General features: G+C 40.5%; 1 protein-coding gene and 1 long non-coding RNA gene across 4 annotated transcripts; both read right to left on the bottom strand.

Annotated features, from left to right (window-relative positions):
• Positions 1-13,473: 13,473 nt before the first annotated feature.
• On the bottom strand, positions 13,474-21,077 carry LOC119254810 (serine protease 58-like). Of its 3 annotated transcripts, none has more exons than XM_037521871.2 (6): positions 20,856-21,077; positions 16,578-16,697; positions 15,884-16,061; positions 15,220-15,473; positions 14,202-14,350; positions 13,474-13,808 (listed from the first exon to the last, which is right to left on the bottom strand). In XM_037521871.2, the coding sequence occupies exons 1-6, from the start codon at positions 21,016-21,018 to the stop codon at positions 13,659-13,661; spliced, it is 1,014 nt and encodes a 337-aa protein (XP_037377768.1). In that variant the 5' UTR covers positions 21,019-21,077; the 3' UTR covers positions 13,474-13,658. The 3 variants fall into 3 exon arrangements, with proteins under 3 accessions (XP_037377768.1, XP_037377767.1, XP_037377770.1); XM_037521870.2 differs by having other exon boundaries at positions 13,475-13,808; positions 15,884-16,064; XM_037521873.2 differs by lacking the exon at positions 20,856-21,077 and adding an exon at positions 17,007-17,093 and having other exon boundaries at positions 13,477-13,808; positions 15,884-16,064.
• Positions 21,078-39,487: 18,410 nt separating this feature from the next.
• LOC119254809 (uncharacterized) lies at positions 39,488-60,278 on the bottom strand. Its single transcript, XR_005127365.2, has 3 exons — positions 60,223-60,278; positions 46,952-47,058; positions 39,488-39,792 (listed from the first exon to the last, which is right to left on the bottom strand). It is a non-coding gene; the product is annotated as an uncharacterized LOC119254809 (long non-coding RNA).
• Positions 60,279-72,089: the final 11,811 nt, after the last annotated feature.

Raw genomic sequence — 72,089 nt, 5'->3', positions numbered from 1 at the left:
TAACACATCTCTAAGCTAATCTTCCTCTGCCTGATCTTTCTAAAGCCTTCCAGGAAGCACTGCTGTCATTCTTGTTCTTTTTTCTTGACCATAGATTAGAACTTCCAGGATCTTCTAAGTATCACTTAAAAGTGGTGACAATGGAGTATCACAAAATGGCACTGATGGTATATGTATTTCAAAATTGTGATTCATCTAATCTGTCCTCTGAAGTTTTTATTCTCCTGCCCATATTTGTTCATCACTGCATTCCTCTTTTTCCTCCTGTCAATCAAATGGTCTTCTTTATGACTCCTGATTTCTCTTCTTCCCCGTCAATATAAGTCTTCAGGTGGGGTCTTACCAAAGCCATAAATTTCATTGCCATAAATTTTCACTTTCTACTTTAATGTTGCATTCAACACTTACTTTCAGACATCCATGGTAAACTCATTCTCTCAGGGGAGAGATGGAGACAAAAATTTTAATGCCAAGAAATACTACATTAGTTATAAAAATACTGACTCAGTCATCAAGCATTCTATTCTTATTCTCAACAGTATCATGTAATTATGAGACCTCTTAGTAGAAAGGAATCCTAATGATTCATAGATTGAATTATTTACTCACCAAACATTTGTTGAGCAACTTCTATAGGACTAATCTTTCAGGTACTGTGATACAAAGATAAGGCATGATCCTTGCCCTGAAGGAGGTTATCATCTAGTACAGGCCCCAGATATATAAACATAAAATTACAAAACAGAATGATAAGTGAATAATGGAAGTGCATATAAGGAACAGTTTTGTTCAATGGAAGTAGTCAAGAACTCTGTTAGATTGTGAGTCCTCTAAGGAGGAGGGTTTGAACTGAAGTGATGAGAAAGAATGAATTTACAACAAAGAGGGAGATAGGAATGTTGACACTGCGCATGGAGGTCACGTAGAGGATTAGTAAGAGATTTTGGCCCCAGAAGCAGCAAAGATAAAAATGGGTATGGATAGGGAGCCTCCCTGGTGGTGCAAGGAGTTAAGTTGCAACACTACAAAGCTATTGACAGCCACTGCAGCACGAGTTCGATCCCTGGCCAGGGAGTTGACCCACATGACATAGCAGACCTCTCCTGTCTCACCCGCTGCTCCTCTCAGTAGGTAATTCAGTCAATCTACCTGTTCTGCTTCCCACTGTCTCTGGTGAATCCTCTCAACCCCTGCACCTCTGACCTACACCCCAACTCTGTATGCATAAATAAGTTTAAAAAAATAAAAATGGAATGGATAATATGGGGGGTATTGAAGAAGTGGAATGACAGTTTAATAATGTGGAAAAAGATGGTAAAGATGACTCCCAGGTCTATAAGTATGGAAATAATTTTTTTTTTTTTTTTGGTGGGACCCTCGCTGGTGGCCGGGGATCGAACTGGCACTGCAGAGGCTGCGGGCAGCCTTGCAACCCAGTGCTCAACCACTGCGCCACCAGGGGAAGCCCAGTATGGAAATAATTTTAGGAGTTATTTAGTCCCACTTTTTACCTAGTGCAGGAGTCCCATTCACAGTATTCTCAATGGTGGCCCTCTTGCCCTGTTACTCTTCCAGAGCTGGGTGGGATGGAAGCTGTTGCCTTACAAGTCAGCAAACTTCTCCATCTGGGGCAGCCTGGATTTTAGAGAGAGCTTCTTTGCATGGACTTGAAATTTGCCTGTCTTTAAATTCCACCCACTGATATTCATTCTTTTTCTTTATTTTTTTAAATAATATTTGCTTCCCCCCCACCCCCTTGACATTCATTCTTTAGTCAGCAAAGATTGGGTATATTTTACTAGGTCTAGGTCTGAGTCTCCTAGATACTTAAAAATGGCTGTTTGTTTCTCCTTAGTCTCCTCTAATCTTATTCCCTCAAAATAATCCCAAAACTTCAGGAAAATTCTGATAAAATCTCTAGTATGCATAAGTTGACACACATAAAAGGATGCTTTCCACATTTCTCCAGAGGCTGGACTTGGAGTCACACATGTTTAGTGCCAGGACCTTAAAATCTTTGATTGAGGCAGTTATCACATTAACCTCTTGAGCAGCACAATGAAAGAACAGGACAAGATAACATTGGAGAAATAGTCATATGTCACCTTCAGATATACACCAAGGAATTGTATCATCTTCCTGGGTTGTGTGACCACTCCCTTAGTCATTTAAAATAGCATCCTTGCTTTATTATTGTAGAAACAGATTTTTTTTTTAAAAAAAAAAAACTAACATTTAGACTGTGGGAATAAAACATTAGAACTGAAAGTGATTGTAGGGGCAGGAATGACACAGGGCAGGTTTTCTGATCCAGCAGACCTGGTAAAGGAGGAATCCTGGAGCCCTCAGTAGCTTTGCAGGCTTTTATTGGGATTTACCAGGTATATGGAGGCAGGGGTGCTGGAGGGGCGGGAGGCTGGCAGACCTCCCAGCCCCCAGCAAGTCTTCACTCTGTCTAGGTTTTCTGGCGTTCTCTGGTGCTTCTGCTTCTCCTCTGCTTCTCGTTCTGCTTCTGCTGGCGTCTCCACGATGCTGCCCCTAAAATCTCAGTCTCAGCCCAGATGAATCCCATCTACATATGCCCACCCCCTATTCCAGGTGCCCACCATCAGGCATGCATTCTGGACCACAGGATTCCAACATCTATCCTAATGACAGGAGGGCAGAAAAGCCTGATACTTTTTACCTTACCCTACAGTGATGTAATCTTTCCTTCATTTTATTGACTGGACAAGAGATACAGCTTGATGATAAGTAGTAAAAGTACTCACCTACACCATTAGGAGAATATTGATGGGTAATTGAACATTCCTACAATACCAGATTAAAAGCACATTCATTATTGTCTAGTCACAAAGGAAAATATTAGATACAATGAAGGATACAGTAGTCACTCCACTAAATAAACAGTCAAGTTTCCCACCTCTAATGATATTTCACTCTGATACTAAGATCTGATGGGATTTAACATGGACTGCCTATTTTCCCTTTATTAAAAATGTGGTGATAAACTAAAGTTAAAGTTTTTCTCAATTTTTTATTACTACTACTACTACTACTACTACTACTATCAGGAGCTAGTAAATTTAAATAACTTGTAATTAAACCTTATTCTCATCATCATGTATCAGAATACTACCCTTAGTATGTACTAGTTTTTAGTACAATGTATTTAGTACTAACACAAGCACTCCCAGTTTGAATTATATACCTCTCCCCGTCAGTTCAGGACTCAGGATTGATCTGACTCCAGAAAATGAATCAAAAGTGGTACAAATTATTGGCATGAGTTTACTATACACCAATTGCAAGAGACAATTTTCACCATATGCTTTTCATTCAAGGAATCCTGGGAGTGGGTAAGTTGTTGGACTAAGGAGATAGTCTATTAAAAAAAAAAATTATATGTTGTTTTCTGTATTTAATTTTTGGACATACCCAATCAACATACTCTTTATGCACCTGTTATACAGACAGCATATGAAGAGGAATCATGTTCCCAAAGAGCTCACTGTCTAGTGTGAGAGGTGACACAGAGTAGATGATGGTACAAGAGTAGTACAAACAATGTCCATGGTCATTCAGAGGAGGAAGACTTAGGTAGAAAGGAAAGCTTCCTGTTGATAGTTCCATTTGAGAGGACACTAATGGTAAGGTAGGATTTGGACTCATGGAGTTGGAGAGAAAGGCTGAATTCTTTAAAGTGAAAGCTTGGAAACTCTAGCAATAAGTTACAAGGCAGGCCATTGTCTCTTACATAATTATGTATGCCTATGCGAGGCATAGCCTGAAATGAGAGGTAAAAGGGTGGAAAGGGAGAAACCAATCAGTCTGATCATTATGAAAAGAAGACACAGGTGAGGGATTACTCTCATGATCCCACGAGATTACAAACAAGTTTTGCATTTCACTCAGGATGGCACATGATTACACCTAAGGAGTGAAGAAAGAATACATTCAAATGATAAACAAATGAACTTTCCATTGTAAATTGATACTGCCCTCAACTAAAAATGTTAAATATATGGAGGGGTAAAATGGAACAGTAAGGTTGCCGAAATAACAAAGCTACAATTTTTATTTTGAAAAAATTAAATTGTTGAATAATCTTGAGATGATGATGTATTAAAAAAATAAAGGGGCCAATGATGGAAATACAAGTGTGCTTAAATTATCTTTAAGTAAAAATAGTCATGTTCTTTGTAGTTCATAACATGCTGTTGTTAGGGGGAAAGGTATCAGGGCTGCCCTATAACACTGTATTCACATGTCTGTCCTAGGAAACCATAGAATCCCAACTCCAAATCCAATGTAGTCACCTGTTAGAGGGCAGCCCCGATATAAAATGGGTTGCCTGACTGGGTCCTCACCCGCGGGCTTAAAAAGGACTTATTAATACTCTACTGCAGGCACACACAAACATTACTAGAAGGTGTATTTACAAGGGAAGGGGAAATAAGGAAATGTACAATTCAGGGAGAAGAGGGCAATAAAGTCTTAAACGCATCCTACCTGCCCTTTCCACTGCCCTGGAATCCCAGTGGCACTCTGAGAGCTGCCGCGAGCCACAAGCCGTGAAGCCAAGAGGAGAGAGAGACCCCAAGGCCCACGTGTCTGGTGTTTATACCCAACCTGGCTGCTTATCTCCACCCTCAGGTTCCAGCCACCTTCCCTTTGGTGGTGATGGGATTTGTCTTTCCAAATGTCCTGATGGCTTTGGTCTGGATTGGGGGTGGAGTCCACAAAGCCTGCATGGAATTAGCTCAGGACATCCTTTCCCCCTAACACACCCACAAAAACAAGACGTCTCCTTTTCTTCACCTTCATAGCCTGAAAACACTGAAATAAATGAGAAATCCATTTTTCTTCCTTTTTTCTTTAACATGTTTTATTATTGCAAATAGTAAATACTTTCTCTGAAATTGGATGTCAGTTCTCACTAATGAATTCTCTAAGCTACAGAAAACAGTCACTTAATATACTTTTAATTTTCTCTTGCTTGTTTCTGCCATATGTTCCCTGGGCCATGTAACAAACGTTCCCAATTCACCATACATTCTTCAGCTGAGCCAAGATCAGTCCTTTGACTTTACCTTGCCCTTGGCAATCAGAGCCAGAAAAGCATCTTAGCCTTTCCAATGTTTAGCACAGAAGCAAAGGAGGTCCAAGGTTGGCCAATGACAGTGTGAATTTTTTGGCTGGATTATGTCAGATTAGAATAACTTTATGCACTTGAGTTCCTGCAGGCAGCCAGGTATCTGTCTATTAACACCAGTGCATTGGCCTGCGCGTTTTCTCTGAGAGAGACGTTTGCCAACATGAACTCTTACAAATATAAATGAATGACCAGCTGGTGTGATTTGAGAAACTTATGAGATGTTTCTTCCACCTAAGATTATTTCCTTTGCCTACTTATACTGCTATCTGAGATGTGGGTCTGCTACTCCTAAGCGGATTGTTTGGCCACCATTTTGTCACCTATAGTTCTAAGCAAGGTCAAGATGGCCCAGTCAGTTAGGTACAGAGCCCAACCCTTCAAGGTGCCCTTCAAATCAAATAAGAGCACAAAGCTGGATCACGCTGGGAAGGCTATGCATCATGAGGTATGACCTGGAACTGCCAGGGATTGGGGACGAGGACCAATGTATAACAAAGGACCCCAGAAGCTAATCAGTGGAAAGCCTTGTTGATAAGATTAAAACCATGGCTGGGGAATTAGGGCATGATCTCAATGACAACACCGAGTCATCAATCAAGCAGATAAGAAGTGCCTGGAGGGTAGACTCACATTCCCTGATCTTCTACATCCTTCCCCTTTCTTTAATCTCCTTCCTCTTTAATCTCCTTCCCCTTTTCTCTTGCTCCTCCCCCTTAAAACCAATGTTGTGTATCAATAAAAGGCCAGGATTTTGCTCTTCAGCAGCATCCTGTATTATGCAGCCTGCTCCACGACTCCCGTTTATCAGTGTGGTGTTGCTCAATGCAGCACTGAGATTGCATCCTTACAGACTCATTCCTATGAGTTAACAGGCATCTGGATCAATCCCCATCAGTCATATACCTGGTAATGGTATTAGTCAGTAGTCTTTGGCTTGACTTCAGCTTATGAGATTTTAGTTTCCCCATAGTAACTTGTTCAGGCCCAGGTGCCTGGGAAATGAGTGTTATGATGCACGGGCACTAGAGATACTGCATATGGTGGAGCACCATTGATAGTGGACGTGCCCTGTGTCACTAGGAAAAGGCTACAGCAATTGCATTAATTTTCTAGGGTTTCCATAACAAAATATTTACAAACTGGGTGACTTAGAACAACAGAAATTTGGTGTCACCATGTACACTCTGAAAGCACTAGGTAAGTACCTGCTCCAGGTCTCTTTTAGTTTCTGGAAGCCTCAGCTGTTCCTCTGCTTATAGGTGCGGTCTCCTCCCTGTGCATCATCACATCGTCTTCCCTCTGTCACGTCTGTGGCAAGTTTCCAATTTTTAAATGGAAACTACTTATGTTGGATTAGGGCCTACCTCAAGGACTTCATTTTAACTTGAGTACTTCTGTAAATCCCTGTCTCCATATATGGTCCCATTCTGAGGCCCTGTCATTAGAGTCTCCACAACATGAATTTGGGGAGGACACAATACAATCCACAACACGTATTGTTTTTTGTGTATATGTATGTGTCAGGCAGGGTCTGATGGAGAGAGTACATAAAAATACTTGAATGCAGAACTCATTTAATTTACATTGTGTCGTGAGCTGGCCCTACCTATTTAGTGACCTTGTGCAAGAAGAGGCATTGGTGAGTTCAGGTGTGACTCATGGAATTAAGAAAGTTGGCTGATAAGGAGCATCAGCTGAATGTCAGAACTGAGTGAATCAGGCAGCCAAAGTCCAGAGCAGGCAGGAGGTCAGGAATTCAAGCAAGGAGAACAGGGCAGAGAAATAGTTTTTTTTTTTTTTTAAAGATTTATTTATTTATTTATACAAGCACTGGGTACAGTCAGAAGCGCGGGAGGGTGAGAGAATTCACCAGAGCAGGGAGCAGAGCAGGCAGAAGGACTGAAGTACACTGCTGAGGGGAGCAGCAGGTGGCAGGAGAGGTCTGTGCACCATGTGGGACCCTCACCCTGCGGCCGGGGATTGAACTGGCGCTGCAGAGGTTGCGGGCAGCTTTGCAACCCAGCGCTCAACTGCTGCGCCACTGGGGAGGCCCCGAGAAATAGAGTTTTTATGTGTTACAGCTAACAAGAAATAAGACATCCAGAAGTGTTTTTTCTCTTTTATTATAAAAATGTTCAAACATACAGAAAACTTGAAAGAATTGTGCCAATAACATCCAATTACCTAATATCTTAGACTCTGTGATTAATTTTTCCATATCTTTGATTACACATCTATCCATCCGTCCATATTATCTGTGCTTTTTTGTTTTCTATTATTTTTAGTGCTTTGACATCCAGGGTCTTGCCTTGCTGGCTCTGGAGAGACTGTCCCTCTCGGACCTACTAAATTCCTAGAGGTAGTGAAAGAATAGCCTGCAAATGGGCCTTTCATGTGCTATAATCAATTCAGAGCCCAAATTCCCATTACCATTATGGGGTTTGCACACTGACGGCCACCCTTTACCTGTTATAGTCACTTGTTATACCAAGTAACTAGAGAGACTCCCGATGCTTCAGAACTTGCTGAAATTATTCTAACTAGCCAACGCTAACTAAGCCTATTCTCCTTGCCTTACTCATTCCTTCCAACAACAAAGGCTCTTCCTACATTTTTCCCTATGTGAGTAATTATAAAACCTAAAATTTAAAAACACTATCCATCAATCTTATTTAACACATTTCCTTGTTTTTAAAATATTTATTTTATTTTTTTAAAAAAAGATTTATTTATTTATTTATACAAGCACTGGGTACAGTCAGAAGCGCCGGAGGGTGAGAGAATTCACCAGAGCCAGAGGGGGGAGCAGAACAGGCAGAAGGACCGAGGTACACTGCTGAGGGGAGCAGCGGGCGGCAGGAGAGGTCTGCGCGCCATGTGGGACCCTCCTCAGGTGGCCGGGGAGCAGCCGGGGATCGAACCGGTGCTGCAGAGGCCGCGGGCAGCTTCGCAACCCAGCGCTCAACCTCTGCGCCACCGGGTGTTATAGGACAGGGAGAGGGGCAGCCCAAACCCCGCAAACCTACCTATTCTAAATGGGTTCTGCCATCCGCCGCATCAACACAAAACATAGGAGACTTTAATGGGAAGGAACTTTAATAAAACTAGGAAACAATACAGGTAAGGCAAAGAGTCTAGTTTCTAAATGAAGCACCCAAAGTTACCCGTCCCCTCGTGGGTAAAAGTCCATCCAAATGGGATTGGTCCAGAACAAGGCCCCAAAGCCTGCCACAAGTCTAAAGCATCTTCCAGTGGGGACCCACAGCAAAGGGTCACAAACAACCGGACAAGCCCGGAAGGAAAAGAGCAAAATCAACATCAAGATAAAAGCTGCCATTGTCACCTCCCCGTGGGTCTCACCCACATCTGTGTCACCCAGTCCACGACCAAAAGACAAGCACAGTTTCTTCACGTGTCTCTAGGCTCCATGTGCCTCCTCCAGGTCTCCTGGCTCCATCCTGCTTCCTTCCTTCCTCAGTCTCTTCTGCTTCTCCTCTTCCTGCTCAGCTCCACCCTCCCTTGGGTGGGGCAGGGAACCTCCCCCTTTCCTGGGGACCACCCTGTTGCACGGGGAGGCCCTTAAAATATTTATTGAAGTGTAATTTACCATCAATAAAATTTACCAAATAGTAGCACACGTTATAGTGAGTTTTGTTTACCCAAAAAAACTATCAAAAAATAACGACATAATCACAATGTAGGACATTTATGTTTCCTAAAAAATTTCCTTAAATCCCTTTATAGTCAATTCTATCCTCCTCTCCAAACCCTAGAAACTACTGGTCAACTTTGTGTGACTATATTTGGCCTTTCCTAGTATTTTGTATAAATGGTATATGCTTTTTGTGTGTGTGTGTGTGTGTGTGTTTTTTTACTGAGCACAACACTTCTGTGATTCATCCGTGTTGCTGACTTTATTAATAATTCATTGCTTTTTATTGCTGTGTAGTATTCCATTATATGGATATGTTATTTATTCATTCAGTTGGCAAACTTTTCAGTTGATGGACTATTATGAATAAAAATTCCATCAGTAATATAAATAAAAAGAAAATTTAAAAAATTCCATGAATATTAAAGTACCTCTTTGTGTGGACATTTTTCTTTTCTCTTGGTTAGATACATAAGAACAAGATTATTGACTCATATATTAAGTGCACATTTAATCTTCTATGAAACTACCAATGTATTTTCCAATATCAATAGCTGTTCCATTTTGCATTTCCACAGAAATGTATAATACTTCCAAAGCTTCTGTGTCATTGACAAGACTTGGTATTTGTCTTTTAACTTAGGTTGTCTTTTTAACTTCCTTTGGGTACATAGTGGTGCTTCATTGTCCTAATGACTAAAGACATATATTTACTTTCCATTTGAATATCATTTTTGTGTAATCTGTTTATTTCTTTTATTCATTTCTTAATTGTTTACCTTATTAAGTCACAGCATTTTTTAATATATCTTGAATATATTTTATATATATTGAATATCTTATATATCTTTATTAGGTAAATGTTTGGCAAATACTTTTTTCCATTAAAGTAGTGTTAGGGGGAAAGGATGTACTGAGCTAATCCCATACAGGCTTTGTGGACTCCACCCTCACTCCAGACTAAAGCCATCAGGACATTGGGAAAGACAAATCCCATCACCACCCAAGGGAGGGTGGCTGGGACCTGAGGGTGGAGTTGGGCAGCCAGATTGAATATAAAAACCAAACACTTGGGCCTTGGGCTGGCTTGCTGTTGCTCACCGTCGCTCGCCTCCTGGCTACACAGCTCCTGGCTTGCAGCCAGCTCTCAGAGCGCCATTTTGGGATTCCTGATCGGGTAGGACTCATTTAAAACTTTGTCTCCCACTTTTCTCCCTGAGCTGTACATTTCCTCATTTCCCCTTCCCTTGTAAATAAACCTTTTATTAACCTTTCGCGTGTGCCTACAGTAAAGCATTGATAAGTCCTTTTAAGCGCGTGGGTGAGGACCCACAGTCAGGCACCCCGTTTTGTATTGGGGTTGCTCTACAACAGTAGCAATTCTTTTTTGTTTTTTTAGATTTATTTATTTATTTATATAAGAACTGGGGTACAGGCCAGATACACGGGAGGGTGAGAGGATTCACCAAAGACAGAGCAGGGAACAGAATAGGCAGGCTGATGAAATACAGTGCTGAGGGGAGCAGTGGGCAAGACAGGAGAGGTCTGCCGCTCCATGTAGGATCCTCGCCAGCCGGCAGGGATCAAACCGGCGCTGCAGAAGCTGCGGACAGCTTCACACTGCCGTGCTCAGCCGCCTACGCCACCAGAGGAGGCCCTAAAGTAGCAATTCTTAAGTTGGAAAGTTCAAGGAAGGCAAAGGGTCCCAGATTCAGGCATTTGAGTGACTCAGGTCAATAAATTAGCAATGAGGGTACTGAATTATAAACCTCAATCAAGCAGAAGTTCTGGTGTAACCATAGATTTGTTTTGTTTTGTTTTTTCATAATTCTAACTACAGAAGAACCACCTACAGTGCATGGATAGCCACTGTGCAGAGTTGGGGAAAAAGGGTGTCTTCTTGGAAGGAAAGAAATTACAGTTAACTTTTGAATGATGCAAGGTTTAGGGGTCCTAACCATCTGTATAGTTAAAAATTTGTGTATGGCTGGTGTCAACCAACCTTATATGAGGATTCTGTATGCAGGGATTCAACTGATATCCATTTAGCTGAATTCATTAATTCAGAGCCTTCAGGTAGAAAGAAATATCTGCCTCTAAGTGGACCCACACAGTTCAAACCCGTGTTGTTGTTTCAGGGTCTACTGTATATGGAGAAGGAGGCTGTGTCAATTCTGGCCACCAGTAGGAAGTGGAATACCACTTATGGCATGTGCCACTGGCTACTTGGGGGAGCAAATAAGAGTATGTAATTGAGGAGAAGAGATTAGTAAAAAACTACTAGGAACTTGGGATAAATGGGAATGGTGGCCATAGACCTCACGGAAAAGTTTAGTTTCCAGATAGTAAGTATTAGCAAGGGCATAGCAAATTCAGACCTATTCTGGGCAAACATTGTTAGTACAAAGGGCTAAGTCCAGCACTGATTGGATGGAAAGAGGAGGGGATGTATTTGGAAGTCTAGAGCAAAGAGGATAGAGAAGTCAAACAAGACAGTTTGCAGTTTGTTTCTCAGAAATCCTAGAAAAATGACAGAAAGGAAGAAGAGGAAGACCCACACTCGAGGGGCTGAAGTACTGGTAGAAATGAGAAGTGGAAGAAGCATCAGTCAGTTGGTCATAACTTGGTCCTCTCCTCTTGGCACATGAAGGTGCTAGGAGAGTAGCCCCAGGTGAAAGGTCAGAGTGCAGCATCATGTCTGTGAGGACCTGAGTTCACTGTCTACAAACCACATATTCCTCCAATCAGAAAGGACCCTGTAAGGTAAAAGAGACCATTTGATTGTCGTTTGTCCAGCTATTGAATATTCTCTGCTTGAATACTCACAAAGATGGAAAACATTACAACAACCTACTTTATTGCAGGTGGATGGCTCATGTGAGAACATTATATTAAGCAGAATCTGCCTCCCTCTGACTTTTCTGGGGTCTATTTTTTTTCTTTGGAACAAGCAAGTTTTCTTCCTTCTGGCAGATCTCCTCCTGTCTGAGGAGAGCAGCCACGTCACCTCATCTCTCTGTGTGGAAGCTCCATGAACACATTTCTCTCTACCCTGGTGTCTTAAATGACATTGAGTCAGCAATGCTCCTGTGAGAATATGGTGGCCAAATAATAGCTATAATACTCTAGATAGACTTTTGCTTGAAAAAACCACATAACGCTTAAGCAAGATTTTGTCATCATTTCTCTCCAGCCTCTCAAAATTTTTTTCTCTTTCATCTGGGACACATTTGAAATGAATCCTTTCTCTTCACACCCATGGCTGCAACCTTTTTTAACTATACTAAAATTATCTTCTCCTCTCACATCATTTCCTCTTTCAAATGGCCCTTTTAGAGCTACCTGTGGTTTTTTCCATCAAATTCAAGTTTCTTGATTTTAAAGTTACAGCCTAAATCCAATCATTATTTTTACTGCTTCCTGAATTTCTTGTTCTCCTTTCTCTTCCAGATCTTTGTTCTCTGCCAGCTCTGCTGACTATACTACTGATTTCACACAGAACTTCGCTTGAAATCTGCAGTCCTTTTCATTCTTCCCTCTTTTGAAGTCTCTTTTATATGACTCTTCTTGTTTAAAACTTAGAGGAAGCACACACACACACATATACACAAAATCCAAATGATCTTTTCTCCTTCAAAGTTCATGAGCATCCCCATCTTAGTGCCTTAATTTCATTCTCTGAAACACTAGTGTCAAAGATAAGTTGTTAAACAAAAATCGTACCATATATGTGTCACAAAAAATGCTAAGCCCTTTATAAATTATGTAAAGCTTAGAGAACTACAAATAAGATAGAAATAGCTCTTGAGATCATACTGGTTAACAATCGTTTCAATGAGATGAATCATACCAACAATTCAAATTATGTATAAAATTCTCAATTCAAATTATGTATAAAATTCTCAATTTATTCATATCTATTAATTCTCATTGTGAGGTAAGCCTAAGTTCAGTTCCTGAGATTTGATAAAATTCTATTTTGACCTTGTTTTAAAGAGAGAATTGTGATAAATACCCAGTAATGAGCATTTTTTATCTATATGTATTCATTCCTCTGGGTAAAAGACACGTTCCTGAAAATATCTGCATGTAGATATAAACACTAATGTATAATACTGTAAATTTTTTATCAGAATTCTTTAAATTATATCTATACGTTTTTATTGAAGTAGCTCAAAGTCCTTCCTAGTTATTTTCTTTGGAATGCCTGTAACATTCTCCTTAAGCAAATACAGAACAAAAGAAACTATATTGTCTCTTTTTTGAAAAACAGTCCTTCAAGTAGAGAGAACCAAGTCTTACCCCTATGGTCATTCTTCTTGATAGGATGATAACTTTGCTTAGGTCAAGGTCACATATTGAGGTACTGATGTGCCAAGAAAAGAAGTTAGTTTAATAATCCACCCAGGAGAGCTGGCTGACTTCCATATGTACAAAGTCAACTCCAAGACACTGCAAGTAGGATATTGACTAAGGCTGTGTTTACATAAACTCACTAAGTTTTCTACTGAAATATTTCTAGATGAAGAATCAAAACATAAACGTAATTTCCAAATGTTGGTCATATAGTCATGACCCTGGTTAGATATCACAATATAAGACTATGCAAACCTCATGGGTTTGGACAAGGGAGCAAGGGAAAAGAGTGGTGACAAGTTAAGCATTTATGAGACACCATCCAGCTCAAATCCTTCAATGAGCATCTAGGCTGGGATTAAGTCAAGAGAAAAGAATGAAGAGAAAACTCTTAAAGCCAAAGATTCCATTCCCAACTTGTTCTGAATCTACAAAGAAAGGAAGGGTCAAGGATGGTAGACCCAGTCCTGAGGCCACTGGGAATAGAGAAGCTCAGTAGGTTCTGATGACATTGAGGATCCAGTCTGTGTAGTGGGAGATCTTGGTATAGTAGCCAACGTCACCTCTCAGAGCACACCCTTTCGACCAGGACAGGATGCCATAGAGCTGATTTTGGCACAGGATTGGGGCAGCACTCATTTCCTGTTAGGAGGAGGAGAGGAAGATCAGGCAGGGTAGCCAAAACAAGGATGTCTAATAACAAGCCCTGAGCTGAGGGTCCCAGAATAAAAGGTTTCAATGATAAGGATTGGGAGAAAAATCGGGTGGGCACATTGGGCCTGTCCCAATGTGCATTCTCAGCACTCACCCAAGGTCACATCAGAGGAAGTCTGAGAAATCAGACCACTCTGAGATGTTTCCAACCTGACATCTAGGTTCATTCATGACTGGATGGAGGAAACATTCCTTCCTGGATCTCATTTACTTGGATAATCTTCTTGTAGAGACAGGAAACCAGATTGATTTGAGCGAGATAGATGGACCCAAAAATATCTCCCAGACCAAGCTTAGGAGAGGCAGAGGGAAAAGAGTTACCTTACACGGATGCCTGGGTGCCAAAGATGATCCTGCACAGAACATGTTCTCTGTGACTTGAACAGGAGTTTCACTTATGTGGGACTGTCGGCAATATTCATTAGAGAACCAAAGGACCTTCTGGTCTATCTGGACATCAGGGTATATGTCTGAGCAGGAAGAGAGAGAGAGGGTAGGGAGGGAGGAGAGGAAGATGCTTTGTTTCCCTTTAGCCCTTTACTTATCCATCTCCCTTCTCACCTTCCCTCCCTCATTTCTGTTACTAACCTCTCCATCATTCAATTAAAGAAAAAGCCAAATTAAAAAACACTCAGAGAAGAAGGAAATAGAGAAGAATTGAGAAAGTCAAACTCTGGTTCCAGTGCTATAACCTGCATGCCTGGGGCTGGTGTGTGCGTGCTTCCTTTGGTGAAGGCTTGTCAGTAAGTTTCTTTTTTTTTTTTAATTTTTAATTTTTTTTTAAACAATATTTGCTTCCTCCCACCCCCTCAGGTTGAGTCCCCATAGAATCTCCTTCCCCAAGGCACCCGTGCACCATCACCTCAGTCCCCTGTGCCCCTCCCTCCCTCCCCCCCTCAGATCCCTCTCCCTCCTCCTCCCCTGCAGGATGTCTCTGATTTGTAATTGTCTGTTTTTGCTTTGTTGTGTTTTGTACTGTTATCGTCAGTAAGTTTCTAATGAATGAGCCCCACTTAACATCACCAGTAGGGCCCTCCAACCCCTCTTCTAATCCCACCACCCACTCTTTCAACTTCACCTCAGCGATGATGGGAGGGAAAAAAAAAACCCACCAGACTCCAGAGACCTCTAGCCATAAGGTGCCATTTTACTGAGGAGTCTATCAATTGGACCTCTGTTCCATATAGAAAACTACAGTTTAAGATACGTAATTTTCAGACTCCTTTCAGCTCTCAAGATCTGTAATAATACATGATAATAATACATGATAATAATAATACATGATAATCCCCAAGGGGTGGGTTCAATGAAGACTAAGGTGATTCTTATGGTAACTTACAGGTGATCTGCCATGGCCACCCCCAGCCAGAGACAGTGCAGGTCTCCCCTTCTCTGTCATCTGTGGTATTGGGTAGAACTGCCAGTTTCACCTGATCATTGAGCTTTAAGGGATCCTTCAGCTTGATGAGCGTAAGGTCATTCTCAGCAGAATCCCGGGTGAAATTTGGGTGTTGGACAGACAAATGGTATGTGAATTTCCCCTTCACAGTATCAAAATAGTCCCTTTTGGAAGCAATGTCTATCTCAAGATATCTGGAATAGGCCATAAAGTATTAGTAGGAGAAGGTTACATTCAATTGTTCATCTTGTGTTTTTTCTCCCAAAAACTTTCTCTGCAACTTTGCAACAGTTCCCTCCATAACTTCCCAAGACACCCACCTCCTAGCCTGACAAATGAGCATTTTCCATTGCAGTTCCAGACTTCTGTGACCGAACTGCAAGGTGTACAGGGGTTTTTTCCTTATTGGTCCAGCCCCTGGTCCTCGGCTTCCCCAAGGAATCTGGCTCAGAGTCCCTTGGAACTCTCCCCACATTGGGCTAATCACTCCTCAGACTTGACAGGCCCCTGTGCAAGTCTCCTCACAACAGAGCCTCAGTCCCCCCTGAGCAATCCCAGTGGCTAAGGGTGGGAAACCTCTCCCTCCATGACCCTCATCACTCACGGCAAGAAGCAGTGGGCTGCGGTGAGAATCCACTGTTCGTGGATCAGGGTCCCCAGACAAGGCTCATTTTCTGAGTACAGGAATATCAAAAAGGTTGGCCCCGTTTTAATATTCGGCACTTCTGATGACAGGCTTGCTCTTTCTCGTCCTTGTGCTACTGACACAATAGTTGCTGTTACTGCTGCCAGGTAAGGGAAAGTGGGCAGAGTCTTAGTGATAGGGGCAGGTGCTCCAGAGGTCCAAACTCTGAGACATTTTATGTGTATGTGTTTTGAAATGACCACTTTGTTACTATTGCTTGAGGTATTATTAAACCATTTCAGAATCCTTTGCTGACTTTCCCTTAGACTCCTCTCTGTATTTACCCTCTTATTCACTTCACCTGTCTTCCCTTCCTTCCTCTGGACTTTTCCTTCTTTTCTCTTAGCTTCCTTCCTAGCTGTGCAGCAACATCCCATTCTGCTGCCGACACCACCCCCTGAGTCAGGTCTCATTCTCTCAGCCCCGATCTCCTTTTGTGCCCAAGGAGCCAGAGGAAAATCCATGGGCTCTTGAGAATACTTTGTGTTCTAAAAATCTGCCAATCACTGGAGTTCTGAAATCTTATCTAACTGATGATCTAGACCCTTTTCCTGCACTTCCCTCTAATATGAACTGTAAAAAAATTTAATCCACAATAGGAAGCTGCACTCACCAATCACTGCCAGAATGCTGAAGGCTAGAAAGTGGTGGTTCATATCTGCAGTCTCCAACCCTCTCCCAGCAAGATCACCTGGGAGGGCTGGGGGATGAGAACTGCCAACAGGCTGACCTCCTGGAAGCTTTGCAAAGGGAGAAGTTACAAGGAGGCGTGGAGAGGCTCAAGGGAGTGAGGTGCTCGGAACTAAGGGAGGAGGGCATCAGAGGGAGGACACACAGCCAGACCCTCTCTGGAGTGTCTGCCCTCCCAACGTAGTCCCAGAAATTTCTCCAAGGTGAGATGTGTGACCCCCCAGAGACATGTAGTATAAGCCAAGACTTTGCTCTCCTTTAGCAGAAAGAGAGCTCTCAGCTCGCCGGTACTACCTGCCTTCCTTGCCCTCCCCAGCATTGCTGCGGCTCTGGTTCCCTTAGGCTCACTCACCAGCCCTCACTAATTGTGGGCGGCCTCCACCTCTCAGCCTGGCAACTACCTGCCCTCGACTTAAATATGAACTAGCCCCTCTAGGAGCTAGAGACCCCTCCCTTACCACACTGAGCCTTCTCCCATGTCACACTGAGCCTTGCTCTCATGTCACACTGTCCCCATCCCATGTCATCATCCCTGTAGCCCCCAGGGATGACCACTGACCTCTCCCTGAAAATTTTCCAGTGATATCAGAGGCCACAGGTTATTCTTCTCACACAGCTCCCTCAGAGTGAAGTTGGAGGCATGTTGGGCAGAAAGTATTGGTGAACGTTTGCGGTATAGCTAATTTCCTCAAAATTTGGTTGCTTAAAATGTACACCATACCTTGCTGACAATTCTGTGGGTTGTCAAATTGGGATGCACTAAGCTGGGCAGTTGTTCTGTTCTCCACAGGGCTCAGTCGCTCATCTGTGATCAGATAGCAGCTAAAGGTACCACTAAGAAATGTGGTTGTTTCTGGTTGGAGGTTGAAGTGACAGGGCAACTAAGCATGTGTCTATCATAAACCAAAGGACTAGCCCAGGATGGCTATATGATCGATGGTAGATGCAGGATCCCCAAGGACAACATATTGGTAAGGCCCAGCGTACGAGCCCTTTTCAAACCTCCATGTATGCCAGATTTGCGAATGCCCCACAGTTCAAATCAAGTTGTGTGGCCAACCCAGGTTCACAGAGTGGAAAACAATCCACTTCTTGTTGGGAAAATGTGTACAATCATATTGCAAGGGCACAAACAAAGGAATAGTTGTTAGCCATCTCTCCAGTGCAATTTGCCATATTGCTCTTCTTTTCATTAACTTACTCTTACTTAAAAGCTGCAGTGGTTTCATTGTCCTTCACTTCAGGTGTAAAATCCTAAACCTGCATGCAAGCCCTCACTAGGTGCCTGACTCTGTAGAGGTATGTCAGAATGGACAATCAGAGTTCTTGGGCAATTGCAAACAAAGCCAGCACCCTTGGGAGGTGTGTTGATGTACTTCCTATTTCTCTCTGGCCAACTCTGGTTTCTGTGTGTCCTAAGTTCTCTTCCACGATTGACTGTGGACTATGACTTTTAGCCCCTTAGCTTGGTCCACAAAACACACACTGAACATTTCTCATTAGATCCCAAGGTACCAACTTCTGTCCTGCATTGGACAGTGTCTTCTCCTGGCTTCTTGTCAAAGCCTCTAAGATCATGTGTGTCCCTGCTGGTGAGCAGTGACTGAATCCTCCCTCTGGCCTTACATGAAACTGGCCTTACTTTGAATCTATTCCTCTGACTGCCTGCAAGTCCTTAACTATACTTCCAGTGTTCAGAGCCACAGGAGAGGATTCAATCCATCCTCTAATCTGACCACAGCTCTCTCTGCACTGAGGAAGATACTTTGTGGCTCCCCATCGGTGCCTCCCACCGAAGCTCCACTTGTTCAGTGTAGGTTCAAGAGACCCTCGTATTCCAACTTGAGCCCGCTCACCTGACACCCCAGTTCCTGGTGCATTATTTCTCTCTTCTCTCTGTGGGTTTGCCACCCCAGGCCAGCCAGTTTCTCCATTTTCCTTCACATGGACCATTTCCATACGTGTGTGCTTTCCTTCTTTGGGCATGTGGACAGACACATTCGGGGGCACCTACCTTACCCATTCCTTGAAAGAGAGTCTGCCCTGCCCACAACCCTTGCCGAGTGGCTCACACTTGATGTCAGTGGGCCAGAACCTGGTTCTCAGAGATACCTCCTGAGCCAATTTAGTTTTATTGATATTCCAGTGCTCAGTCTCAGTTCTGCCTGATCTGAGTCTGAAAATTTGCCGGTGATATCAGAGGCACATAGCTTATTCTTCTCACACAGCTCTATGCTGAGTGAAAGTAGCCAGATCAAAAAGGGACTATTTCATATGATTCTATTTGTCTAAAGCCCTAGTAAATGTAATTACCCCACTGTGACATAAAAGGGATCAGTGGTTGCAGGACAGGTTGCAGGACTTCTCTCAGGACAGGTCATTCTAGAGCCTCTCTATGTGCTTCTGGATGGGACTTACAAAGTTCCATTTACCTGATTCATGACCTTAACTCCCTTAAGGGCAGAGTTTCTGCCTGATTCAACTCTGTATTTCAGACCCCAGCATAATACCTGCCACCACATAGTAGAGTTTGTACACCTGTTTATCTCCTGAATTAAAACTCTCAACACCCTGTCACACAGACATAGAATACTCCGGGTATTCTAAGTTCCCTGACTTGACTAGGTCACATCCTGTGAGTTGCAGAGGAAATAGCATAACCATGTTACTGTCTTTGATCCAAGCGTCAGTGTTGCACATCAGTGGCTTGAGATTAACCTTTATTTTTTCAACAACTTGATTGAAGTATAATGACACACAGTAAACTGCATATATTACAGTGTATGATTTGGTAAATTAGTGCACATGATACAAAAAGATTCCTTTAGGCTTTTGAATCCTCTTTCTTTCCCTCCCACCCACAACCCTGTCATGGGAAACCACTGATCCCCTTTATGTCACAGTAGGGTAACTACATTTACTTGGGCTTTAGAGAAATAGAATCATATAAAGTGTCCCTTTTTTGATTTGGCTACTTTCACTCAGCATAAATGAGCTTCATTCATGTGTGTTGAGTTCATTTATTTTCACTGCTGAACATTATCCAAATATTCATGTACCAAAATTTGTTTACATATCTGTTAATGGGCATTTGGGTTCTTTCCATTTGGGGATGTTAAAGCTTCTATGAACACTCAAGATGTAGGTCATTATGGATACGTATACGTCTCAGTTAGACATGTTTCCTTTAGGGTAAATAACCAGCAGTGTAATGGGTGGATCATAGGTAGCTGGTGTATGTTTATCTTTTAAAGCAACTGCTCAATTATTTTCCAAAATATTTTACATTCTCACCAGAAGTGTATGAGAGGTTCAGTTCCTCTGTATCTTTGCAACACTCGATGTGCTGAGTCTTATTTGTAGTAAGTTTAAAAATTGAGAGATAGGGCCTCCCCAGTGGCACAGTGGTTGAGCGCTGGGTTGCGAAGCTGCCCGCAGCCTCTGCAGTGCTGGTTCGATCCCCGGCTGCTCCCTGGCCACCGGAGGAGGGTCCCACATGGCGCGCAGACCTCTCCTGCCACCCGCTGCTCCCCTCAACAGTGTATCTGTCCTTCTGCCTGCTCTGCTCCCCACTCTGGCTCTGGTGAATTCTCTCACCCTCCTGCGCTTCTGACTGTACCCAGTGCTTGTATAAATGAATAAATGAACGAATGAAAGAATGAATGAATGAATAAAACAAACAAACAAACAAACAAATAAATAAATAAATCTTAAAAAAAATTGAGAGATAGTTGACACCTATCTTTTCACTGGTTTTAGGTATATGTGTGCTCAGTCTTAATTTCAACTCTCATAACTGAAATAGCTTTTGATTTTGGTTTTAAGTTGCATTTCTCTGATGACTAATGAAGCTGTACTTACTTGACATCCAAATACCTTCTTTGGTAAGGTTTCTGTTCAAATATTTTACCCATTACAAAACTAGGTTTCGTCTTTCCTTGTCATTAAGAGGTGAAGAGTTTTTATATATTTGGATAGATTCCTCACAGTACTCCCAACAACTGGACGGTGAACTCTATGAACTCCATAGCCGCATCCTCTCACCTCTTCCATAACCTGTTTGTTTCCAACCTTCCAATCATCCTCCTCCCAAACCCTGCCAAAGCAGTCACACTATTCATCACTGACAGGATTCCTATATTTTTTTTTTATTTCAGGCTAGTTCTCTTTCCACAGAAACTTAAAGACCAAGTGTACTCACCAAGAAAGTTGCCCTTCATGGTGTCTAGGGCCATCTTTGAATGGATGACATGTAGGGGTCCATTTCTGCCGTTTTTACATGCTGAGCTGGCCCATCTGTGTACTAAGCACAGGTTTTTTTCCTGTTCCAGGAGCTGGTCATAAGGGAACCTTCCTGTGCCCATCTGTCCTTACTTGTGCCCCCTGACTCTGCTCAGGGCCCATCCTAGATGTATCACTTCCATCTTACTGTGAACTGCTGGGCTCACATGACCATAAGCTGGGCTTATGGCCTACTGGCTCTGTCAGGACACACATTATGATGAACTGTCCTGTCTATGTGAACCCTGAATGTCCCAAGATCAGGCTCTCTCCTTCCACCAGGGCCCAGTAGCATATCATGAACTATTTATTGAATGGTCTCTGCTGTAGATGGCATGACATTGTTCTAGAACTCTATAGCCTATGTGATAATTATCTTACTAAGGCTTGCTTTAAACTCCTCAGACTGTTTCTTCCCACTACAGATCCTTCTAATAGCACAGGTCTGCCAGTCATATGGCCCTAGTAGCAAGGTTCACAGCTTGAGACTCTTCAGAGACTTTTCCTGCTCTGGACCTCATCAAAGCTGGCAGCCTTCCATGCCACTTAGCAAATGATGCCTGGCATGCCCTGTACCACTAGATATTAGCTATAACATGCCATCAGTCAGGGTTCTACAGAAAATAGACATGTATTAAAACTGAGTAATTTGAAGAGCATTTTCTAAGTTGTAGAAGGTATTTATAGAAACCAGTAAGGGATGGTGCAGTCCCCAGGACTTGGAGTGGGGGTAGCATTAACACTCTATTTGAAGACCAAGGGGCTTGAGGTGTTTGTTTCCAGAGCTGGGAGAGAGGAGGTTAGCTGTATGGAGGGGATTGCCTGAGCAGAGAGTTTGCAGCCAAGAGAGCTGACAGCAAAGGAGCCAAGGGAAGAAATAACCCAAACCTTGTCTCCAACTCCTACTGTGAACTGGGCATGAAGGGAGGCAGCTGGCATCTATGTGTCAGCCTTCTGGGGACACAGCACAGGGCAGAGCTGGGAGAGAGTCTGGAGGTGCTAATGAATGAGACCAGAAAGCTAGTTCATCCTAGGTATGGTTAGTGCTTAACTGTTAGGAATGTGGTCAAGAGACATGAAAAGCTCAGGGCCCTAACATTCTGCTAGCCACCCTGAGCCCATTCCTGTCCAGCCCACAGCCCCTGCAGGTCTTTTAGTTCCCTCCACTGTCAAGGAAAGGACATGTAGTAATGTTATAGAAAGGAGGACATGTGAAGTCATTGACTTAGTCAGGTATTAGAACTTTCCCACCTCAGAGCAGTGGATAAACACCTAGACAATAGGGAAGTGTCCTGTAATTGAACTCTAAGCTTCAGGTTCCCTGATTTGCATAGGACTCTGAGCTTGGGAGTTGCTGGGGGTCATGGGATGTTCTAAGTGGCGAGGGAAGTCAGCTTACATGTCTACTTAGCATTTCTGGAAAATTGCCTAGAGAAGTGTCAATTAGGGAATTTACTAGGGAAAACAAAGGTATTTCTACCTTTGCCGTAGAAAAGAGATAAGGGGATTAGGTCTTCATGAAATAGACCCTTACAGAGAGAAGTTTAGAAAGAAACATCAAAAGAAGCCTCCACCAGCTTTCAGAGCTCTTCCCATGAAAGAAACCTCTTGCCAAAAACATGTTTTGGGGGTGGCAGATTTTTTTGTCCCCTAAAGAATGCAAGCAGGAGTGACTTATGTGTCGTTTGGGGGTAAAAGTATCAAAGGAGTGTGTACACCTGCTTCACTCTCTGCCTCCAGTACATGTTAACCTCATGTGCTGAAGATGGTTAGGCACTGCCCCATTCCAGTCTGACACTGACCAGGAACCCCTTTATGAAACTTAGTTTACTCAGAAATAAAATTCATATTACTCAAATTTGAGGGCTTTCTTGTTAGAGTAGCTACTGTAACCTCAAATGACACAAGTCACATGACTTACCCTTTGAGGATCACTTTGACCTCTGAGTGGAGAATAACCTGGAGTGGATGGGGATGGTGGCAAGGGCGGGAGCAGAGAGGCTGGTTTGGTAGTCCTAATGGTACTGGTGGTGTTAGGGGGAAATGATGTCCTGAGTTAATCCCATACAGGCTTTGTGGACCCCACCCCCACTCCAGACTAAAGCCATCAAGAAAGTTTTAAATGAGTCCTACCCAATCCGCCAATCAGGAATCCCAAAATGGCACTCTGAGAGCTGGCCGCCAGCCAGGAGCCGTGAAGCCAGGAGGCGAGCGATAGCCAGTGCCCCAAGGCCCACGTGTTTGGTTTTTATATCCAACCTGGCTGCCCAACTCCACCCTCAGGTCCCAGCCACCTTCCCTTTGGTGGTGATGGGATTTGTCTTTCCCAATGTCTTGATGGCTTTAGTCTGGAGTGGGGGTGGGGTCCACAAAGCCTGTATGGGATTAACTCAGGACATCATTTCCCCCTAACAGTGGTGGCTTACATCAGGCACTGTGAGTGGTGGAAGTGGAGATATACATATATTTGGAAGAATTTCCCCCCGAAACAAAAGGTGTGCAAACAACAAGATTGGATGTCAGGTATGACTGGAGACAGAAACCAAGGACTGCAAAATCTTCAGCTTGAACCTGTTGTCAGATTTGGAGTCTATGTGTTTGGAGTGCAGGGTCCTTGGGTTACTCTGGGAAAGCTTTCACCAGAGCTCCCCGTTTCAGCAGCATGCAGTGAGTTTCCCGGGCGAGTTTCTCCACAAGACAGAGATGTTAGTAATATTTAAAGGGCAGGTTTATTAGGGAAAGGGACCGAAGAATAAAGGACACTTGCATAGACATAAGAGGGCAGGAAGAGCTGCCCCAAAAGGGACAGGTTTGCAGAGAGAGGCCTGCATGGTTGCAGGTGGGAGGCCTTGAGGAGAGCGGCCTCCGCTGAGGGAGGTCAGTGAAGAGAAGTCCAGGCAGGTACAAGTCATGTCACGGGCAGGCAGGAAGTGCTGCCCTGCAGAGGGAGAGAGTTGGTGAAAAGAGACACCTGCATAGGCACAGGTGGACAGTGGGAGTGCTGCCCCCAGCCTGTGCAGGGACTGCACTGATACAGTCCTCTTCTGTTTGGGAGGAGTCACTCCTCCATGGAGTGGCCTGTTTGTTGCTGATTTGGGATAACAGGCAACACCAGTGAGGGACCAGAAATTCCAGGGTGGGCCCAATCTCCATATCTTTACCCTCAGGTCTGTGCTCCACTCCCTAGAGCAGTCTGATCCTGCTTGGGTCTTAGGCCTTGTGATTAGGCATTGGTGCCTAAGGGTCTGACCTCTACAGCCAGGTTAATGGTCATGTTATTTCCCTCTACCCCCATCTCCTTGTGAGTCAGGTTCTGGTCTTGGGGCACCTCCTTTCCAGTCTTTCTAGTTTTTTCCTCCATCAAACTCACTGGGGGAGAAAAAAAATGACACAGAGAGAGAGACCTCTTTTTCTGAGATGGAAACTGGAACTCTCAAATCTTTCTTTGCTTGCAGTTCTCCCATTCAGCTCAATTTACCCCAAAATGACCACCACATTCTTCACTATCTGTGGACTCATCCCCACACATTCTTCACTCAAACATGTTCAAAGAAAAATTTGTTCTACACTTTCTCAGTCTGAATGTAAGAGGAATTGCAACATTGAGTAGCATGGGAAGGAAAACCATTCCCCCCATTTCTACTATCACACAATTTGCATTATGACTCCTGGCATTGGGGCCTCTTTGGTGGTGCAAGGGGTTAAGCACAGCACTGTGAAGCTATTTGCAGCCACTGCTGCATGAGTTCCATCCCCGGTCAGCCAGGGAGAAACCAACATGGCACAGCAGACCTCTCGATTTGCCCGCTGCTCCCCTCAGCAGTGTATTTCGTCAGTCTGCCTGTTCTGTTCCCCGCTCTGTGCTGGTGAATCCTCTCACCCCCCGCACCTTTGACCTGTACCCCAGTTCTTATATGCATAAATAAATCATTTAAAAAAATAACTCTTGGCATGCTGTGAACTAGATTTCCTGAACAGGAGACTGCTGGGAAGGAAGAAGCAACTGGATGATCATGTTGAATGGGGAAAGGACTGAAACCATATTGGTGGATGCTTCTGGTCTTTCCTCTTTGCAGCTTTAGCACTTTGGCAGGTGACTCTGTAACTCTCTCTTGAGTGACTATGGTGACCGCCATCTTGCCCTTGGCTAGATTCCTCTGGGGCAGTACATTTTGAATTTTGGTTCTCTCCTCTTGTTATAGGACAGGGAGAGGGGCAGCCCAAACCCCGCAAACCTGCCTATTCTACATGGGTTCTGCCATCCGCCGCATCAACACAAAACATAGGAGACTTTAATGGGAAGGAACTTTAATAAAACTAGGAAACAATACAGGTAAGGCAAAGAGTCTAGTTTCTAAATGAAGCACCCAAAGTTACCCGTCCCCTCGTGGGTAAAAGTCCATCCATATGGGATTGGCCCAGAACAAGGCCCCAAAGCCTGCTACAAGTCTAAAGCATCTTCCAGTGGGGACCCACAGAAAAGGGTCACAAACAACTGGACAAGCCCGGAAGGAAAAGAGCAAAATCAACATCAAGATAAAAGCTGCCATTGTCACCTCCCCACGGGTCTCACCCACATCTGTGTCACCTAGTCCATGACCCAAAGACAAGCGCAGTTTCTTCACGTGTCTCTAGGCTCCATGTGCCTCCTCCAGGTCTCCTGGCTCCATCCTGCTTCCTTCCTTCCTCAGTCTCTTCTGCAGCTTCTCCTCTTCCTGCTCAGCTCCACCCTCCCTTGGGAGGGGCAGGGAACCTCCCCCTTTCCTGGGGACCACCCTGCTACAATCCCCCCTTTTAATTTTTATTCCACCATATCTATGGTGGCACAATCTCAGGGTGTAGTCTTAGGAGACAGTCTTTTTTAGGGTTACAATGTGTGTAAGAGAAGCAACAATTAGTCAGCAGCATTGTCCATGAATGTCCAGTATGACAGTTTCATTACTTAAAATAGTCCATTATCCAAGCCAAAAGAAAAAAAATTTGGAGCATTGGCTAAAACAAGATAGCAAATATATCAAAATCACAGGGAAAAAATGTTAAAATGGTTCAACTTATGCAAAAACGAATTCTCTCAACCTTGATCCCAAACTTTTAACAGCAAAGCAAAAGTTTGCAAACTAAATCTACTTTTAAACCATTTTTCCTATTTTTGCATAAAATCACAGGGCAGAAACAACCAACAGCAATTTCTAGCTGGCTTTGTTGAAATACTCCATATAGGATCAGAGCGAACCGTTGGCATCCGGTCGATGCAGGCTTCAGGTACAAAGTTGGTCTCATCAGACTCCACCTGGGCTTTCCTCTTCTTGAGGGTACCAGGGCATTTTCGTTGGCCGGGGTTGTCCAGTCCTGCCAATGGAGGCAAGCTTCCTCACCTTCTTTGGAGGTCTCTGGAACCCTACAAACAAGGCAAACAGGTTCTCCTCTTCTTGGTTCAGCTCTTTTTCAACTTTTTGGAAGAACTCCACACAAAGCCACACAATCAAACTCGCGTCCAATTTTTTTTTAAAACAGACAAAATCCCTATGGAAGTTATGCAAAAACAGACTCTAAGATAAGTAGCAAAAATTACTACCACTATTTGTATGCTGTGTTGGTATCAAGGGGAGAGAAAATGTGACAAGTTAGTTTTGCTGGAAAAAAAATTACAACCTTTCTGCGGATCCTGGTTACTCAAAACAAAACAAAAACTTCGTGGATTCAGGACAGAATGCATAAAAAAAAATTTCCAGTATTATGTCAAAGAAACCTTAGTAAATGTCAGGTGTATTTCCAGGTCTATTCAGTCCTTTGTAGGAAAGTTTTTTACTCTCAACAGTTCCATCAATAGGAATCTGTTGAGACCTTTTTTCCTATATTTCCGGAAACAATTTCTGTAGGTGTGAAACAATTGAATTATACAATATTACAAGGTGACAATCACCATTGACAATTTATATACATACCAGATACTACTGTTAACATTTTGTACATACCAAAGTTTTACCATTTTCCCAAGTGACAATGCTTCCCTTCCAGTTTTACTTCATTAGGTAAAAGTCAAATAGAACAAATTCATGTAATGCCTTCCCAGGAGGAAAGGGAGAAACTTCGTGGAGTGTCTCAGGAGCTCTACTGAGGTTCCACAAAATTTCCTTGCATCAGTCAAATGACAGGCTACCAAATTTGTACTTGAATTTAGATTTCTGGGAAGCTTTGCCATAAATATCAGAAAATTAGCAGAAACAACAATATTCAATCTCTATGAAGGCACCGGCTTAGTTCAGTAGCACAATGTTGACAATCAAACCATAACTTTTTTGTTTTTATCCTAACTGGAGACTTTTTTTTTTTCAACGTCTATGGGCACCATGTATACCAATTTGTCGATCACTGGAGGTCAAGACAGTTAGACACAAGGACATACAGACATACAACGTATAGACAAAGACAGTTTTTTTTTTAGTTATGCCACGTAGAATATGTTATGTAACTGCAGTTTTACTCCATAGGCTCAGAAAAAAAATGTCAAAGTCCAAAAAAATTGTGGAGTGTTGCTGGCAGAAAAATTTCCAGTTGTCATCCTACAAACCTAAGACTTTGGAAATAGGAAGGAAAAGTTTTATTAATCACAAGAGTTAAACGACCTTGTTTATCACATTAGGGTTTTCAGTGTTGAAGACTTTTTGTTAGAAGTCAATCCTGGGGTATTCTGAACAGCAACTGAAAGAATAAAAGTAACAGTTAACTTTTAAGCAAAAGGAGTCATCTCTTGTTAGCCACCAAGCAGGCACTCCTTGGGTTTCCTGGAATAGAACCTGAAAGAGCAAAATCAAAATATCAGTAATTAACTTCCAATTAAAAGGAGTCATTTCCTTACTTCTGTTAGCCACTCTGGGACAGAAGCTGAAAGAGCAGATTAAACATCTAAGCACGGATTACACCTCCCCCACACTAGGGAGGGACAACAACAACACAGGTATGAAAACCTGGTACAGTTACATGATGCACCCTAAAGAGTGCTTTCCACAACAGACCTTCCTCAGTAGGAAGCAGAAACTTAGAATCTTGTCTTACACCAGCAATTGAACAAATCCAGTATTCAAAATGGCAAACATGCCCAAAACAAATTGTGTAGACAAAATTAACAGCAGCAAATCCTTTCAGACTCAGACAAAATATTGTTAATTTTTCTGATCCAGACTTTGCAAAAATTCAAGTTATTTCCAAGAATCCATCAAGGATACCAGTAATTACCAGTTACTGATAAGGCTACTCTTTCCTTAACACCCAGGCATACATTTGCTAATTAAAACACCACTGCTCCACAATTGGCTGGCAAAATTCATCAGGCAAAGAGCAGGAAGTAGCCAAAGACAAAGCAACATACCACTGAAGAACCATTATTGCCTTTAGAAATGCTAATGAGACAGCAGAGATTACAAAAAGAAAGAAAAAAAAAGTTCCAAAGTCCTAGCAACAAGAACCTCTGAATTTTATAAAAGCACACCAAGTGGCCTCAGACGCCATGTTTGATCTGGCCACATGGTCCAACGTACTGCCTAATCTTTTGAGTAAAACTGGCACAGAAAAAAATTTCCACAAATTAAAATCTCTTAGCAAGTCACTACAAACAAATTACACACAAACACACAGAATATTCACAAAGCCCAAGCCAGTTTTTCAACAGCAAATCGACATATGAAACAAACACACCGGAGAAACCAAAAATCACATTTGCGCTTATGGTAGCCAGTGCCATAGGGAAGCCCAATTTCCCCATGGGGCTGACTAACCACGGATGGCTCTGTCCTAAATCACGTTGGGCGCCAAATCTGTTATAGGACAGGGAGAGGGGCAGCCCAAACCCCGCAAACCTGCCTATTCTACATGGGTTCTGCCATCCGCCACATCAACACAAAACATAGGAGACTTTAATGGGAAGGAACTTTAATAAAACTAGGAAACAATACAGGTAAGGCAAAGAGTCTAGTTTCTAAATGAAGCACCCAAAGTTACCCGTCCCCTCGTGGGTAAAAGTCCATCCATATGGGATTGGCCCAGAACAAGGCCCCAAAGCCTGCTACAAGTCTAAAGCATCTTCCAGTGGGGACCCACAGAAAAGGGTCACAAACAACTGGACAAGCCCGGAAGGAAAAGAGCAAAATCAACATCAAGATAAAAGCTGCCATTGTCACCTCCCCACGGGTCTCACCCACATCTGTGTCACCTAGTCCATGACCCAAAGACAAGCGCAGTTTCTTCACGTGTCTCTAGGCTCCATGTGCCTCCTCCAGGTCTCCTGGCTCCATCCTGCTTCCTTCCTTCCTCAGTCTCTTCTGCAGCTTCTCCTCTTCCTGCTCAGCTCCACCCTCCCTTGGGAGGGGCAGGGAACCTCCCCCTTTCCTGGGGACCACCCTGCTACACTCTGTCCCTACACTTTGGGTCCTGCCTAACCTCTTATTTGTGTTTTCTCTTGGGAACTACCTTGGATCCCTTCTCCTGGTAGCTTATCTGCTTTGGGCTCTGTCTAATTGGCTAACTTTTGCCCACAGAGAGATAAATGATTTCAAGTTTCATTGGGAGTTTGCATTTCCAATCTGTCTCTCCCCTATTCTTCTCCCCTATTTCCTTTGAACTTCTCACTGATTAAAAATCTTTAAGCACCTTAGAGTTTGATTACTTTGCTTTTATGTGTATGAGTGGCACAAACCCTTAGGATGGGCATTGTGGATTTTCTCCTTAATAGTTTGGGGTCCCAGAGCACCGCTTGGTTTTACATGGAATCAGTTCTGGTTCCCTGTGCTTTTGCAGGGCATCATGAACAATAGATAATTCGACAAAATGTTACTTATAAACAGGGAAAATGGCAATTTTACCTTCCAGTGTGTTTAAGTTTCTGTTCTCATTCTTACCAGACTGGAGGACAGATAGAAAATGATTGGGTCTTTCCTGTTTGTGCCTAGGAAGTAATCATGTTGCTAAAATAATGGAATTTCTTTAGTTTGGGGCTGATATGGATTTGAAATATGGTTACAACACACTTTATGACCATAACAGCCTGATGACTTTATGTTTATTGCTTCCTTTCCTCTCTTTGTCTTCTGAATGTGGGCTTAATCAATGTCACAGTGCCTCCAGGCAGGGTTCTCTCTGTTTACTCCATAAAGTACTGCTGGGCACTTACTATGATACCTATGACAGCTGGGCAATTAGAACAGGAGTTTCCGTGGTGGCCTAGGGTTTAAGTCTCAGCATTATCACTACTATGACCTGAGTTCAATCTCTGGCCAGAAGCTAATCCAAATATGGCACAGCAGACCTCTCCTTAGCAGAATATTTCAGTAAATCCACTTGTTCTGCTCCCCACTCTACCTCTGATGAATTCTCTCATCCCCTCCTCCCCCGCACCTCTGGCCTATACTCCAGTTCTTCTATGCAAAAAGAAAGAGAAATAAAAGGACAAAACTGTATGATAATTGAGCATTTAATTTTCAGCTAACCAAAGAGTCAAGTGTATATCAGGATCTTACCTTCACATCATTCTCCCTTGTTCTAGAAATGCCAGAGGGAAGAATTAGATGGCTCTTATCTCAGGGGGTTTGCAGTATAATCAAGGACACTCAATGCAAGAAGAACAAAGGTTCAAGATGTTGTCTAAGAGTGTTAAACCTGCTACAGAAGTTGCAGGTTAAGCTGTTCTGTACAGTTGCAGTAATGAGTCAATGATGGTTCTTCTCATGGGCCCCAGAAGAGTTGGCAATTTCTTTTTGAACATGGTCATAGGACACATCCTATGTGTCAGAGTCTACCTGGCATCAATGAAAGACAATTCCACAAAGGTGAGCACCCTGGAGCTGGACCTAAGGGCAGGCTTTACGTATGAATATAATTATGATTTGCGGGAATTCCTGCAGTGTTTTTCTTCACTTCTAACTCAACTGTCACCATTACTGCCACCCATAAGCATGCACAAGTAGAACTAAGTGAAATCTTCAAATGTGAGCTAATTTGCCTCTATTAGGGGAGAAGGGGATTAAAGGTTAAGAGAAGGTACAGGAAGGGGAAACACACTAGATGTCCCTTGGGAAGCTATTCCTGCTGATCTATCACTTTCTCTTCTCCCACCCAGGCCTTCACACATATTCTATACTTCTCTGTTTCCAGTATGTGATATTAGAGCCCTTTTGAAAAGTGAGTCAGATTTCATCACACACAGAAGAGGAAAAAATAAAAAACTGCATGTGAAAAGGGACTATATTTTATTTTATACTAGGAATTCTATCCTTAGGATATTCTTGGCAAAATCAGTACTATGCATCATTATAACATAATAGAATGGTTTACCAATAGTAGTAACGGCCTATATTTTATCCATGGAATCCTTATTGGTGCCATTAGTGATGTGAGCCGGAAACACGAGCATATCCTGTCATAAAGCCATTTGTAATATATGGTCAAGTTTATACTTTATTTAATCTGTTTAGGTTTATTTTCAATCTAGAATTTGACATGCACTATTTACTAGATATAATGTAATTATTCTGTTACAAATGAAGAGTTGGGGAAATTGATGGTAAATAATCTACACAAAGCTCAGATAAAAGCAATTTAGTCTCCCACTGGATGGCATGTGAAGCACCTAGAATACATAACACCTAATTCTATACTAAACTCAGTGAATTTCTGTTTCTATGGTTGTATGATTCTGAACACTGTCTCTTAAAAGCTGATACCCTAAAAATAATATTTATGTAATTATACTTTTTCTTTAACAATGTTTTAAATTAGATCATAAATGCATATGGTTTAAAATTCATAGTAAATAGAAGACAAAGTTTATCGAACATTTTTTAAAATAGACTGAAACCATTCTTTTCATCCAACTATTTTTTCATCATTCTTAATTTTTCTAAGTAAACATTTTTCCAGACGGGTTCTTATGGAGTCCAAGTCAGGGTTTATCTGAGTGACAGTGTTCTCACACGTTCCTGACTTGTGAAAGAAAATAATTCTGTATTATTGTGACCTTGGAAGATAGGGCACTGTTGTCCACTACCTGCAGATTTTATAGAGCAATCAAAAGTGAAGCAATCCTATTTACTGATTAGGAATAAGAGGGAACTATTATGACTTGTGAAAGTCAGTCCACATTACAAGAACACTAACCAGTACTGCTTGAGGTAAAGAGAAATCCTACTACTGTTCTTCTCTAACACTATTTAATCCCTATATAATTATTTAAAACATTGAGTTCTGATTAATTTCCTCTTCATGTGAACCATGCCCAAGCCCTAATCTGAGTCTATTTTAAGAATGTTGATGAAATGTGATTTTAGATACATAAATTGCATGGAGCCAGAGCTATATTCTGTAAAGACAATCTTTTTGACACACCAGATCTCAAACTTCCCAAAACTCCTAGTCCTGAGTTACTTGGAATAGAGCTGCATTATATGGGCACCCAGTGCTTAGGATGACTGTTCAATCGTGAATAAAGTGCCAACTAAATAGATGTTGCAGCTAAACTACAGTGTGTGGTATTACAACACAAGGGTTCCATTGAACAGGAATTTTTGTGAGTGAGTTCTTTGTGCAATACTCTGTTCTGGACCCTGAACTAGCTGAAACAATATGACTCTATGATACTGGGAGACAGGAATAGTATCACCTTCAAAAACGACCTTTTAATGCAGCAAGAGCCTCATAAATAACCGCAGTTTAAATAGTAACATCAAAAGGACATTTAAGTTGAGCCACAGTGCCCCCTGGCAATCATAACCGGTATTTTGTTTTGCCCTGGAGAGTTCTCACTGAATGTAGAAGTATTTCTGAGTTCTATTCCAATAATTTGAGCAAACTGGAGCAAAAAGCTAATTCCTGCTGGATCTGGGGGCAATGCTCCCAATGTAGCATTTTCGCCACCTTGTGTAACCCTTGGATGTCTTTTATCAGAATCTCCTGGCATACTTGTTTAAAGCACATTCCTGGGCCCTACTGTAGATCCCTGAATTATATGACTGAATTGCTTGACCAGGAGACCACAGAAGAAAACACAAGTGGACCTGTTTCTCAGCACAGGAGACCACCATGGAGACTCTACACATCCCAAGGGAGATCTGGGGTCTCAAGATGTAAGTCCCCGAGCACAGCTGGGGTCTGGAGAATCACAGTTTGGGCCTTAACATTGATGTGATTTCATTTCCAATCGATTCTCTTAGATAAGGACCAACTTGCAAATATCCTCTACCAGCCCCAACAGCAAGGAATTCATTGACTGAAGGTGATAAGTATAGATTCCACTTAAATAACTATAAGAAATTATTTAGCTGGAATTCTTCACTTTGTCATTAAGCTTAAATACCAGCAAAAATAAAGCAACTTTTCCAGTGCTAAGTTTCTCCTAATTCATCCAAGCACAGAACTATCAGAAGTCAGCAGAGGAGCTCCAACATGGAGTCCTGCATGGCCTGGTATGTGTAGTGCCTTCAAAGCAGAAGTTTGGGAAACTTGTATTGAACCGTCAAAAAACACTTTTTATTTTCTTTGTGTGTGTGTGTGTGTGTGTGTGTGTGTAAAGGTTTAGATTCTAAAATAACTCAACATTGCCCTGGGAATTTAAATGCTTTATTCTTTAATTTTCACAAAAGTTCTGTTAGTTGGTAATTATCATGTTTCCCCATTATACAAAGTAGGAAGCTGAAGCTTAATTAACTTGCCCAAGGTTACATAGTAAGGAAGGTCACAAGGAAAAGAAAGATCTTGAACTTTCCAAAGTTCCACTATACCATGCTTGCAAAGAAAGATGGCAAGGAATTAATACATAAATTAGCATATTAAATGTTAAACTTCCATAACAATTTTTTCCCTTTGCAATATCAGAATCATCCAGCAGGCTGTACCCCTGAATCAGTTTTCTAATTGAAACCCCAAGTTATTAAACAATGAATTTCTTAGTGCTTCAGTTATTTTTATATATTTTAAATGAATTCTATAATAATTTACAAATTTTGATATGTACACCTGAAAGTCAAGAGAAAATACTGTTTGCATGCACTCATTTTCTTAGACTAAAATAGTACCCTATTAAATTGTTTGTGAAAATTATTAATGCTTCCACAGCTAGGTGCAGAGTTTATTTTGTTCCGCCATCATGAAATTCATGCTCTTTTATCACAGATTGCCATACAGGCAGGCTCTGCCTGATTTACCAAAGTATGATTAGTTTATCAGCATGTCTCTAAATGTGCCAAAGCACAGATTTTTTAAAAATAACCTAAGACAGTGGGTCTCAAAGCATGTTGCTCAAATAACTAAACCAGCAGTATTCGTATAAACTGGGATCTTGTTAGGGAAGTTCTGGGGTCCCATTCCAGACCTGCTAAATTAAAAACCTTGGAAATGGGTACAGAGATGTTTTAATGAGTCCTCAGGGCTATTCCCATCCACATTAAAGTTTGAGAAACACCCACCTAGGATAGTTTTTTTAAGAGTATAGATTTCTGACCCTCATCCAGACAGAATCAGAATTTCAAGGGTTTACATATTCTTTTTCAAAAATATTCAGTGATTCTTAGACACAGAGATTCGATAGTCACAGTGGTCCAGCAGTATGATTTGAAGAGACAGGCATGAAACCTTCCTTAACCTTTTACTTCATTTTTTGATCAAAAGTCAATTGGCTTTACAGAAATAATTTCTAAGTCATAAATATTTTAGAGTGAATTTGTTTTATTAACCAGCCATTCTACCTTTGTTGGAGAACAAAGAAAGTGGACATTTAAAAGGGACGCATGTTACAAAGAGAAAGTACAACAGTCTGATTTGATTTATAAATATGTCTCACTCAATAAGGGGAGGTTGTGGTTCAGTGTAATGTCTTCAGTGTAACATCCTTTGGCCAACCCCTCATTCCCCTATCCCTAGGAGAACTTTATTACAAGCCTACCTGGCAGTAACCTACCTCTACTCATACTCTGAACATAGATAATAATGCAGTGTGCTCTTAATGTGTGTGTGTGTGTGTGTGTAAATAGAACCTTTATATTCCAGGACATAAAAACAAAATATGAGACATAAGGAAAAATTAATATCACTTTGTAATATCACTTAAACGTCTTTTCAAAAAATATGCCCCTTAAATTGACCAGTCTGGCCTCCTTTTGCCTATCTATTGCTTTAAAACAAATATAGATATAACACAAACCATCATCAAAATCATTTCAAGTGCATAAAGCTGGACAGAAAAGGAGACATATTGTATGTTTCCATTTATGTGAAATATTCAGCACAGGCAAATCAATACAGCTGGAGAGCAGATTAAGGGGTACCAGGGTCTCCTAGGGTCTGGGAGAGGGGTTGATGTGGAGTGACTGCTTAAAGAGTAGGGGGTTTCTTGTAGGGTGAAGAAAATATTCTGGAACTAGATCTTAGCGATGACAAGAATGTTAAATGCCACAGAGTTGTACATTGTAAAGCGTTAAATTTTACATTTGTTTTACTACAATAAAAAGCACATACATAAGACAAAACAGAATAAACTCTCTCCTTAAAGAATGAAGGTTGGTAATACTCAAGATATATATAGAAAAGAATGTGCTACTGGGGCTGAAGTGAAGACATCCCAAAACTTTTCAAACAGTCGACAATAAATTTGGGGAAATGTCAGGTTACATGTCAAAAGTCAACTCTTAATACAACTATGAACCAGAGACACTCTATGGGGGGTGGAGGGCGGGGAAAGGAGGGCTTGGGGTCAAAAAAGGGGGTTGTAACTGTATGGGGAATATAAAAATAAAAAAAAAAAAAAACATGAAAAAAAAAAGTTTGTAAAAAAAAAAAAAGATTAAAACAAAAGCAAAAAAAGCCAGCCATCACTTATGATCTCCAGACAGCTACAGTGCTGCGTGCATAATTGTGATTGACACATTCACAAGCCAAATAGAGTTCCAGAGGTCAGCCCAGTAGTCAGGGCCTCCTCCACAGCTGGTTTCTCACACATCTCCACAGAAAGACATGAAGTAGGACCCACAAGTTACCCTTCCCTGACCCCATGCCACCATTCCCCCAGCGATCTTTTAGATTACTTCTACGAAGCAATCTAAAAATAGAGATTTCTTTTTATACCAGCATTAATTTAATGGCAGTTTCTATGTGCCTCTACATAAAGGCTGTTCTCGCTTTAATTTACTCCTTCAGAGAATTCAGCTATTTACAGCCATGACCTTGATTCTTACCCCTTTCTATCCCTTTCTCCAACACTGTCTAGAAATCAAATTGCCCTCCTGAAATGTCATTTTGTCTCATCAGGTTTAGATTTAAATAAAACGTTGGGTCTTGAAAGCGTCAACGAAAAAGCTGAAGAAGGTTGTGAACTGCTCTGGTATGAGACAAAATGGTGTCTGCTCTGCCTTCTGAAGAAGGGCTGCTCTTTGTGTGGGCGCCTTTGTGAAATTCTGTGTCACCCACGCTACCCATTACAATGCTCACAACATTCACATATCTGATCCGGAGGAAATGTAGCTGGCGCTGTTTTTATTCCTGTTACCTCCTGTCTTGAAGCAAAATGCCAGTGCTTCATGCAGCCTGGAGTGGTAAACATCAGCTGGGAAGAAGCCTTTCTTTAGGGACTGAGCACAAAATGAATTTCTGAAGACCAATATTAAGAAAATGGAAGCTCTGCTTACAAAGCATAGTATTGGTGCTATTAGATATTGTCAATAATTCATTTCTGCTGCATCCGTGAACAATATCATCTCTATTGTAACCTCCAATATTTTATAGGATACACAGATTATTTCACTTTGTATACCCACCAATCGTGTGCATTCATGAAACAGATCTTTGTGCTGTTTGGGAGACATAATATAGGCTGAGGATTTGATTGATATAGAGCTAATAAAATTTAAAAATTTTTTAAAACCTGCCAAATGGATAAGATGTTTGCCTATATTAGTGACTATCATTTTGATGTGAAACCTACTTTAATGAATACCTGACAAAGAAACCTTTTAAAGGAATGATTATCTTTGACATGAATGTATTCAGCTACTGTTTATACAATGAAATCTTTTTTTTTTTTTCTTCCTTGGGTTTGATTAGTTTATACAATGAAATCTTAACGAGCTGGTAAAAATGGCACAATATTACTACGGGTATAGAAAACACTACATAAAGAAAATGTAAAGGCTGCCTGAAGAGTTAATGACTAATTCTGTTATCTGAGTTGGTGCTTCAGTGACAATTTGCTCTGAGAAAAAAAAAGCTTTATGTTTATGGTGCTGTGGGCAATCTGTACATTTGAATTATGCTCAGGGCCTTATTAATGCTATGTGTAAATTATAGAAATTACCAAAGCAAGAAAGCTTTATGCTTGCATTCTGCTTTTAGATACAAGGGAAGGTAATTATAATTTATGACCCAGTGATTGTATTTTATGTCTTAAAATTGAAAAATAAGGGGGAAAATGGAAAATACTTGAGTGTGAATGTAATACTTAAAAAAGATGACTTCACTGCATTTTTCATCTTTAGATGACATGTTAAAGGAAAAGCAAATAGCTATTTTATTGTACATGGTCTAATTATGTTCGAAGAAGAAGAATGAAAAATATAAATGGTTGTAAAATATAGGCCATAATGACAGCTTAAATTATTTATTATTAGCGTGAAGAGAAGAATGCTGTTGTGAATTTGTGAGTCTTCACAACTAAACAAACGATAAGTAAACAGGCAATCTGTTGTTCTCTATTTCCATTGAACACAGCAGTTTAAGTTAAATTGGTTAAATAAAGACCATTGTTAGCAGTATGCTAAGAATAGCTAAAAGAAATACAAAATATTTCTCCTTGGAAACTTTGAACAAAGAAGACATGCATCTATAGGTAAAGATTACCCTGGTGACTGAGGTCTGAATTATGTGCTTCTTGCTGATTATACGATTCTATGGAATCTTACTCTCTAAAATAATGCAATCCTGTTTTGTCCCCAGCAGGTGGTGATGTCTTTTGTTTTTAACGTAAATTAAATGTTTTCAGGAAGTTCCCACTGGTCATTAGTGAAATGTGAATGAAGACTGTGAGTCCTCAGTGTCTCTTAGTTAATCACAGAGTTGCATATAAAGGAGAAGGTAGGACAGGTGGACAAAAGATTTGGAAAGTAGACAAGAACAATGAACAAAATTATTTTAGGGAAGTGAACGAATGGCGGAACTTTTAAAAAAATATCACCTATGTCTGAGCCCCTCTGGTCTGGGGTAGGACCCTGTATAGGTCGTTTTACAGACAAGTTTGCGAACCACTTTTTTTTTTTTTAATGCACACAAGAACTGGGGTGTAGGCGAGTGAGAGGATTCACCAGAGACAGAGTGGGGAGCAGAACAGGCGGATCTAATGAAATACATTGCTGAGGGGAGTAGTGAGGGGGAAGGAAAGGTCTGCCACTCCCTGTGGGTCACCTCCCGGGCCAAGGAACGAACTCACACTGCAGTGGCTGGTGATATCTTGATAGTGCTGAGATTTTAACCCCTGCACCACAAGGGAGGCCTGAAAACCATTTTTCTAGGACTGTTAAGGGTCTATAATGCTCCTACAGCTAAGTAAAGTGTGATTTTTTTTAAATCTCCATACTATTATTTTAGACAATTTTTTAAAAAACAAATGTTAATAACTACACATCTACCCATGGGCCGAGAGTGGTGTGATTTAGAAGAGGCATGTGATGCGGTACTAAGAAGATCCATGTGTCAGGAGCCTCTCCCTGGCTCCAGCACTGGTGATTGACACAGGGCATGGAGTGAGGAGACAACATGGCCTTACCAACCTTGTATTTTCCTGATTCTCTGGCAATACGTGATGGTTGTGCAGCTTTTTGCAGAAATCTGTGCTTAAAACGTATTTTCCAGTTTGAAGTTACAACAGCCTTACAATAAAGAAGATCAAGGTATCTTCTTCATCTATTTCAGCATCTTTCTCATAACCAGTTTTAAATAAGGCTATTGATTTAAATCAATTCCTTCAAGTTGAAGATAATATTCTGAAAGTCTTTATGCGTGTGTAACTCAGCAACCATTTTTTTTAAACACTTATTTTCTACCAGGCACTGTGCTAGAAACTGTGATGATGCAAAAAAAAAAAAAAAAAAAAAGAAGAAGAAGAAGAAGATACACTCTTTATCATCAATAAGCTGATGCTTTTGTAGAAAAGATAAAATGAATCTGAAGAAAGTCAAGTTCTCTTAGATTTTAAAAGGCACAAATTTTTCCATCAAATCTCCCCCCAAGCGATAATAATAGCACTCAAGGAAAATTGAGAAATCTGTTCTTTTACTGAGATGCTTCCAACCGTTCCCTAAGGAACACTTCTTTCATGTTTCGTAATTTGTCCAAATGGTCAATTGACAAGTCACCCTCATCTAGCTGGTATCACTCAAGATCCTACATTTTATTTTGTGATGTCCTGTAAAGGCTTTTCCCTACGGCTGCTGCTCTTTTTAGCTTCACAGATGTGTGCACAAAGCCCTTCCTTAATTCCCTGAAGCACAGTCGAGCCCACTATAACACTTAACACTTAACTAAAGCCTTGGGATGGTTCAAAGCACCGCACAGAAAGTAGCTTTACTCGGCTGCCACCAAAAATGACGTGTTATTCTTCCATCAATACTAAAAATAAATAACTAGATAATTGTGTGTCATAGAAGAGTGATTTGTATGGAGGGTCACCCCAGGCATCTTTGTATCATGAAGTTTTTACACTTATCTTTGTAATTTGGAGGAGTGAAGTTTCCCTCCCCCAGTTCATTCTTAGACCTACCTCATTTCTCACCAGAGATGGCACTGGAAACATCCAAATCCTTTATTCCGACCCACCAGGTACTATTTAACTGCAGGGGCACAGAAAGGGCAGAGGTGATAGTTTAAAAGACATTTCAAAGGCTGGATTATTTAATTTTAAAACCCTTGGTAGGTCGGCCAACAGTTCAATCAGCTGTTTCCGTGCCATTCTAGATCTTACACAAACATGTATTAATCAACCTTGCTCCTGATGAGAACTGCTCTAAAGCAGACTATAAGAAAAATTTTAAAATAAGAGACATCCATGTATCCCTAGGGGGAGGGATATATCATTTTCAGGGGTAGTCTAAATCCACATTTAGAAACACTACATTTTCTGTCCCTATAAGAGCACATTTATGCTAAAGTTAACAAAATGTGCATTCATTAGTGGCACATTTAACATCTCTGTCTGCAGTACTTGCCTTCAAGTTAATGCAGACTTATTTATCTCCAAGAGCAACAGGTATGTTGTTCTATTATGTTCTATTATGTTTATGAAAAGATTTCAGCGATTTTTCCAAAGCAAAAGAATTTGCTTCAAGGATGAATTAATGTTTCCACAGCTAACACATTTTAAAGGATGGCTTTCCAATTAAGAAAAAAACATGCAAATGGCCAACAGGCATATGAGAAAATGTTCAACATCACTTGTAATCAGGGAAATGCAAATCAAAACTACCATGAGATACCAAAAACTAGCAACAACAAATGTTGGCGAGGGTGTGGAGAAAAAGGAACTCTTCTGCACTGTTGGTCGGGGTGCAAACTGGTCCAACCACTATGGAGAGCTGTGTGGAGATTTCTGGACCTACTAAACATAGAGCTTCCATATGATCCAGCAATTCCACTCCTAGGTATTTACCCAAAGGACACAGAAACATCAATTCCAAAGAACACCTGCACCCCTATGTTTATAGCAGCACTGTTTACAATAGCTAAGCTTTGGAAACAGCCCAAATGCCCAAAAATAGATGACTGGATCAAGAAGATGTGGTACATATATACCATGGAATATTACTCAGCATTCAAAAAAGATAAACACATGCAATTTGCAGCAACATGGATGGCGCTGTAAGGGATCATGCTCAGCGAAATAAGCCAGAAAGAAAAAGAAAAATACCGGATGGTCTCACTCATAGCAGGAATCTAGAAAACTTAAATAAGGGACCAGGAAAATGAATAACTATAAGAAAGTGAAAATCAAAATCAACAAAAAACTATGAACCAGAGACACTTTTGGGGGGTGGGGGGGCGGGAGGGGAGGGATTGGGGTCAGAATGGGGGGAGGGTTGCAATTGTATGGGGAATATAAAAATAAAATTTATTATTAAAAAAAAAACAGATCTGATTTATTTAATACCTTGCTAGAAGGGTGAGAGAGGTCCCTGGCCAGACTGTCCAGGCAGGGAATGACCAGAAGAGTGCTAAAGGTTGAGTAAGAGTCGGAACCAGGACAGAAAGGTCAGGAGACCATGACACAGATGGAGCAGCATTCTCTCTGGTCACTCTTAAGAGACCAGAGAGAAGGAGGGTGCCTTCAGGAAGAGGTGACATTTTGGTTGTGATGTCATGGGGAAGGTGATATTTTCGTTGGGCTGTTTTGACATTCATACTTAATTCATGACTCTTAAAAAACCAAACATTAAACTTTGACTTTTGAAAATCACCAGGTCATTTTTCAAGCAGACACTCTCACTTTCTTCTATTCTCAAAGATGGACAGGGCAATAAGGAGGGACTGTTAGGTTGAAGACATAATGAATGGTTGTAGAGTATATCAAAGAATATGTTTGAGACGGTGTCAAATGGACATAAAACATCCTATTTCCTAAAACTTTTTCACAAAAGCGTCTCTGTACCTAATATCTGTAGATGTTTGACGTACATTTGATTAATAATGATTATAGAGAGGTTTTGAAGGATTTTAATGTGCTTTCTCAAATAAATGTCTCATTTCTAATCCTCCCAATACCAAAATAAAACATTCCACCTCATGAGATAATCTCACATGAAATATACAATTTCCATTTTATAGATGTAGAGACTGAAGCTTAAGGTAAATGATTCAAGATCATAGAGTAGAAATGAAAAAAAGAAATTAAAACCTGGCTTTGGAATCCATATCTATTGCTTTCATTTCATTTATACATTTATTTATTCATTCAGTAAACATCCATGCAATTATGTCCACAGTTTCTCCAATTAAAACCTCAGTCTAAACAATGATTTGTTGAAACACTGAGTCACACGAGGACAATTACTAGGATACAGGTCCTATTGTTGATTATAGAACCATATGATGAACTGAATTAAAGTTTCCAGTGTTTGCCACAAATAAAAAAATGGGGATTCTGGGTGATCGATTGTAGACAATGTCAAATTGTTCTAATTTAAGATATAAAGAACTGATAAGCTCTGGTGACTTCAATCACTGAAAAGTTATGATGCCTCCTCTCCTTTCATCTCATATATATTTCAAAAGAATTTTAAAATATGATTTATAAAATAAGCACAAAGTAGTTCATTAAATTCTACTTCCTCCCTCATGATTCATATGCTGTTTTTGGCGTTTTGTGGTACCCTGAGCACATATTTAAATTTGCACTTTGCTCTTTGCTTGATCAAATCTGAGATGCCAGATGTCCATTTGTACATTTTATTTGGCATTGTGCCCCACTGTGTATGCTTGCTGACTAATTTGGAAACTAGGGATCAGTTGAGAAGTTAACTTTCAGAGGACTGTTATAATTCTAGTGTAGAGAGGTCATGGTTCCCTGAGTTTCAGTGGGAATATAATATGCTATGGAAGTTTTCTTGTTCTTTCCCCAGGTAAGTGGGAAGCTTGCTATAGTATGTAACTCACTGTGTGCCATAGAAGTCTCGTTAAAAAATTGTAGTCTGTATATTTTGGTATAGGGAAATTTGACAGCTTTGAAGAGGTTCTTGTTGCCTCCAATTAGATGGAAATTAACATTTTTAAAATAATGTTCTTGCCAGTTTAAAACTTGAACTTTCATTATCTGTTTTAAAATCAGTGGTGGGAAGCATATAATTTTATAATTGTAACCTACCAATAATACTCTTTACTCTTTTTAAAGAAACATACTACAAGCAATTTGAAATATATAATTAATTAACAATTAACTAGAAAGGCTGCTAGATAACTAATACTCTGTTGTATAGATAAAGACAAATAAGTCTTGAGTTACAAATTAGATCTTGTGTTAAATTTCCTTCCTGATGATAAAGGGAAATCAGAACACAGAAATATGTTTAAATATCAGAATCCTAGATCATAGAGACTAGGAACACAGACATTTTCCTAACATTGGGGAGGGCCAAATTTGTGTTGAAATACTTTGAACTCTGTGGATATCCTCTTTGAAGATAGTGTCCTATAATGCACTTGGTTTTTTTATAAGCATCTTTTGACTTTCATTGTGAAAATTTCCAATGAAAGGGAAGTAGGAAGTAGGGATATGAATTTTTTGGCCTAGGTCAGTTTTTTCATTTATGAAACAGAATTGAGAAAGAAAAAGGAGAAAGACAGAGAGAGAGAGAGAGACAGAGACAAAGGGAGCTAGAGAGAGAGAGAGGAAGAGTGAGAGAGATCCATTTCCTAGTGGTTAAATCTTGAACTCTGGCATTGGACAGGTATGACTGGTGTCCTGGTTCTGCCATTTTCTAGGTGCATGACTTTAGGTAAGTGACTTCTATAAACTTCAGTTTCTTTACCTATAACACAAGGATTTAGAGTAACTTCTAGAGTTTCTCATTTTAAGAGTAAAGTGAGAAGTACGGTTGAATACATAGCATAGTACTAGTACCTAGGCATTGAATATATTCAATAAATTAAAGAGTTCTTTTAAAATCATTTAAAAAATTCATAGTACTAGTCATCCCAATCAGAATGACTTATCAAAGTGAGAGTTCACTGAGAGATGTACCTTCCTTTACAGAATCAGAGGTAATGGCCTCCCTCCTCAGATTCCCCCGCAGCACTTTATACCAATATAGCTAGAAATGTCCTAGCCTGGCTCTCCCATTAGATTATAAATTCTGGAGGGCAGGCACTATATATATTTGAATTGAATTTTCATCACATCTGCAGCTGCCAAACAACTGGTCAAATTATCTGCACATAAATAAAATTTCAGCCAAGATAAAATTCCAGTTAAAAGTTCATCCCTGCAAACTTGAGTTGTATAATAAAACAACCAGGAAGGGATCTTGACCTCACTTGTCTCCAACAAGAGGCCCAGCCATCCTAGGGTGATGGGAGTTCTGTATGGAGCTGTGTGGGCTTCAGTACAAGAACCTTGAAGGGGTGGGCAGAAGACATTGGCTTTACTGGTCTAGGAAGAAAGGGGTAGCTGGGACCCCTGATGTTGACTTGGTGTCTGGAGTCCAGTGTCTCCCTAGAACCTGCCATCAGACCCTGCTTTGCTCCAGTCACTGTCCACTCTTCGGAAAGGATATTTGTGATGGGACTATGAGTCCTGAAGTCTTGTTTCTGCTAATAATTCTACTCCCCATCTAAACATACATGCATACATGGACACGAGTAACCACATGCGCAACCCTCCTCATTCAACGTTAGTCCTGATCTGAACTGCAAATGGGTTATTAATACCAGTTTAATGGCATGAAACTCAGTGGAAATAAAATTTAAAAGCCTGTCATGTGGTGTGTTTATTGTAATGCATAGGTATATCCATTTAGAAGTGGGTGGTATTTTACATGTTTTTTTTGTATTACCTTAGGATAATGACTACTTCAAATCCTTTTTTTGATTTCTCTTCAGTGTTTTGGAGAGAAATTTTAGACAGAAGTTATTTAAAAATATGATCACAATTCTGCCAATTTGATTTAATTCACCACATCTTTTTTTAGCTTACATTACACACAAAGCACCAAACTAGGCAATTCTGGTGATACACAAATGAGTAACAACAGGGCTTGGTCCCTGGTCTCTAAGGAGGTCATAATTTAATATCATTACCATTGAAAAAATGTATTTTTTAAAAAAGATTTATTTATTTATGCACACAAGAACTGGGGTACAGGCCAGAGGTGTGTGTGGGGGGGCCGGTGAGAGGATTCAGCAGAGACAGAGTGGGGACAGAACAGGCGGATTGAGTGAAATACACTGCTAAGGGGAGCAGCGAGCGAGACAAGAGAGGTCTGCTGCACCAAGTGTGTAGCTCCTTGGCTGGGGATCGAACTCGTGCTGCAGTGGCTGCAGATGGCTTCATAGGTTGCGTTTTAACCCCATGTGCCACCAGGGAGGCCCTGAAAAAGTGTATATTGATATGCTATGTGAAGTATGAAGTTGATTAAGTAAACATAAAGCCTCCTCAAATCCTCTTTTGAAAAAAGAAAGCATGTGCTTGATAAGTGGTAGTTCTTAAGACTTACTCTTTTTCATAGAAATTTTAATTGAAATACATTGTTTTTTAACATAAGTTTCAGGGGAACAGCATTATAATTCAACATCAGTACACATTACATTGTGATCACCACCAAACATCTAGTTCCTTCCACCACTATATAATTGACCCACTTTGTCCCTTACCCCTCTTTTAGTCATCAGTCTAGCCTCTGTATCTAAGACTTTATCTATTTTGTTTTCCTTATTCATTTGCTTTGTTTCTTTAGATTTTACTTGAGTGAAATCATGTGGCATTTGACTTTTCTCCATCTGACTTATTTCACTTAGCATAATGCCTTCAAGGTCTATCTATATTGTCACAAATGGCAAGATTTCATCTTTTCTTATAACTGAGTAGTATTCCATTGGGTATATATACCATGTCTATCCATTCATCCATCTATGGGCACTTAGGTTGTTTTCATATCTTGGCTATTGTAAATAATGCTGCAATGAACATAGGTGTATGTGTTTTCAAATTAGTGGTTTTGTATTCTTCACATAAATATCCAGATGTGGAGTAGCTGGATCATATGGTATTTCTATTCTTATTATTTTGAGGAATCTCCATCCTGTTTTCCATAATGGCTGCACCAATTATATTCCCATCAACAGTGTATGAGGATTACCTTTTCTCCACATCCTCAACAACATTTGTTTTTTCTTGACTTTTTGATCATAGCCATTCTAACAGTGTAAAATGATATGTCATTGTGGTTTTGACTTGTATTTACCTAACAATAAGAAATGACGAGCATCTTTTCATGTGTCTGTTGGCCATCTGTATGTCTTCTTGGAGAATATCTATTCAGATCCTCTTTCCATTTTTAAATCCCATTCTTTCTATTTTTGTTGTTGAATTGTAAGGGTTCTTTATATATTTTGGATATTAACTACTTATCAAAGGTATGATTTGCAAATATCCCATATAATACATTCTCTTTTTGTTTGGATAAGGGCTTCTTTCACTGTACAGAAGTTTTCTAGTTTGATATAATCCCACTTGTTTGTTTTTGTTTCTGTCTCTCCTGCTTTGGGACATTTCTAAAGCTGATCACCACCAAGACTTACTCTTGGCAAGCAACACAAACAGCAATAAATATGAAATGCTTTCAGGCAAAAATTACAGTAAAGTCTAATTTATCCAGTATTACTAAGGAATAAAAATGTTTACGTGTTCTAATTTTCCTGATAATGGAAACTTATATTCCTTTTAAAGCACCAAGGAAAGTTTAAATATGAACCAGTTTGAAGTATTTTTTAAATAAATGATATATTTCCCCTTCCTTCCCAAATTATGTTTTCTGAACCAAATTTAATGTTTTCTTAATAATACTGTACTGCTTGTTATTATAAGTATCAAATAGTATGCTGTATTGTAAGTAGGGAGCTTTCAGTAACAATAGTGATATCTGCAGAGTTACTTTCCATACACTAATTAGATTACATTTTTGGTTCATCTGTTCATTATAGGTATTTTTTTAAACATTTTGTTCCCTTTAATGGCTTGTTCCTTTAATAACTGTCTGAGTCAGTTATTATTGCAGCAAAATAAGCTACCCCAAACTTAGCAGCATAAAAAATAATTTTATTTCTCCTCAAATTCTATGGATCAGGAATCTGGAAAAGATTTACGAGGATAGCTCTTTTCAGTTCTGTACTATCTCAGCCCTCAGTTAGCAAGACACAGATGACTGGAAAGGAGTTTAGTATCTGGAGTCTAGAAAAGCTGGCACTGGAGGATCTATAATAATTCCATGATGGCATCTCACTCACCTGGGCTGGAATAGCTAACATCCAGGTTCAGTTCAGATGATGGACCAGAGTACATAAATCTGGCTTCTTCTTGTGACTTGAGATTCTCATGGCATGGGGACTGCATTCTAAGAGGGAAAACCAAAGAGGGGCTTTTAGAGGATGAGTATTCCAAGAGAAACAGGTGGAAGCTTCATGACCTTTTCTTATAGGCTCAGAAATCATATAGAGACATTTTATTTGTAACGAGGAGCTGTAAGGTCAGCTCCAGCTTCAAGGGAATGAGATTTGGACTCCACTTCTTGACAGGGGATGTGGCAAATTTACACTGTAAGAGAGCTTTAGGGAAGGGAGAGAATGTTACCACAATCTCTGGAAAATATAATCTGTCAGTAACTAATTTCTTCTCACTGTTATCTTGACTTCCCCTATATGCTTCCCACACGCTAAAGGTACAGTTGGAAGATACTATCTTTCAGTTCGAAGATAGTAAAACAAACCAACTAGCTTTCAAAAGCTGAATGTAAAATTAGAATAAGGAGTCATATGGGTGAGATCTAAGTGATTTCCTGTCAATGGGAAGATTAAGTTTAATACATTGATCTGATAGTAACCACTTTGGCTGCCCTGAGGCCTTTTCTCATCATTATCCAGCTAGTACAGCTAGTATACTTATCTCACTGGATGTCATGGAGTGAATTGTGTTCCCCCATCACCCACCACATAGTGAAGTCCCACCTGTTTCCCTACTGCACCCCCATCCAATGACTATATTTGGAGACAGAGGCCTGGCCTCTAAAGAGGTAATTAAGGTTCAATGTGGGTATAAGCGTGGGATTGTAATCCAACAGGACCGGTGTCTTCTAAGAAAAGGAAACGACTCCAAGGGGCATAAACATGGAGGATGTGTGAGGAAAGAGTGAGAAACTCTGCAAGCCAAGGAGAAAGGCCACAAAAGAAATTAAGCCTGCTGACACCTTGATTTGGACTTCCAGTCTTCAGAACTGTGAGAAAATAGATTTTTGTTGTTTAAGTCACCCAATCTGTGATATTTTGTAGGATAGCTCTAGATGACTAAATACACTGAATAACTGATATCTCAGAGGATATTGTCTTAGTTTTACTGCTTCACAAATATTCCTCTTTGTTCTTTTTGCTCTACCATATATTCATGTTTCTATGCCATCGCCTATATGCTGTTCCTTCTATCTAGAATATTCTTTTCTCCTTGTCTAAATCTATTGAACTCATCCCTAAAGGCTCAGCTCAGATGTCATCTTCTCTGTGTTTTACTTAACCACCCACACCAGCAGAATTACTCACTTCTCCTTGTGCCATTCCTTGATCCTATCATTTTTAATTTTAATTAGCCTCTCTGAACCACTCTCATTTGCTATAGGTTAAGGTGTTTGACAGGAAGGACTGTATCCTGGTTCTTCCGATCTCTGATATGGTGCCCAGCAATTAGCAGATGTTCAATACGTGTTTAATTTAATATATTACCCTAGAAGCTTATAAAATTTAAGGCCTGGGAGACATCTTAATGATGATCTAACCCAAACTGTCATTTCATAAGTGAAGAAAATACAGTCTGAAAAGTTTGTTACAGACAGATATTCCAAAAGAAATCTCTACCACATTTTAAGTTAGTACAAAAAAAAAGTATCCTGAAAGGTAATAATTTTAGGGGGTGACTGAACAATTGAAAAGGCATGAGCTCACAGAGCTGAGAGAGGGAATGTTTTCCCAACGTTGAGAAGTTTGGAGACAGAGGTGGAAGACTGAGTAAAGTCAGTTCTGAACTGTTGTGTGTATATTAAAAGTGTGTTACTGCTACTATGATTTGCAAGTTCAATTCACAAATCTTCAAAGAAACTATGTTATGTATTATTTTTATTATCTACATCTCCCAAATATCTCTAACTCTTGATGCAAATGTTGTCAGAAATGCACAACAGAGCTTTACATAAATATAGATTCCTTTATTTTGAGTAAAGCATTGAGAATCTGTTCCGTTACATACTGGTAACTGCAGATAAGTTAAAACAATAAAAGCACATTTCCCCGCTTATCTCAGCATCCCCACCCAATCAACCCTTATTTAACCAACAGCAAAGACATTAAGCATCTGCCTTATGAGTCATTTTCCCTGACAAACTTCTAAAGGAAGGTGGAGCTACCATCTTTTGTCCCTCATTCATCTTTCCTCAGAAATACATTCCATTCAGTCCACAGGGGAAAATGTTAAGATTGTGAGACTGTGATTCCTCTCTTGTCTCCCAAAACATCGACAATTTGGATTCCAAAAAATAATATATGAAAGGACCCATTTGCCTCCTGCTTTTTTGAATGATGTTTGTGTTCAAAAAGACAAACAAAATAAACAACAGCAACAAAATAGCAGAAAAGTCAGAAAAGAAGCCCAAATCCCAGGTTTTCATTATGGAGATAATGATATCATTATCAAAAGATAAGTAACAGCACAAGGGGTTTGTTAGAATTTCATCAAAGAGTATAGCAATGGATTGGAAGTAAAGAGTTCAGCATGTGGCACTTGCTGAGTGAGTAATCCCCAAGTTGTGAAAGGTTAGCTGTGAACTTCAGCACGTTGTTCAGGAAGCGGCATCAATTTCCAAGTGCGTGAACCTCATATAATTATTTACCTTTATGACCCTTATTTGTCAAGTGGGATGTCTTTCTGTGGGATTGGAGGATTTGGGGAAATGATAACATGGAAGGGCACTGTGTGGGCACTTCCTTTTGACGAGTAGAAATCCTTGAGTTCTACCCCTGTTACTTTTTTTTCGTAATTCCCTAGTGACTTGGCGCAAGTCAGATCAGGCCTTTGGAGCTCATTTTTCCCCTATGAAGTGAGGAGTTGGAGGAAGAGTATCTGAGCAAAAGGAAACCCCAAAGGGGTCACCAGGGATCATTTGGACCTGGTTTTCTCTTTTCTTCCTTTGCTTGCTGGGGTTACTTCCATACCTATGTTGGAAATCCCTGTGAGAAAATGAGGATGAGTGACTTTTCCTGTACATGCCAAGACATTTTTCTTCTTGCATGGAAACCTCCTGACAATGTTGACCCCAAATTTAAGTAAGTAATGCATAGAGAGGAGAAGTTTCATTGTGCTTTCAAGGTCTGAGCTGGTGGCATAACGTCCCTATTGTTTAATCAGAGCTCAGATACCTTTAGCTATCAAATCCTGGAGCCCTTAGTCACCCACATGTTATAGGAGTCCTTTGGTTAGCATATAAAAAGGTGGACACTTGAAAATTAATGATCTGAGAGCACTTGACAGGAGCATTTTTAAAAAATCAATGAATGTGTTATGTTGAAAGCCGGAAGGTCAAACTGAAAATGAATGCGTTGAACAGACCTAGGACTTCCTTGGTCTCTGTGAAGGTTGACAGTTCCCAAAATCGCTTTATCTGTTTTATGTTAGAGTGACAGTGATAAATTTCCAGTTTCTCAAATAGCACTTCTCCTGAAGTACACAAGAATTAATGGATTGTTAATGAACACAGAAGCTATGGTGCATTAAGCATAAGCTGTCTTCAGTTATGGGAAGAAAATTCCATAAGAGTTGCAGTTTTTGAGAAAATAAAGGGAACATACCATAGAATGAAGAATAAGGGCATTGGAAATGCAAGAGTGTCCCTGTAAACAAGAGCACTAAAGTGAAAAAGGAAATGAAATGGCAGTGGGAAAGGACTGAGGGTGGTGGTGGGGAGGGGGGGGTGCGGGGAGGTGTGCTGGGGGGAGGGAACGGAAGATGATTCAGCCAGAGGGGGCTGGGGTGAATAGTGTGGGCTGGCCTGCCTGAGTGTGAAGTAGGCGGGCAGTTATGACTAGCATTGAATGGGAGATAATTAAGAGCAAGTTGGTACCAGTAACTGCCTGGGAAGGGAAGAGAAAATGTCCAGAAAAAGCCATTCTTTATTTCAAGGCTGAATTAAAACACCTACCCATTTGGGTCTTGAGAATTTCATTATGAAACGAAAAAATATTTGCTGTAAACAGAATGCAGATGATGGTGAAATGTTGCATGTTTTCCTCTACCATTTTGGTGAAAAACAGTTTCAAAATGCATAGTTTTGCTGGACAGTCTATCTTGGAAAGAACTTTTTAAAATATTGGTCATCCATAAAGGAAAAAAAGCATTACTATTAAAAGTCAGGCACAGCACCAGTTATTGGTTTTCAATTTGGGATCAGCTACACATATAAATTTCTGAATCATTTTCAAGAGAAAGAACTGCAAATGCACAGCTCCCATAGTCCTTTAAATAGCTTTCTGGATTGAAGAGCATTATAATTAAAGTGCACCAAGTGTCACTGCAGAGAAGCTTTAAATTATGGGTCTGAGTGGGGGTGAGAAATGTTATTTGATTGCTTGACAATCAAAACCAGAAGATGTTCTGATATGTACAACCCAGACTTATTGTAATTATATCAGATTGAGAAGAAGTGGGAGGAAAAGATGTAGCCTTGAATTCAATAATCACTTGTTTATCTCTTTCAAAAAAATATTTTAAAAGAAAAACTATTCATAAATGCTTGCGAATGCATATTTACAGAGTAGTTTTATTGAGAAAAGATGTATTAGCAAGTAATCAGTACTTTCAGTGTGTGTCCCAGAAATGGGTTGTGAAAAAATGGGCACAGGTATCCTCAGAGTACTCGCAAAAATTTAGAAACCAGCACATTCAACTCTCCAACAAGTATTTTATTTCAAATATAACGTCAAAAGTGATGCTCATAAGGGCCATGAAATCTACTTGTCCCACTGTTTTGAATGCCACTGTACTCAGTTCTTTGTCTCCTGAAACTTTCCCTTTTCTCAAGATGGGAAGAAATAGGTTAGAGATACTGCCTGGTACAACACAGACAATTCAGAGCATTTTTTGCCTCTCAAAGAGGCTCCAAAGATGACTCTCAGAATGAAACTGAGAATTTAACACCAAACCATTGCCTTTACAAAGTATTTTGATGTCCTATTAGGTAGCACGTACAGGAACAAATGTTGAACACTTAACTGGGTAACGTAGGCACCAGGAAATGTTACAGGACAACCCAACATTTGAAATGGGTTGGCCTGACTGTGGCTCCTCACCTGTGCGCTTCAAAGGGACTTATAATGAGACTCAAAAGTTAATAAAGGGTTTATTTACAAAGTGGGGAAATGAAGAAAGGAATAACTAAGGGAGAAAGAGAGAGAGAAATTGGCGAATGCGTCCTACCAGTTCCGCTGAGCTGGGACACCAATCACACACTGCGAGCCAGCAAAAAACCAAGGGACCCCCGACCCTAAGGCCCACATGTCTGGTTATATACCAAGCCTGACTACATATACCAAACTGAGGGTGTCCTCAGTTCCCAGCAACCCTCCATCGGTGGTGATGATATTATAGGATTTGTAGTCGTTGGTGTCTTGGATCTCGTTGGTCTGGGTGTTGGTGGAGTCCATAAAACTTGTGTTTGTGGCATTCATTCAGTACATATCCCCACCCACTGCCCTGCCCCAACAAAAACTGTCAGGGTGAAAAAGAAGATACAGCACATTTTTCACGATTCCTTCCCAATTGAAAAGTTAAGACCAGAAATTAGGCACATAATACATCTATTATATATGTAAACAAAATGGTGCCATGTTTGACAGTATTCTGGATCCATCCCTCCTTTCACATTTAACTAAAAATGGGTCTAATGTCCCTCTCATGTGATGTGGAAAATTCAGTATCCAACTTCAACACCCAGTTTTTTGGGGGATAGGGGTTTCCTTCTTCTGGGCATTTTGCATTCCAGATTCTCACTACCGGTTTTGGGTACCAAGTAACAAAATTATTTTTTCATAAATATGTAAGTGAAACATAGGATGTATTCAATAACAACTAAATAGTTTAAGAATTGAATTGAAAGAGTCTCTCTGAAGAGGGGCATGTCTAGACAAGTCTACACAACAGTATATGTATATGATCTCATGAAGTGAGCCTTAGAAGCCAGCCATAGACACTCCACCTCAGTAAGGGTAAGATATTTCTTTGGGTCAGAGATTTCTTAAGACAACTCATGGGTTTGGGTTGCAGTAAGCCCCTTCTCTCTGGAGGTGTTCAAGTATTCACCGGCTGTATGAACTTGAGATTTTTTTTCCCTGAAGCAAATCCTGAAATAAAGGTTCACATACAAGTATTTTTTTTATCCTCTGAAAAGGCTGGCAGGAAATGGGGGACATGCGACAAGGAAAGGGTGCTGCAAATACTGTATTTATCAAACCCACAGATAAGTATTTGTTGGTTTTTCACAGTGTTTGTTTTTTTACATTAAATTTGAATGGCCACAGGGACTGCCATACTCTTTCCAGTTTGCCTCTCACCCCATTACTATCTACTGGCCAACTGACACACACTTTCATTACTTGTCTGCCCTTGGAGGTTGCCACCCCTGGAGGAAATTCAAATCTAAATGGGCAGCTCTGGAAATCTTGAATGTCACTGCCAGCTGTGAAATTCTATGATGTTATGACTAGATGATCCCTAAAATCACTTTCAGCAATAAAATTCTACTATTTAATTATGTGCTGTCATTTTCCATCCTCTTTGCACGTTCCTTAAGAGCAATAGTAGAGGCTTATAACTACTCTTGACTGATTAAAAGGCAATTATGCATTTCTAAATGCTAATAAATCAAACAATATTCAACTATAAATTCACTACTGCTGTTATTGTTTTAACTGTACAAGTGTAGTTTAAGCCAACACATAGATAACAAAGAGAAATGACTTGGTATTCAGTAGGTTTGATTTAGGGTCTGTAATCATACTTCTGTGAATTTAAGACAAGTGTGAACTTTGATGCTCACCCACTCAGCTTTGGATCACAAAGAAAGATGATCTTAGCAGATGACATTAAAGCTTTTAAAAATTGGCCTTTGATTATGTAAAGAGCAAAAAGCCAGGCACATAAGGCTTCACGTTGTATGAATCCACTTATATGACATTCTGGGAAAGGCAAAACTATAGGGAAAGAAATTAAATCAATAGTTGCCAAGGGATATAGAGAGGCGTGGACTACAATGGTCTAGGACCAGGTTTTTTTTAGGGGGGGCGGGTGGTGGTGATAAAAATGACCTCTGCCCTCCTCAGTGTGTGGTTACACTACTGTACACATTTGTCAAATCTCATCAAATTGTATTTAAAGGGTGAATTTTATTGTATTACATATTAAAATGTAGTGAATCTCAAATTTTTTTTTAAAATGGAAAAAAGAAAACTAAAATCCTAAAACTTGGGCAAGCTCCTTACTTGTTTACAACAGAGACGCTTCCTCAACTCCCTGAGAAAACCAGGGAAGGCTGAATAGGGTGTCCTCTGAGATTAGAACCTGACCCCTAAGTTACATCTTTTTTCCTCAAATAACATGTGGTAAAATAAGATTTTGTTATTACTTTCAGCATCCTATAAAGGTATCTAAGTTTTTTTTTTTTTTTACCACAAGTATTCCTCTAGGCCCTATTTCAGAATGCACATTTTATTATTTTGACATATTTGTTCCTTTACTTATTTAAAGAAGATTTACAGGGGCCTTTTAATTTCCAAGTGAAATCCTAGACTGAATGAACCATAAATCAAGAGGAGGCTTGACTGAGCCTTAAAAGCCTCCAAGACTTCAAAAGTTGAAGGGGCTTATCTTCCCTGTCAAATTCATTTCTCTTTTCTTGAATTCCCTGAACAAGCACATTCCTGAAGGACACTGACCAAGATTCCTCCCGCGGGCAAGCTGCTCTCTGGATGTGATTAAATCTGGGGCTGCTGCCAATGGCACTAGCCCAGGACGCAGGCAGCACGACTGACTGGCAGGTGTCCCTTGCATTTCCCTGGGTGACAAGGGAGAGCACTCACTCTGCTCTATTGGGGCATGCGGGATGATGGTAACCCATGGCTCCCACTGTGTCCCTGTCTCCCTGAGTATCTGGCATATTCCTCTATCTCACTCTATGTGTTTGGTAGTTGTCAATTATTTGACTGACTGACTGACCTCTGCTCCTGTCAGGGCCAGCCCTCGCCTACTCTACCTCTCCTCAGTGACTCCTAGTCATCCCTCATAACCCTGCTCCACATCCTCAACCTCTGGATCCTGCCCTCCCCTCCAGCCAGCCCTGAAGTCTGCACTGGGTCACCCTTTGAGCTGATAGGACCTTTGGGCTATACCCACCAGGGTCTAGCCACTCTATATTTTAATAGCATCCATATTTCTCTGCCTTCTCTTCATTGCCATCCTACCCACCCTCACACCAGCTATGGGCTTATTGAGGGCAAAGTTGGGTTTTTTGGTTTGTTTTTTTTTTCTGGTGTGGTTTTTTTCTTTCTTATCTGGAACATTACAGATTCCTTGTAAATGTTTGCCAATGAATAAATAAGTATTTGCTCATGCTGCTTTTGGAATTCTGCTTTATCAGTTGGAAATGATTTCCACTGCAAGTAAAAGAAAGCTTGCTAACTTACATTGGCTTGCACAAATAGATTTTTTTTTTCTAGTGTAAAAAAAAAAAAGGTTGGAAAAAAGCAGCTGCTGATTTTGGCTTAAAGGGCAATAAGTCAGGGCCTGGGGCTCTGTAATTCATTTGAGCTTCCCTTCATGATTACAAGATAGTTTTTTTTTAAGTGCCCAGCCTTTGCAATCAGGTAGAAAGGAGTTATATTCATTTTTTATGGTTGCAGAACAAGTTGTCGCAAACAGCAGTTTGAAAAATGCAAATTTATTATGGCACAGCTTCTATGGGTCAGGAGCCTGGGCATTAGTTTACTAAGTTCCCTGAAGGTTCAGGTTTCTCTGTCAAGCTCACTGGCTATTGGTAGAATTCAGCTGTTAGGGCTGTGACCCTCAGCAACTAGAGGCTGCTCTGAGGCTGCTCATGACAGTGTTTGCTTTCTTTCTAGAGGCCAATAGGAAATCATCTTTCTTTTAAAAAGCTCACCTGATGGTGTGAGACCCAGGATGATCTCCCTTCTGGTTGACTCAAAGGTGACTATGTAGTTACCAAACATGGGAGCGATACCCTTGGCTCCACCCATATGCAAAAGAAGAGATTATATACGGTATGTGCACCAGGGGTTACCTAAGAATTCTGTCTGCCGCAGGAGTGATGTCAGCTGTGCCTGTCTTGACTATTTGGAAAGCAAATATTTCCCAGAATTTCCCTTAGAAGAGTCTGCTGAATTTCACTGGTCACTACTGTGTCACATGGCTAGCTCTAGCTGCAAGGCAGATAGCCCGCTTTTCCAATTCTTTAGAAAAGGCAAGGAAAGAAGAGGAGCTAGGAATGGGGGTTAGATTAGCCTATCAATGGACGATGCCATCCAGCGTAGAAAGCTTAATTATAGACTGTTAGCTCTGGAAGAGGACTAAGGTCATTTAGTATAACTTTTCTATTTTCTAGATAATGAAGCCGAGATCTGGAGAACTCATAATACTTTCTAGAAGTCACACAATTTTCCCTTTGGAGAACCAAACAAAATGTAGTAGCCCTAGCATATTCAACTTCTCCAGTAGATTGTTTTATCAAATCTCCGGAGGAAAAAAAGTATGATACAAATAAATTAATGATGGCATAATCTCTCTTGATCACTGATCTACTTTCCTATCACACAAAGCTGTTTTTTCACACCCTAATACTTTATGGAACAACCTGCATAGACAGAAGGGATGGCTGTTAGAGCATAGGAACAGAGGACAACTTTGCATCAGTTCAGAGAAGGAAGACACATTCCTGGCTCAGAAAATCAGGGAAAACATCAAGGAGGACCAAGGATTTGAGATAGTCCTTAATGTACAGGTAACATGTAGCATGGGGTGGTCAGAGGAGGGTATTTAGGAGAGAGAGAAACATAGAAACAGCAAAATATATGGTAAGCTCCAAAATGTGCAAGATTAGAAAAGTTTTACCAGGTTGATTTCAGAGAGATTATCTTAAGAGGCTGATTCATTAGTCTAGGAAAGAGGAAATCCTAACTTGAACTTGGGGAGTGGTAATGGGAATGGAAAGGATGATAGTAGTGACAAAAGGACAGTTGCATGTGCTGATTAGACAGGACTTTCCACCAAGCCTGTAGTATAGAAAGTGGATCTTATTCCCCAGTCCCATGATCAGTGGTAGCATGTACTAGGAACTTAATTCTTGCTTTGATTTTAATTTAAGAATGATTTGGGACAAAAGATAAAGGAAAGGATGATGTCAGGGACTGTTTGATACTGGGTTGGAGACTGGGAGGAGGTACAGAGTTAAAAAAGGTGTGGAATTCAACTTCACACATGTCGAGTTCCAGGGGTCTCTTGGAATCTAAGGGTGATCTCTAAATAGTTCATGTGGGAAGGAAAGCAGGGAGGGAGGGAAGGAGAGACAGAGGGAAAGAGAGCAGGAAGAAGGAAAAGAGGGAGGGAGTAAAGGAAAGGCTTTCCATATGTCTTATCCATCATTAACTGGATGTGAGGGACCTTCAGCCACCATGTGGCCTCCCTGAATCTCCTCATCTGGAAAGTCGAAACACTGACATCAGTGAGCATTAGGGCATGGTAAACTCTGTTTTTTTGCACCAGACTTTTTAGTTGGGACTATCTCCCCTCTGCTGTTCTTACCCAATCAATTGCTAGTAGAGGTGATAATTACAGTAACAGCTGACACTATTTATTGCATGCCTCAGAGGTCATATCCAATTAGCATGAATTCTAAAAAGCTATAGGGTAGAGATATTATTTGAATGTCTGTGTACACCATCCTCAAGGAACATGCAAATGATTTCTGTCATGTGGCTTTTACATATACAAAAAACTTAGTACATATTATCTGAAATCTGATAGGCAATTCAGTATGTTATTCATTTTTTTCTTTTATCTCCTGAGTTCAAGAAATTCTCATTTCATTTTTTTCCTGTTTTTTTTTTCCATTTCTGTATTTACTTTTTAAAATCTGCAATTCAAGCTATTTTTCATAGTCCCAAATGCTGATTAGTCAAGATATACAATTCGGTTTGGAGAATTGTGTTAAGAGTTTTGTTCCACTTCATCATTATTTGGGGAAGGAATATTTATCAGTTAAATAGGTTGGATTTTTAAAATTTTTTATTTTAGTAATTAAATGAAGAATGATCTGCATTTCTGTGGGAAGGGCTGGAGTTTGGGATGACTGCAAGATTCCTAGTTCAAGAGTGCCCTCTCCTGTCAGTGTAGTAAAGTATGAGTTCTTTCTTTTCTTTTCCTTTTTAATTAGTCAAGTAATTAATTGAGTAATTCATTAAAAAGATTAATACATTTATGAAAGAGGCATGATAGCCGGAATTGGGTTGCCTTTCATTTGGGAGGAAGAGAGGGTCTGGCAGTTTATACTAAACTTTCCCTTCATCTTTATTCCCTGCCACCCTGCATGATTACTGGAGGAATCCTCAACTCTCCTTTTGATCCTTTATACCTGGAAGCTTTATAAGCTGCCTCCAAAGCTGCCAAAGCTGCCTCCTTGCATCCCGCACACACTGTTAAGTTCCTTTCTGGTAGGAAGTGCTCTGATGTGTCAGTGTGTTTTTTCATTATCTTCAAGCTTGGGGTGAACATTCTCCTGGTGGTGGTGGTTTCAGATCAATCTTAACTCCACCACTTTTCTATTTTCTGCACAGGTTTCCCCAACACTGACTTTATTCCTGAAAGGTTTACATCAGGAGTGTTGGAAACGGTTTTCTAGGTTTTGTTTTATTTTTTTTAATTTGCTACTAATTTGAAATTTGTTTGCTGAAGATGGATTTTCTGTAGTTTTATTTGGACTTCTTGTTCTTAATGTGCTTTGGGGAGGAAGGATAGATATGTTCGGTGGTTCAGATTTATGCCGTTACCATTATCTTGGCTACCTAGAATTCCTTCACAATGTTTATGCTAAATACAATTTGCCAACACAGTACATTATCTCATCTTGCTCTTTTAGTCCTGTGTCAGTTAAGAATTAAATTGAGCTGCTGGTTAAGAATGCCCCCAAACCAGTGATTTCAACAAATTAAGGACTTTTCTTGCGTAACAAGAGGTAGGCGGAAGTGAGCTCTGGTTCAGCAGCACGGTGATGTCAGGATTGATATCTCTGTGACATCCTAACCTTTCCCTCAGAGTTGCCATGGTTATGAAAGGGCTGCTCCACCCCCAGCACTACAACTACAATTGAGCAAGGAAGAAGAGCAGAGTGCAAAGGGCATTTGTCAGCCTTCAGCTCCATTTTTAAAAATCTTTCCCAAAAACCCCATCCAAAAACTTTTGTTTATGCCTGACTCCAGGGCTGGGTTAATGACAGCCAACAACCTCTTGCTGCAGGGGAAAAGAGGAAATGTAATTTTCATTGATTTCTGTGGGCATTATTGCCCATAAAACAGCTGGAGTGCTATTAGCACAGAAAACTTGGACTGGGGGAGAATTATTGAGAAGACACCTTGTTATTCTCCTCTGAAGCTTCTGAATTCCAGAGTCAGAGAGTTGCTGGTCTCACAACCATTGACTCTGAGACAATTCCTGGACCGAGAAAACTGACCATTTTTGGGAGAATCCTATTATCAGGAGAGGTAAGAGAAAGACAGAGGGATTGACCAACTACAAAATAGGGCCAAACAAGGCAATGATAAACACTGCTCCTGGCTGACTGACCCTCGTCTCAGGAGGGAGGGAAACAAAAAGTCAGTGAGTGGTTCTTTAAAATAAAATAAAAAAAAAAAAACCACATTAAGGAATGCCTCAGTCTCTTACTATGCACACACACCCACATATACACACCCACACCCACACACACAGTCTGTAGCTTGCATGTAAAGATGTTTGATTTAAACCACCATCGGGATTCAACTATCAGCAGAGGTCCACACATCTACACACTCTGCCGTGTAATCATCTAGCCACACAGGATAACCAAAGGAAATGTGTGTTCTAGAGGTAAAAGGAAACAAACTGTTGGTGGGAAGGGATGTCTTGAGCAGACTCCACAAACAGGTTTTATGGACCCCACCCCCACCCCAGCCTGAAGAGAGCCAAAACACCAAGGACTACAAATCCCACAATGGCATCACCACTGAAGGTGTTACGGAGCAGCCCCGATATAAAACGGGTTGCCTGACTGTGGGTCCTCACCTGCGGGCTTAATAAGGACTTATTAATACTCTACTGCAGGTACACACAAAACGTTACTAAAAGGTTTATTTACAAGGGAAGGGGAAATGAGGAAATGTACCACTCAGGGAGAAAAGAGGGAAATAAAGTCTTAAATGCATCCTACCCTTTCCGCTGCCCTGGAATCCCAGTGGCACTCTTGAGAGCTGCCGTGGACCACCAGCCGTGAAGCCAAGAGGAGAGAGACCCCAAGGCCCATGTGTCTGGTGTTTATACCCAACCTGGCTGCTTAACTCCACCCTCAGGTCCCCGCCACCCTCCCTTTGGTAGTGATGGGATTTGTCTTTCCCAATGTCCTGATGGCTTTGGTCTGGAGTGGGGGTGGAGTCCACAAAGCCTGCATGGAATTAGCTCAGGACATCCTTTCCCCCTAACAAAGGGAGGGTTGCTGGGACCTGAGGGTGGAGTTAAGCAGCCAGGTTTAGTGTATGACCAGATATGTAGGCCTGGGGGGAAGCGGGGGTGTTGCGCCATTCAACGCGCTGTTGGGGTCCCAGCTCAGCGGAACTGGTAGGCTGCATTCACAAATTTATCTCTTTTTTTTTCTGAGTTATTCCTTTCTTCATCGCCCCCCCCTTTTTTTTTTAGGTAAATAAACCTTTTATTATTAACCTTTTTGTGTGTGCCTGAGGTTGAGTCTTATAAATTGTAAGTCCCTTTTAAGCATGCGGGTGAGGACCCACAGTCAGGCAACCCATTTCACATTGGGGTGCCCAGGAACAAAGCCTGCACACAGGGTGCCATCCTCTAGATAACCATGATATGTGATGTAACAATGACACATAAATGGGTTTACTGATTGGTTGGTGGTAGAATTGTTAGGGGGAAAGGATCAGAATCAGCATAGAGAGCCAAAAAATAAGTGCTGGAGATTAGGAGTTATGTGGAAGGGAGTGGGTGAGCGGGAAGATAGTGAGCGCTAAAAGAAAACATTGTATAGCTTCTTTGTCAAAGAGATCCAAAGTCAACTAAACTTGAGTTGCCAAGTTTTGCTCTTCTCTCTTTCCTGTTGTCAGAGAACTGATCTCTGATCTCCAGTTGTCAGAGAACTAGCTGTATGTATACCCAGTTACCTTTATAATTGCACTAGCTCCTCCCACTGGTCCCAACATTAAACTAGGGTATTTTTCAGCAGTGAGTCCTCCTCACACATTGTTGGGTTCATAGAGCCTTGCTCACCAGGGGCCATGATTGAGAGAAGTCCCATACTCACCATGGTCTTTGCACCAATGGTCCAGGCTGAGGTAGAGAGACTCTGGGAACTAAATAGGAGCGAAGGATCAGCATGGGGAGCTGGCACTCACTGGGGGAAGCCAATGAAACAGACAAGGTCTTGGAGAGGAGTCGTGATCTTTGGGATTGAACACAAGACTTCCCTCAGGACATGGCTTTTGTGTTGCTCCTGCAGTCCTTTGTGGTGGCTAAAGCTGTATCTTAGCAAGACAGTTGCTTATGGAAATACTTAACTAGAACCTCCGGGGAACTAGAAGGAGACTAAAGGGTCTTACCTCTTGCCTCTTTCCTGGGTTTCCTGGGGCTATTCTCCCATGGCACTTGATTTCCCCACCCTTCTTTCTTCCATTAAAATCCTGAATGAACTCGTGAGTTCGGAGGTGACCCACCTGGCTCCGCAGACCTCTCCCCTCAGCAGTGTTATTTCAGTGGATCTGCCTGTTCTGCTCCCCACTCTGGTGAATCCTCTCACCGCCCCCCCACACACCTCTGGCCTGTACCCCAGTTTTTGTATGCATAATAAATCTTTAAAAAATTCTTGAGTGATTATGAGAGTTAACATGGTATCCTTTTTTGTTAGAAAGAGAATTCTCAACTAGGTGCTAATCCATAAAATCAGAATAAGTTATATATAAGTATTGATATTTTCTTTTCGTCAACATGCTTTGGGAAAACAAAAAGCAGCCTAGGCTAATATAGAGGGTGACAATATAGCAAAAAGAGTGCCATCTTGCTGTGTTCTGTTGTTTTTTTTTTTCCTGAACTGCATAATAATTTCCTGAGGAAAATATACTGATTGAAGAAATGTTGGTCTTTCAATCAAAAACGAAGATTGGCTTTGGGATTTTTGACGTGGAGAATATCTATTTTTTTAAGCAGACTACTTTGAATTAATTTTGAAATAACTGCTATAATTTTAACAGATATTAATGATATTTGGGTTGTATGTTTGTGTGTCTACCTGACAGAGATGTATGATTTTGCTGACTGAAGTCTTCGGTTCATAAAATCACTCCTTAATACTGAAGGCAATTAAAAAGTTTTCATCTTTTAGCTGTTATAAATCCAAATTACAAGTTATTTGAACTATAAAGTCTGTTGACTGCTAGATGAAAAATTACTGTGTTCTTGCTTTCCACTACTGTGAATTCAATTGTGGTAGAAAAATTATTGTCTTTCAAAATACTAAGTTTTATATGTATGCATGCATGGATGACTCCAAAATGAATAGTGAACTTAAAAAGCTAAAACCTCTCTGACAGCACTTGACTTATTCTGGAAGAAATTAAATAAAAGAAATATCAGAAGTATGTGCCCCTTTTTAGGTATAATACAAACTTGAAACAAATATTCTTGACTTGAACTAAGAAAGGCTTCTGAGTATCTTTGCATGGGATTTGAATATAGCTCACATGCCTACACAAAATATCACAAGCCAGCTGCCTCTGCAGGTTTCCTACTCAGAGGAAAGAAAGCAGACCATTGTCAGCATGAGGGAGGTGAGGAATGAAGAGCAGCAGCTATGCATGGACTCTACAATTTGCTTAAACCCCATTCAGACACAGGCTTTCCCAAGAACTTGACTCCCCCATCCCACTCACACACACCCGCCTCCCCAACCCCAGAGGCTGGGACTTCTGCAGGTGCTCTGATAAGACAACTGTCTAGAAGATAAAGTACTTCATGTACATGAACTCCACACCATATCCATATTAGGATTAGAAGTGCTCTTAAGAAAATGTAGAACTGAAAATGCATTTTAATAGGCTTCTGATGTTTTGATTTAAACTCCCTGGATGATATTTATGTTTAAATTGATGTGAAAATTCCTTGTATAAAATGCATTTAGAGGCTAGTATTGTGTTATTTTTTAAATAGCTATGTATTCATGTTACTTTTAAAAAGTTATGTGAGAATGCAGAAGGGAAAATACAGTATGTGAAATTGTTTATTTTACATTAGTAAATACTAATATTGTATCATCGCTTGACATTCTTAATATTAAACTGGCTAATATTAAGATATTTGGACTATTTGTCACTATTGTGTTAACAAGATTATTGGTTGTCTGGAGCATAAAAATTACTTTTTTGCAAAAGATCTCCTTTAAAAAAGTTAAGGTATCTCAAAAAAGGAAAAGAACATTAAATACTGGTGATTTACATGAGAAACCAAACACCAAATTAAAAAGAATTTAAAAATTATACACAAATACAGGAAGTCAAATCACCCAAGTTGGAAGAAAATCATATATGTTGTAAAATAATTATTGATGAAATTAAATTGATATTGACAATTACATTAAATTAATAATTATATCAATTAAAAAAATCTGTCCCATTAGCAAAAAGAATTTCATTTGATAAATGAACTAAATACTGTCAAAAGTCAATAAATAACTAACAGGAAAATTCACTCAAAATGGATTAAAGACTTGAACACAATAACAGAAACACAAAGTACTTGAATGAAAAACATAGAGGCCCACTACAGGAACCTTACTACAAAGTTATACTTGGGAATACAACTCCAGCAAGAAGGGAATCAAGAGCAAAAATAAGCAAGTAGCACTAGCTAAACTTAAGGCTTTCATACCACAAAAGAAGCCATCACAAAAACAAAAAGGTAACCTACAGAATGGGAAAAAGCATTTGCATACTATATCTGTCAAGGGGTTAATCTCCAAAATATACACAGCATTTACACATACCAAGAACAAAAAACAAGTGACACAAATAAAAATGGTCAAAGAACCTCAATAAAACATCTCAGAGCAGGGCCTCCCTGGTGGTGCAAGGGGTTAAGCACAGCACTATTGTTATAGGACAGGGAGAGGGGCAGCCCAAACCCCGCAACCTGCCTATTGCCTATTTTAAATGGGTTCTGCCATCCGCCGCATCAACACAAAACATATGAGACTTTAATGGGAAGGAACTTTAATAAAACTAGGAAACAATACAGGTAAGGCAAAGAGTCTAGTTTCTAAATGAAGCACCCAAAGTTACCCGTCCCCTTGTGGGTAAAAGTCCATCCATGTGGGATCGGCCCAGAACAAGGCCCCAAAGCCTGCCACAAGTCTAAAGCATCTTCCAGTGGGGACCCACAGAAAAGGGTCAGAAACAACCAGACAAGCCCAGAAGGAAAAGAGCAAAATCAACATCAAGATAAAAGCTTCCATTGTCACCTCCCCACGGGTCTCACCCACATCTGTGTCACCCAGTCCACGACCAAAAGACAAGCGCAGTTTCTTCACGTGTCTCTAGGCTCCATGCGCCTCCTCCAGGTCTCCTCTGGCTCCATCCTGCTTCCTTTTTCCTCAGTCTCTTCTCCAGCTTCTCCTCTTCCTGCTCAGCTCCACCCTCCCTTGGGTGGGGCAGGGAACCTCCCCCACTATGAAGCCATCAGCAGCCTCTGCAGCATGAGTTCAATCCACAGGCCGGCCAGGGAGCTACTCCCATGGCACAGCAGACCTCTCTTGAGTCACTTGCTGCTCCCCTCAGCAGTGTATTTCAGTCAGTCTGCCTGTTCTGTTCCTCACTCTGTCTCTGGTGACTACCCCCCACCTCTGGCCTGTACCCCAGTTCTTGTATGCATAAATAAATAAATCTTTAAAAACAAAAATCTCAAAGCAGACATTCCGATAGCTTGCAAACATGAAAAAATGTTGACAATCACTTATTATAAGATAAATGCAAATTAACCACACTGTAATGCCACCTCACCACTGTCACTAGTCCATGAAATGAACAATTCCACGACTCATGAATGGCAAGCAGTAGGGGGCAGACAGGTGAGGGCACTCATAGAATCCCAAGCAGCCAATCATACCGGTCTGAAGGAGGCTTGACAACAGGGAATGCTAACCCAAAAGCACTGGGAGGGATTGTCAGATATAGGGAGTGAACCTGGGAGTGAACCCGCCCCTGGGGTCCTGTTTGCCCAGGGGAACCCCCACCCCAGAGCCAGGGAGGGGTTCATGGAGAACTCTCTTGCATCTGAATTAATTCAGCTCTATTCTTGTTATTATTCATGACGCCCATGACTCTTTTGTGAGCTCTAATACCATCAGATCTGTTGTAGTTATTGTTTATGGTAGTCATGTAGAACTCAGTTGTGCGCTCACTGATCGTCGGCTCTTTTAGAGTTATTATTCATGCTGACCTGTAGAAGTCCGTGATCTCAACCTGAGTTGCCTGTTTGCACCAGAGGAGACTCATGATTCTTGCCTGTCCCCTTTCTAGAAAAGCCTTAGTTTTTAAAATTTTCAAGTGTGTGACCTCATAATACATTAGAAGCGTTAATCTTTTTATAATATTGACTCAAACCCAGCTTATTACCAGCTTTTGTGAATTTATTTTTAATAACTTGTATGCTCAACAGTAACTTTTATCTGGATTTTAAATTTCTATCTTTTTAAAACAATTAAGTAAAAGAATCTACCCAGAAGAAATTTAGTGAGTCAAAATCTTTTTTTCTAGACTCTGAACTAAAAGCACCAAGGTTGCACAAGAAATAATTCACCCTTTCCTTTTGCTTTATAATGCATTTTATTGCTTGTGAAATTCTTATATAAATTACGATTTGATTCTGGAGATCCTACTCAAAATACTCACCATCTATTATTCATCTTCTACCACTTAAATACCAGGCTGTGTTCAGATTGTTTCATTGCTTTCATTTTTCCCCAACATTTATTACAGTTCTTTTTTACCGATGAGATTTAAAAATACTCAAACTTAAATTGGATCATGTATGTTTTAATTGTAACGAAGATAGTGTAATAGTTTGTTTCTGCTTTTTGAAGACAATTAAGTACCAGTCATTTATTTTTCTTTGTCAAAGATAAAGTTACTTCGCTGTTATTTCACTTTTGCTACCATTTCAAATATTTAATTAGCAAGCAATATTTAAAATAAAGCAAATACTAAAATGATCTGATTTAATTGGCTAAATACTTTGCCATTTTTTAATTTAAAAGATTTTATCTGGGGCCTCCACTGTGGCGCAGCGGTTGAGCGCTGGGTTGCGAAGCTGCCTGCAGCCTCTGCAGTGCCCGGTTCGATCCCCAGCTGCTCCCCAGCCACCAGAGGAGAGTCCCACATGGCGCGCAGACCTCTCCTGCCGCCTGCTGCTCCCCTCAGCAGTGTACCTCGTTCCTTCTGCCTGCTCTGCTCCCCGCTCTGGCTCTGGTGAATTCTCTCACCCTCCTGCGCTTCTGACTGTACCCAGTGCTTGTATAAATAAATAAATAAATGTTTAAATAAATCTTTAAATAAATAAATAAAAAGATTTTATCTGTCTAAGACATTTAAAGGATTGTGGATTTTATCTCTCCAATAAACTACTGCAGAAGATAGAGAGATAAAGATTTGCCAAAAGTGCTGCAGACTTCCTCCTGCCTGGAAGCTCAGCAGCCACCCAGGAGATCAGAAGTGGCATGATAGACAGTATACAGGAAAGCCAGCTGAGGCACTGCCCTCAAAGCCAATCCTTTTGGAGGCAAGCACAGGGCAGGTTCACTATGGATATGAGAAGATGGACAAAGAATCTCGGAGGCCTTGGTGGATTTTCCAGGCTTTAATGCTCTCAGGGAACCAGGTACACAGGCACACCAGGCAGGGAGGCTGGCATGCAAGGAGGCAGGCTCTGCCAGGCAGGGGGGATGGGAGCAGGCAGGCATGCAAGCCTTCCAGCCTTCCACGGATCTTTACACTCTTTCTTTCTCTGGTATCCTCTTGTAGTCTTGCCTCTCCTGAGTCACACGACTTGTCCTCTTGTAGCCATCATCCCTCTCTGAGTGACACCACCCTTATTGCCCTGGCTCTAGGCTCAGGTATGCACACTTACCATGCCCGCACCAATGCTCCAGGTTTCCACACTCACACACGCGTGCTCCCAGCCCACTCCCAAGTGCCTTCTTCATTAAAGCGATCAAGACGGCAGGTGATAGCAACAGAGGCTGCTGATGTGAAAAGCCTGATGCATTCACTTACCCTACACCATGCAACAGGAATTGTGCTGGAATAAGTGGGAGTTGAAGCCAAACAGGCAAATTCTGCCCCCACCTTGGGGCCCAGGTTGAAAAAACAAGAAGACAAGTTTTGGGAAATGTGTATAAGGGACTTTTTACACCTACAGTTTTATGTTTTCTTAAATATAACTAGAAAAGCCACATGTCTTCTCAACTCCAGACTGAAGTTGAGGTTTAAAGAAACAAGACACAATGGTGAATATCAACAGATGAGACTGAGGAGTGCCTGAGGGCAGATCTCTAATGCTAAGTGATGTAAAGAGCGAAGTCCCTTGTGAACTCAGCATGGAGTACCTGCTATTTTCTGACCAATGAGAATCTAATTCTTGGAGGATGATGTTGCAGCAAGCCTGCAGGGAAGTAGGGGTGGGAGGGCATGTGTGGGGGTGTAGAATAAGGAAGCTGTTAGGGCTTCCAGCCCACTGGGAATTTCTACTCTTTCCCTTTGGGCTCCATCTGGCCTCCTCTCATGGTCCTGCCTTTCTGTAGTCACTCACCCTCTAATAGCTCTTCCGCCATAGTTGTCCTGTCTGCGTGATGCCACCCTTATATCTCCACTCCCTGTAGAGTTTTGTGAGGGCAAAAGCAGGTTAAGGTTATACAAGCAAGCATGGTGGGCAGACATATCTTGGAGGTTCAAACATGTAAGTTGCATATTGAATAACGGTCTACCTTGTGCATATTGATCAGTCATCTCTTTCCATTTGCTTTAGTTTCAAGTAATATTCAGTGTAGTTTTATAGGCTCTTGATTTGCCAGGACCCAGGGATGCAATCATGGAATTGCCAAAAACAGTGCCCATCTGTGCATTTATTAAATGGGGTTTCACTACTACACTACACTGGCATCAATACTCTCCAGGTAAAACCAGGCAAGTGTTGCTGTTGCCAATTCCCTTATCTTTTTACATTTTTGTAATGCTGAGTTACTGCAAGTGCAAGTATATAATATCATCTTGTTATAATTGTACATAAAATTCTTCTTATCCTATTACCCATATTAGTTCCATTTTCCTTGGCAAGTTATTAGCTGTCATGTCTTGGTCTGCAAGCTGTTGAAGGTCATTTTCTAGATAAGATATACAGTTGTTTTATCTCAATTTTCCTATTAGTAATAAGCTTTGACTATCAGGAATGTAAGATAGAATTTCATTTATGATCATTACCAAATTCAAGTAAGTATTAAATGAAAAGTGCCTAGTATTGTATAATGAAGGGTAATTGAAACTTTGTGGAAAGCAATTGGTATTTTAAATAAGCTTGTCTGTAGACATTGTTTGTCTAAAACTATTTTAAAGGGCTCCATTAAGCTCTATACCTTTAAATCTATTTTACTATTTTAGTCATTTTACTAGCTATGGAACTACAGCCATCTACCTTTGGCAGTTTCTTTCTGACACCCACAGATGCATCCACCCACATATTCACCACGCAAATCTACACTCTGACTCACATTCAGAACGATTGTCAAAAAACCCCACTCCCTGTCTAAAGTGTTCCTTTCAAACACATGCTATTTGTTTGCTTTATTTCCATATATCTGTAAGTCAGCTGAGTCTTGTAGGGTCTACCCAGTACCCTAGAGCCTGCATGTATGTTTTCTCATATGGATTTGGTAAACCTGCTACATAGTCAAGTCTATTAAGGTCATAAAGTCCTGGTGAACTGCTATTTTACAACACTTATAACATCAAATGTATGGTTTAGAGATTTTATCACACCTGGAAACATTTACTATAAATGAATTCTTGGTTATCCAAATGTTAGCAATTATTCCTAATTTCAATATTATATTAAAACTGGCAACATATCCAGGGCTATCATGTTAATTAACCTGGAAATGAGAGTAATTAAGTTCAACATCATTAAATCAAGCAGTTTATATGGGAAGGAAGAAATGATGCAACTCATTTATTAAATGCCAGCAGAGAATCATTTCGCTTATCTAGATCATTCTTTTATTCAGGGACATCTAGTGTCTGTCACTTACCTGGGATCCAGATAGAAAGGATAAGACTGAACTTCCACATAACACCCTGAAGCTTTTTTTTTTAACTTTTTTAGTGCATTACCCAGAGGCATTCACTGTATGCTCATATAATTTTATTTTACATAGATTATAACCAAATTTTTTACCAATCCGTCCCCTGATTAGGAGTATCAAGTTAAAACAATAAATCTAAAAGAGGCTGGTAAAGACAGGTAGCATCTGGCACTGTAAAGTGACAGCTGACAATCTCATAGCAAAGCAGACCACAGAAAATTTGTGAGAAGTTAGTGTGGGAATATACCACTCGATACACTCCAGGACTATGTAAGGTATTGTTGCTTTATAGCACAGAAAATTGAGTTTTATAATGATGCTAATGAGTCATCCAAGAAAGCTCAATTTGACTTTTTGAGAGGTCAGAAGTATGTAACCCATTTATTAATACAGAAGTACATATTAATTACTTTAAAATTCAATCTTTATAGAAGAGGATAAAGAGAGATTGATAATAGTCTCCTGATTCCTATATCTTTCTGGTACTGTCCTAAGTACTTCCCAGGGATTCCTTGGATATGAGACAAAATTCTAAAAGTGTGCTGATAGGAGTTCAAGCATCAATGCCTGGCCAGCTCAACATCCTTTATAAAACATGCCAACAAATCTAAGAACCCTAGTAAGGTGGCATAAAAATTAAAAGCAGCTTGGTTTAGCAGAAGGACTGTCTTCTTAGCCTGGTCATCCCCTGACCTCCTGATTCCTTTTCAAATCTGGACCAGAAGGGAGAAAAAAAATCACCAAGTTCCTACCACTACCATTGCCTCATCTTCAGAGGCCGTATCTATAGGAGCTAATTTTCCCATGGACCCCAAATCAGTCTGCTCATGAAATTTAGGATTTCACATGGAACCTGAAAAGACTAAGCAGGAACCAGATTTGGGCCAAAAGATCTGTCAGAATGTTTTTTATTTGCTGGAGGGATAAAAAAGGGTGTTTAAAACAACAGGCAATGGCATGATGCTGAATTTAAATAAAAGCTTATACCATTTGAAGTAAATGTTTGCTCTGCAAGAAAAAAACTTCCATTTTTAACCACTCTTTGTGACCTCTCTTTGTATAGATTGAAATTGAAGGATCTATCTATAGGAAAATGAAACTTGTCAGGTAGCACATGAATTTACAATGCATTCAAAATGCAGACTGGGCTGAGGTTATCAAAATAGTCCTACATCAAAATAAGAAGTGCTGTGAGTCCAGAGGGTCATCCCAGTGATAGCCACCTGGTTTCTTAGAGGATTAGAGCCTGGGCTAGCCTCCATGGTGGCAAAGCCATGTTTTATCAAAATGGTATAATTAAGAATGGGTGGCAATCTAACCTCTCTTCCCAAGAGTTCCATGGTGATTTTTAAACATGTTTATAAATATTTGCTTTTGTGAAATTTTAGAGGGAGCTTTCCATACAAACATTTGGCTTCTAATGACTCATCTCCAGTCTGGTTCACACCCAAAAGCTTCCTACAGGCTATCAGTGAATATTGGGCTAGATAACTGCATTATTTTTATTACTTACTTCAATGAAGATGGAAAAAGATGATGGAGGGAGAAAGACATATCAGATAAACATATTAACAACCTTGTTTCTTTATAAGAGTTTAAGAAATATATAACAATACTGTACCATTTGAGCTCAACTTTATCCTGGTATTAAGTGATAGATTTCTGTTTGACTTTTTGAAAAACATCTGGCTAATTATATCTATGTTACATTTTTTCTAGTCATGTATATTTACTAGCAACAGACATTTCAGAATTTGAATTATTAGCATTAAATTTTACTTTTACTATTGTAAATTAATTTACTATTGTAAATTTTTTTTTTTTTTTAAAGATTTATTTATTTATTTATACAAGCACTGGGTACAGTCAGAAGCGCGGGAAAGTGAGAGAATTCACCAGAGCCAGAGCCGGGAGCAGAGCAGGCAGAAGGACCGAAGCACACTGCTGAGGGGAGCAGCGGGCGGCAGGAGAGGTCTGCGCGCCATGTGGGACCCTCCTCTGGTGGCCGGGGAACAGCCGGGGATTGAACCAGCACTGCAGAGGCTGTGGTCAGCTTTGCAACCCAGCGCTCAACCACTGCGCCACCGGGGAGGCCCTACTATTGTAAATTAATGGATCCTAAAACTATCTACAAAAACAACTGAGAGAATAAATCTTCCTCTTTTGTTCCCTATTGAAATGGAAGAGAATGATGGTATTTAGTGAAGATTTTAGTTAAGTTTTTTCTGATATTTATTTATTTATTTATTTATTTATTTATTTATTTATTTATTTATTTATTTTTATTTATACAAGAACTGGGGTACAGGCCAGATGCACGGGAAGGCGAGAGTATTCACCAGTGACAGAGCATGGAACAGAACTGGCAGACTGAACGAAACACACTGCTGATGGGAGCAGCAGGCGAGACAGGAGAGGTCTGCTCACCACATGGGTTGATCCGAGGCCAGCGGGATTGAACCGACACTGCAAAGCCTGCGGACAGATTTACAGCGCCGAGCTCAACCACCTGGGAGGCCCTGCAAAGCTTTTTTAATGTATATAAGGTAACAACAGTTATGAAGCTTGTGAACTAGCAATGAATCCCTCTATTTTTATTCCCAAGGGGCAGAATTTGGGGACAGTATGTATATTGGGATGAAGATGGCAATATGAAAAAAGAAACT

The sequence above is a fragment of the Talpa occidentalis genome, unplaced genomic scaffold, assembly GCF_014898055.3.
Source record: "Talpa occidentalis isolate TD23 unplaced genomic scaffold, MPIMG_talOcc4v2.1 talOcc4.3, whole genome shotgun sequence".
NCBI lineage: Eukaryota > Metazoa > Chordata > Mammalia > Eulipotyphla > Talpidae > Talpa > Talpa occidentalis.
The sequence above is the reverse complement of the archived record's forward strand: the minus strand, read 5'-3'. Positions and strand labels throughout refer to the sequence as shown.

Coding starts and splice junctions, on each gene's coding strand:
- LOC119254810 (XM_037521870.2), bottom strand. CDS start 21,018: ATGGGCACAGGAAGGTTCCCTTATGACCAGCTCCTGGAACAGGAAAAA. Junction 16,698..20,855: donor CATGAAGGGCAACTTTCTTG/GTGAGTACACTT, acceptor CAAAGCTTCCAG/GAGGTCAGCCTGTTGGCAGT. Junction 13,809..14,201: donor CACCCAGGCATCCGTGTAAG/GTAACTCTTTTC, acceptor TCCTCCTAACAG/GAAATGAGTGCTGCCCCAAT.